Genomic DNA, 72,089 nt, shown 5'->3' with positions numbered 1-72,089 from the left:
CGCGCTCAAATCACTGAGCTACGCCAGCTGGGGCTATATGTAGATATTCAATTGAGTCATTTATTTATTATTCATTCATTCAATTTATACTTATGGAGTATCTGCTATACGTGGGCATTATCCTAGACACTGGAGAAGCAAACATTGATGAGATACTATCTTGAACTTCAAGGACATTACAGTTTTCCTATAGAGTGAGCCATGCAAATAAACAATTTGGGGGCTGTTTTAGAGGTGTGCACAGTATACCATGGGACAAAGGGAAGGTGTGCTAGATTATTCTGAAGGGGGTTGAGACCGGCCTCACAGTGGATGGGATGCTTAGATCCCATGCGGGAAGACATCAGATGCCCGGGACATGCCAGAGGTACCTTAGGGTATGAGGAGGGCACAGCAGAAGAATCAGAATGACATTGGAAAGGAGGTTCACAGACGAGCTTCGGCCCCATGCCATAGATGTTGGATTTCATTTGAAATCAAGGGTAGAATGGTGTGACTAAATACGCGATTGCAAAGATTACTTGTTGTTTAGTGCAGAGGAATGTTTAAAAGAATAAGGTCAGAGGCTGTGAGGCCAAGCTATCTGAAGAGTCAAGATGTGCAAGCGACAGATGACTACCTGAGTAAACACAGGCCAGGTAGGACAGAGTGTACTTGAAACATGTAAAGGAAACTCAGGTTTCTACTGTGGGGTGAGGAAAAAAGCAGAGGTCAGCTATTTCCCTGGTTTCTGGCTTATGTGGCTATATAGAATGGTTTCATTCACTTACACGGGTGATACTTGGGGAACAGTATTTGTGGCGAGGGTTTAAAAGGAGTATAGTCTTTAATAGGGTGGGTTTGATAGGCCTAGGTGGTATATAGCTGGGTGTGTCCATTAAGCAATTAACTAAACTTTTTCAGAGTTCAGTAGAGATATCTAGGCCAAAGATAAGGACTGGGGAATCACATGCATTAGGTGATGAAGTCAAGGTTAATTAAAAAGGTCATTTAAGGACAGCAGGTTCAGTGAGAAGAAAAGAATACAAAAACAGTATCTTATGAATGACAAATATTTAATAGATGGACAGAGGAAGATACACCTCCAAAATTGAGCAAGAACAAAGACCAGAGAAATAGACAGCAAATCAGAAAGTATGGATGAAGGAAATCAAAGAGCTACGTTTACTACCTATATGTTATGCCAGGACACAAACTAAGATAGTCTCTCTAATCCTATAAGTGATTCTAAGTATGTTTCTTAGATACAAGAAAATGCTGCATACAGCTACACTGCAGTTTATATTACAGATTAAAAAAGTAAAATAAAGCCTAAGTCACTGACAGAAAGCCATTATTGGCCTTAAAGAAAAGTATAACACTTTGAGCTTCATTTCCTGTTTTCAGCAACCTGTCCAGGTGTGAGCATCATGCAGCATGCATGGAACATTTCAATCTACAAAGAACCAGTTAGGAAAAGGTTAGCCAGAAATAGCATACAAACATGCAGCAACATCACTGGGAAAGTGAAACGCAGCTCTTACCTGTGTGAAACAAGGACTGAGTGGGTAGGCTATGATGACAAGGGTGGGGAGGCAGATGACCAAAGATGGCCAATGTGTGACTTTTCAATGGTGCCCCCTGCCAGAAATCCATCTCATTCAAAAGGAGCTTCTGCTGGTACTCTGGAAACATATCTATATTTCAATCACGTATCACATTATTCTTAATTGCTCAATACACCTAGAAAGGGCTGATGATTGGGAAAGTAATGGATGTCACTCCTTCTCATTTTTTCTCCAATTTGGAGACAAAAGCCAACATGATCTCTCTTATCTACAACACCACAGTATAAATTCAAGGGGACACACAAGGAGCGATGTCATTTTAAAGACAAAAAAATCAGAATTGGATGTTCAGTATATTAATAAATGTGATTCTGGCCCTCCCTGGTGTGGCTCAGTGGATTGAGTGCTGGCTTGTGGACCAAAGAGTTGCCAGTTTGATTCCCAGACAGGTCACATGCCTGGGTTGCAGGGCCAGGTCCCCAGCAGGGGGCGCATGAGAGGCAACCACACATTGATGTTTCTCTCCCTCTCTTTCTCCTTCCCTTCCCCCTCTCTAAAAATAAATAAATAAAATCTTTAATAATAATATAAAAAGAACTGATTAAATTCATCAGGGCTAAAATCTCCAAAAATATGCTATAGAACCCAGGGCCATGGTGGCTGGTTTCTCTTTTATTTATTTATTTATTTATTTATTTATTTTTATTGATTGATTTGACAGAGAGAGAGACATCAATTTGTTGTTCCACCTATCCATCCATTCATTGGTTGATTCCTGTATGTGCCTTGACTGGGGCTCGAACCCAAACCTTGGCATATGGGGATGATGCTCCAGCTAACTGAACTACCTGGCCAGGACATGGCAGCCAGTTTCAACGAGCCTGGGCACTGCCCGACCCCCACGCTGCTTCACCCTCCACCATCGGCTTCGCCCTCCACCACCATCCCGTCTCGCCAGCACTCACACCTAAAACTTTATGGTGCAACCTGAATTCTGTGTCCCACTTCTGGACCACACTGCTTAGAGTGCTCTGTAAATACCATTGTGTTATTGTTTTGGCCTTAACAGCATTACTTAGTTAAATTAAAATACTTGAAGCCCTGGCTGGCGTAGCTCAGTGGATTGAGCACGGGCTGGGAACCAAAGTGTCCCAGGTTCGATTCCCAGCCAGGGTACATTCCTGGGTTGCAGGCCATAACCTCCAGCAACTGCACATTGATGTTTCTCTCTCTCTCTCTCTCTCTCTCTATCTCTATCTCCCTCCCTTCCCTCCCTAAAAATAAATAAATAAAATCTTTAAAAAAAATTAAAATACTTGATCTGTATCTCTCTTAACCTGTGTCAGGCTTTATCATTTTAAGTGGGGAGAGGGGGAGGGACAAAATCCACTATGCTAACGTAAAGTCTCTTAACCTGGCTTTGGGATTCCATTACTGCCACCATACAAGACATTCTCTACGTAGTAACAATTACTCCTTTAAAATGCAAAGCATATCATAGACTTCTCCTGGTGAAAAACCTGCAACCTTGATGCAGACACTGGTCCACAGTATCGAGTCCTTATGGATGAAATGAGACATTCACATGAACTACCGAGTCCGGTGGAGGAAAAGGGACAGCATGGCTTTTCCCTCCAGGGGAGTAAGAGCCACAGCCTATAATGACAGGCCTTTATTGGGTTTCTCTGCCCATTCCATGATAGTCCTCGTTCACTGTGTACAGATTCGCTTTAGGTGGTTGCCTTTTACAGAAAACAAAGGAGCCAATGCTGCTAATCACATCACAGAAGAGGGATATTTGCAAATGAAAAGGCAAAAGTGGTTGAACCGGTTACACTCATCCTTGGGAAGTTTAGCATGGATTTTAGGAAGTTACTTTGCAGTAAATGTCTGCTAAAAATCAGGGCGAGGGAGTTTTTAGCAAAAAGCAAGACTCATAGCGGCCTAGGTACAACGCAGGCCTGATTCCCCAAGGGAGAACCTATCTGTGGGCGTGGGTCTTATGCATCTCCCAGTGGGAGCTGGGCCCACACCACGCAGAGCGGCCTCACAAACAACCTCTATTCAATAATACAAAATCCAAATTCCCTTTGAAGGCTTTGAAAGCAGGAGTGATTCCCTTCCCTTCCTCCTTCAGAAAGCACATCTCTGTGGTTGTTCCTCTTTAGTCCATGTGTAAAAGCCATAGTGGATCCAGATCAAGCTGTACGTCAAACTGGCTCCTTGCAGGAGCCAGGGTTCCTGGGTTTTTCCCAGGGTTCCTGGGAAAAAACTCAGGGTTTTTTTCCACTCGCTGGTCCCTATGCCAGGACTATGATCTTGTGTTAATTGTAGTTGTCACCATCTACTCCAAACACTCTTCGTAGCACAGCAGCACACGTCACAAACTAATATTTGTATATCTTTTCCTTGCTTCTCATAGTAGGTGCTCAATTAAAGTGCCACATAAATAAGCCAACACATAGCTGGTGATGAGCCTTATTTCATTGTGACTCATTGAAAAAAAAATAAGGACATAATATATCAGTCATTTTTCTTTATGCTTTTCATGAAATGCATATTTTTATTGAAATTATTTTATGGCCTTAGAAAAGCAAGTTTTCCTCATATGGTTGCTTGTGGATTGCCACTTTCATTCAACCTTGCATGACTTAAAAGATGCTCAGTTACAGTGTCCTCGGCCTCTAACTTCTATCATTCCTGGTGCTTTTTTCTTGTCATCTCCTTTCCACATCTTTCTTTTCCATTATTTTCTCCTTTCTCCCTTATCCCTCTTCCTCTCTTCCTTTTACCCTGTCCTTCTTGCCTGTATGTTCTCTCGGGCCCTTACTGTAACTGGAAAAGACACCGGCGTTCAGTCTGCCTGTCACTACCATATCCAATAAGCAATGGCAGTGATTGAATCTTTTATAGGCGCTTTATTCAGATGGCCAGCGATCTGAGAAGATGACGGGTTCATACCCTAACAAACCACCTTGCTCCTTCTTTCCCAGCCAGATCTTTTATAAGGGGGTTGGGGGAGGGCAAACAAGGTGTCAGCAAAAGCCTTTGAAATTCAATAGTTGCCTCCAAGGGGGGGAAGGGTAGTCGCTTGCTTCTTCCTGGTACAGAGGTCTCCAAGAGGTCATCTGCTTACTCTTAGGCGCCAAGATAGGCCTTATCTGTAGTTACTGAAACAAAAACTTAACATACACATTACTTGCTAGATTTATGACTATTTACCTTAAGTTAAATTTTCCCAAGTCTTAAACCCCTATCATTTCCTCTCAATGCTCTCTCTTCTCTCTTCTGAATGTACATTGTTTCCAGGCACAGTTTAAATCATAATTTACTGAACAATATCAGACAGTGTATTTGAGATAACAAGGTAACAAAGAGCAAAAATCAAGTCAAAACAAACAACAACAAAAATCTTCTTAGCTGTCTCGGACTTCCAAGCTCCTGTACTGACTAATTCAGAAGACCCATATCCCACGCCTCTCCGGCCCCCCCACCTGTAGAAGCCGTAAATGTGAAATAACACACAGGCCATCTGAGTTAGGAGCCTCACTGATTCGGCTGTTCCTCCTCTTTCAGATGGCCTCATTCAGGGGTGTCCAACTCATTTTCACTGAGGGCCGCATCAGCCTTGCGGTTGCCTTCAAAGGGCCGAATGTAACTTTAGGATTGTATAAGTGTAGCTACTCCTTAACAGTTAAACAAGAGCTCGGTGCTGCCGCCGGGTAGAAACAAGGCTCCAGGCCAGATAAAACAAGGTGGAGGGCCGGGTTCAGCCCTCGAGCCTTGTTTTTGCCACCTGTGGCCTAATTCTTTATTTTCAGAGAAATCTAATTTGAAATGTGTCCTTCCCTGTTTTTTTAAATACCTTTTAGATGGGTCTTTAATAACATAGTGAGGTAAGGAATGGGTCTTTTCCAAAAGTTTAATAGCAGATTTCTTGTAATTACATTGATGCTCCTCATTGAATGCAGCTGGGCGTGAGCTACCATGCATATGAAGAAGGCCCATTGGTTAGAGTGGAGGAGCGGCCATCAATCTCAAGGGGTTTTTTTTCAAGTTTTTAAAACAAGTTGTTTCACGTCTTCACATCCTGAACACATTGTAGTAGTGAAAGTAGCAATATAATTATCCTGCTCCTCATCTCAATGGCAACTTGCATAATGTATTAAAAAATCTGAAATACTTGTATATTAGTCAAAGACTAGTGATTTACCATTGATCAAGAGAATAAGAGGGGTTTCATGGTTTTCTAACCAGAATGGGGACAAGCCAAAATGCAGTTTAGGAGGGCCAAGAACATGACGTTCAAAGCAAGTTTTCCTTTCAGTTTCCTAGGCTGAGATCCAGGTGAAATTCCCACGATTTACTGATTACTGATGTGGAATTGTCCCACGTACAGAACCTTAAACAGTCCCAAAGCTGCCTCATCTCCATGACACGGGGCAGGGGGTGGTCAGAGACTTGAGATTTGCTGTCCCCTGCACCCACTGCCACCTGCACAACACCTACAGATGACTGGGAATGAACCCTGGTGGTGAGCTCCTTACCTGTCAGTGCCCCTTTGATAAATTAGTTTGAAATACATTTAAGAAATGTTTAGTTTAAATTTATGTACTCTGCTTGGTCGTATTCTCTATCTGGACTGAAGAGGGAGAGAAACATCGAAGGGAGAGAGAAACATCCACCACTTGCCTCTTGTACATGCTCCGACTGGGGATTGAACCTGCAACCCAGGCATATGTCCTGACCGGGAATCTGATTGGGAATAGAATCAGCCATCCCTCACTTTAGGGAATGACTCCCCCTGTTACGGAACACAACAAGAGGGGCCTGGGATGATATACTATTATTGAAAGAAGCCCCCAGGTCCGTTATGTCCGCCACCCGAGGAAAGATGTCTCTCAATGCCAGAGATTCGTGAAAAGGAAAGGAAATGTGTATTTAATGCTATACAAACTTCAAGTAGTGACCTAATGTCTTTATCAAAAATCCTAAAGTCCCTTAAAACACCCACAAACAGACACAGTCCTTCCTTCCTTCCCCTTTGCCCAGTACCGTATCTCAGGGAAGGAAATAGAAGTCCATGGCTCAGGCAGTCCTCTGGTTCTTCCCAGTTAGTAATCCCTCTCGACTGGGAGACCTCCCTGGGTTCCCGGCACCCTCAGCTGAGTCACTGGGATCTCTGCTAAAACCAGGTGGGCAAATAATAAGTGGGCAAATAATAAGTGGGCAAATGGTTCGAATGGGTACTTCACAAAATAATATACACAAAGGCTCAATAAACACATGAGAAGATGCTCAACATCATTAGCCATCAGAGAAATACATACTAAAACAAGGAGATGCCACAATATACCCACTAGAAAGGTTCAAAATTAAAAAAACAACCCAACCGTGGTGAAGATGTTTCTCAGCTGGAATTCTCATACACGCTGGTGGGAATATCAAATGGAACACGTTTTCAGGGCCCATTCAGGAACACGTTTCAGGTTCCCCTTCTAAAGCTGTAACACCCCCACCTGAACCACACTGGTGAGGGTTGGACCTACATTTTGTTGCTAACTATATCTAAAAACCTCCCATGGCCTTCACATTTATCTCTAGAAACATAATCCTGCCTCTTCTAAGAGCTCAACTGGGAACGGCAACCGACACGTTGGTTCAACCTTGGTACATGGCAGGAACTGTTCTGGAACAGCTCCGGAACGGCTCTCTCGAGTGCAGCCATGGTTAACAATACACTGAAAACGGCATGAGTTCATGTGCATGAGAACATTGAGCCTCCAAGAAGTTAAGTCATCTTGAACCCAGGTCTGTCTGACTGCAGCTCCAGGCTCCTAACCCCCGCTCTCTTCCTTGTCTGCCTGCTGCATCTAGGAAGCCCGGAGGCACGTGAGTGAATATGTGTACCATGTGGCAAGATGGTCACGCTGTGTGACTAAGTTCCATTTGCCTCAGTGCTTGTTACACAGGGCAGCTTTTTTCGTGTCTGCATCCCTCCTTGACTTTAAATTAATGTATATGCTCAGAGCAGAGAAAAGTAAAATTCACCAAGACCACCACTCAGAGGCAAATGTAGTTAACAGTTGCTATATATTTTTCAGATATTGTATATTTTTAAAACATAATTAAGCTCATAAAATTTCCTCTGCTGTCACACTCACCATATAATCTAGGCAATCTATCAATAAACTTAATTTTAATAGTTGTATAGTATCCCATCGTATGAGTACATTGTAATTTATTTAATCATTTTCGGATATTGAGTTGTCTTTCATGTATTAAAATAGACTATTTTAAAATATTATACCAATATTATACATACCACAGAATATACATATCTTTCCATAAGTTTAAAATTATTTCAAGATTACTTATAACAATCAAATAATATTTCAACAAAGAGAAAAAATTTCATCCTTAAAACAAAATCATCCTTGCCAACTCTCTAACCTATACTGAAAATTTTAGAGTTCAGCTTACATTATGCAAGGATTTTGGAACTTACATACCCATGTATATCTATAATCACTTCTATATTTTGGTATATATTTTCAAAAATGATTTCACTAAAAATGATAACTTGTACTTCAACAAAATTAAAAACTTCTGTTTTTTGAAAGGCACCCTTAAGAAAATAAAAAGGCAAGCCACAGAATTAAATAAAATATCCCCAACACATATTTCTGACAAAGGACATCTATACTGAATACATCAATATCCCTTAAACTTAATAAGGAAACAAATAAAATGACCCAAATAATAAATGGGCAAATGGTTTGAATGGCTACTTCCCAAATATACACAAAAGCTCAATAAACACGTTAGAATATGCTCAACATCATTAGCCATCAGAGAAATACACACTAAAACAAGGAGATGCCACAATACACCCACTAGAAAGGTTCAAAATTAAAAAACAATCTAACCGTGGTGAAGATGTTTCTCAGCTGGAACTCTCATACACGCTGGTGGGAATATCAAATGGAACACGTTTTCAGGGCCCATGAGCTAGAACATACCCTTCTATGTGCTAAAGGAAGGAAATATTCTTAGGTATTTGCCAAAGGGAATGTAGGCATAGCTTCACACGAAGACATGTACAAAATGTTTAGAGCTGCTTTAAAAGATAGCGATAAGTTACGTGACAGAAGCTAGGCAGAAAAAAATATTCTGTATGTTGTGTTCACGTGAAATTGTGGAACAGGCCAAACTAGTCTACAGTGACAGAAATCTATAGCGGCATGTTAGTGGTTGCTTAGGACAGAGGGTGAAGAGGCATAAATCCACTGTACAGGGAATTTAGGAGAATTTTCTGAGAGATGGAAATCATCTACATCCTGCTCATATTGATTTGTCCTAACTCACTGGACTGTTACTCTTAAAATAGACCTATTTAACTGTGTATAAATTATACTTCGATGAGCTACTGATTTAAAAACAAAATAATTTCATACCGATTGCTCCCATTCCAACCCTTCCCCTCTGGGAGCTTTCTAGCCTGCCACTATTCCATAGTTATTAGTACCTTTTCCAATTGTGAGAAAGTCCTCAAAGTATTGGCTTATTTGCTCAATGCCTCCCATGTCCCAACCATGCCACCTGCATACACCTTGCATCCTGGGTGCCTCCAGGGCCTGTCGGTGGGTCCCTGTATCATCTTCCCAACCCACACACCCCCCAAGCAACTGGCTGATTACTGATTTCTAGGCAAAGGAGGTGGGAAAATGGGACTATTTAATTACTGCACTTTATAGTTACAGTCTCTTCATGTATGTTCCCACTGAATCTTTTTTCTTTTCTGTTTTTGTCACTCACTGGAAAACCCCTATGTGGGATTCTATGTCGGAGGATAGGACTGTCCAGCTGGCTATTTTGTTATGTTCTCTCCTGAATGTCTCTTGGACAGATGGCTTACCCAACAACTTCATCAGCCTCTAATGTGAGCAGGAGGGGAAGAACGTACATGAGAGAGAGAGCATGGGGTGTGGAGAGCAACAGAGCTCATGCGCTTCACCCTTCAGTGCTCAGTCGCTTTGTCCCTCTGCCTTCAGAGCCAAGCCTCACTGGATTCTGCCTCGTCTGGAATCCCCAAATCTAAGGCTTTTATCTTCAGTTTCTACATAGAAGGAGCCTCCCTGCTCCTGCCCAGGGTTCGGTGCTGACTGGCTGTGTGTGGGGGCAGAGTGGGGGGTTGGTGCGAAAGTCAAGAGACCCAACCGCTGTGATAACAGACTTAATAGACTTTCTTCTTATCCCTGTGTTCACCCCTTGGCCTACCCTTCCACTGTGCCCACCCCGGTACTCGGTCTGTGGCTCCTCAGGGGCCCTTGGAGGGAACCTGCCTTACTTCCCATGCTTTTCTCCTGCATGTGCCTTATTTGGTAGCTTTCTCTCTAATCAGTCATCATCCCTCTGCGTGCTTTCTATATGTAAAAAGTGTGCTTCAGTTTCTCTTATTCACTCGCATCTCCTCTGCCATTCTGTCTGCTCCTGTGGATTATGCCTTCTGCTCCATTGCCATTTCAGTGGTATCTGGGAAGGAAGGCGAAATAACTATGCACAATACATTTTCCTTGTGCTAACAGACCCCTTATTATCACTTTATATTATTCCTATCAATTCTTCACTCTAGAATTCTCTCTCTCTGTGGCGTGAATTGAATTGAATTGATCTCAATTTTTGCACAAACATATTCAGGAAAATCTTTTAACTATTAGTAAGTTGCTGGCTTTTTTTTTGGAGGGATTTGAGAAATGGAGAATTATTTACCTTTGAGTCATAACTGAAGACACTGTATTCAAGTGCATCAGACATAGCATGTCGATGTCTCTCCTGCCTGAACGGTCTATGATAACTCAGCCATCCCAGGTTCTTCTCCCATTTACCTTCACCCAACCCTTCCACTGGCATGTCTGATAGAGGGTGAGCATGAAAACCAAGGTAAACACACGCCTAGGGACTCAAAAGAATTGGTCATTTCAGCAATAAACATCAGTCTGTTCCGTTACTTAGCTTCATGGACCCAAACTTACGTCTGCAAAACAGTTTAATTAGATGTTTTTTATCATGAGGCAATTGATTAATTGGTTCAGTAAAAGGTCCAAGCTGGTTTGTGTGTACACACACACAAACACACACACACCTATATACACACACTTTGGGTGCTGATTTCCTGGGGTGAAGGTGAAGGGATTGCCTGCCCTATCCATCAGGTTAATTAAAGACCTGAGGTAGCCTGAGTCTGGGGTCAGGGTTGGTGAGAGTGTTTATTTTCCTCACTGCAGATCTGGTCAGGGCTCAAGCTCCTAGCCCGCAGGACATCACTCAGAGGCCCAGAGTCTGCACTGAAACGTGAAACTCATTGAGAAGCCTCAACCTACCCGTGACCTACTCAGTCCTTTTGGAGTTCCCTCCCTCCCTCACAGCTGTGCAGACATCTAGGGAGATGGCCAGTTGAAAGGCTTGTGTACCCCTGAGACTGCCCAGGGAAATCACCTTCGGGTTTCTCAGTTTTCTGGCCCTTGCTCCAGCTCCGGGAGCACCTACAACTTCAGTGATTTCACTACAGGACCTCAGGGCTTGGGAGCCATTTAGAGAACTCATTAAAAAAAACACAGCTGGAAAGTTGCCTCAGGCATCTTGACAAAGACTTTTTAAAAAGTTCTTAATTGATCTCAAAGGAATAGAAACTATTTCAGGACCTTAAAAAGTAAGTGTCAGGAAAAACATGTCCTTGTGGGGTTCATTAAAACTTTGCTGCTCTTAATGACATCAGGAGCACTCTGGGCAGGCAGCTGCTCTGGGGACTATGGAGACACTTGGCCTTTTGGGAAAAATTCCTGCTTGCTCAGCAGTGAGGCCCTAGAATTAATGTTTAAGTGGCTTAAGGAGACACTCTCCTCAGAGGCTGAAGCTCCAAGGATCTTATCAGTGGATTGAACTCTTTCCCCATTCTTACATTTATATAAGAGAATAGCAAACCATATAAATTACAATACATTCCAGGCATAGTACTAAGACCTTTACATGAATTATTTATTACCAATCACCACAATAATATTTAAAAGTGAATAGTTCTTGCCTTCCTGTTTGTTAAAGAAGTATGTTTGATCAAGTTAAAAACAAAACTCATCCAAGGTCATGTAAGTGATAGCCCCCAATTTAAAACTGATTCCAAAGCCTTTTGCATTTTTCAGCTGATAGAGTCCAGTGCGAACCTAAGCATAGTCTGTCTAGACCCACTCGCAGGCCCCAGTTCAGCTCCCCAAACAACCGCTCTGCTGGTTTCTTCCTTGACAACAGCAAGAAGACAAAACAGAACAATGCTAACTCAAGGCATGATGATAAAGGATATAAACAAGAACTTCAAATTAACATTAGTCCTAAATTAACATTTCCCACTGCTAGCATATGTCTGCCCCAGTTGCTGTTAACCCCAGCTCTGAGTCCACCGTCTCCTTGTCATAGTTCATTTAGATGCCTTCGTTGGGGTACCAGTACTATAGAATCTTTCCCAATGGATAGACAGCAAGGTGATGCCCAGTTATTCAACCCTCTCAGTTCTTCTGTCAGCCTTAATACCCAAGGCATGGAGGAATGCTCAGGGTTCAGAGGCTACAGGGTTTGTCTGGGTCCTCCAAGAGCCTATGCCCAGACAAGTCTGGGTGTGCAAGGGAAATGCCATGAAGAAAAATAAGGGGGGGACTCAGGAAAGGCTGGGAGAGCCATCTGATGAAGGTCTGATTCCTGTGAAGGGAGAGCAAGGCAAACGTATCTATCACCTAGACTCACAGCCAGAAACCAATGGTTCACTCAAATTTGGTAATTGGAAGAAAGCTTAGCAAAGGGTAGTGCAGAATCCTGTGCTGGGAATAGCGCTCCTCCACAAACTCGAGGCCTAAAGGAGAAGAGGAGACTGCCATTCCCAGGACCTGGAGACAGGGAAGAATGTGCAGGAAGGTGGCCAGGTAGAAGCTGGAATCCTAAGTCAGTTGGACCAGTCTGCACCGAACCTGCAGAAAATGGACAAATACTAGAACGTCCTTCTTGCTGGTCTCTTGTCTTTGTTTCCAATGAGCCAAATGCAAGGAGAAGCCAGAGGGCAGTGAAGCCCCATTGCACCAGACGCAGAGCTGGGCAGAGAGGGGGGAGGGTGAGCAGGGAGGGGCAAAGGGAAGATGCTCACAGAGCACTGGAGTTGTGCCTTTATCGGAACTCGCCGTGGTTCTGGACTCTATCAGATCAGAAATCTCAAGGGCATTTCACACGTTTTATTTACAAATATTTTACTTAGAGAAATAAATGACATTGCAAAGAGTCACAAAAAGTACACGAGTTCACAGTGATAAGAAGCAAGAGAAAAAGTTTCTCAGAAAAAAAACTGTCAACCAGTAGTTTTAAAAAGTACTGACAGAATTAGAAAATCACAATTTTGTAGCCAACTTAATAATTGACTTGGGTAGTCAGTGGATGCTAAAATCATTGCATCCGGTGCTGAAAATAGTGTTAGGAGACAGGTTCTTCACCTGATCTCCAAGATCCAAACTGCAGAATGCTAAGTAATTTCGAAGAAGGAAAAAGGTTCTGTTATGACGCAGAAATCTGGTGGAAACCATGTAAACAAGTCACCAAATTTGACATTACTAATAATGCTGCAGACGGACCTCTCGTGCCTCCCGACAGGATGCACTCGGCAGAACACAGCGTCATCCCTGTAGAATTCCTCCGCAACAAGTGTTATTGGAACCTAGACGCGAGGAATCCAAATTTCAGACATTCTACAAAACAACCAGCCTGGACTCTTCAAAGCTGAAAGACAAGGCGGAGGAAACCCTTTGAGATTGAGACAGAAGTGATAAGAAACTAAATGAAATGCTTGATTGAACGCTGAATTGAAAACAAACAAAGAGCCATTAGTACACAATATTATTGTATGGATGTTAAATTTTGTGAGTGCGATCATGGTATTGTGTTTAATATTTGTTTTTAGGAGAGACATGCTAAATCATTCAGGGGTGACTAAATGTGTGCATTCCTACTCTATTAAAGCTCATCTATGATGTCTAAAATCATACTTTTACATGATTCAGTGAAAATACATATTTTAATCATATATTTATTTTGCATGTATTATTATATAATTACATATAATATAGAATATTTTTCTATAAATTTATAAATATTTATGATAAATGTGTTTATTTATATATAAATAGTATATTATTTACTATTTATACATATATTTATATAATACTATGGATACTATATAGTACTATTTGTATATACTATTTTTATCTATATTTATATATACTATTTATATATAATAGTATATATGTAATAGTATACTATATACTATATTTACTATATATACACTATATACTATATTTTTATATATACTATTTACATATAAATAGTATACTATTTACATATAAATAGTATAGTATTTATGTATAAATAGTACATATAGTACATATAAATAGTGTACTATTTACATATAAATAGTATGCTATATTTATATATAAATAGTATATATAGTAATATAAATAGTACATATATATTTACATATAAATCATATACTATTTATATATACTATTATATATACTATTTACATATACATACTATTTATACTATATGTTTATATGTACTATTTTATATATTTACTATTTATATATGCTATTTTATATATGCTTTTCCTCAGCACCGTGGACTGAACAACTTTGGAGCAGATAATTCCTTGCTGCGGGGGCTGTCCCTGGGCTTCACCTACCACATACTTTCTTCCCCCAAACACAATGATCAAAAATACCTCCAGACGTTGTAAGTGTCCCCTGCAGAATGGGCACAAAATTGCCACTAATGCACTGGCACGTGTATGTGTATCTACACGAGGGAGGGCAAAAGTAGCTTCGCAGCTGCACTGTGACATTCTTTGAGTTAATAAAACTATTGTAACAAACATAACCTGCGTGTTTGTTTCCATATGAACGAGTATAAACCCACTTTTGCCAACATCTGCATATCTGAATCAAGGTAGCTAGCTATTAAGAGAAAAAGCTAGTTAGAGATGTAGGTAAAAATATGTCAAAATATTGACTATTAGCAATTTAAATAGAAGAGGAGTTATGGGTGTTTATTATATTATTCTTTCCAAAATTCTGTAGATTTAAAAATTTCATCAAAAGGAATTAGGGAAGAAGAAAAATTAAACCAAATAATATATCAACTGGATTATTGATATATTAATATAAATAATATATTGATATATTATTTGATATATTATTATTATATCTATTCTCATAGAAAATGCCTCAGTTTAATCAGAACGTTTCTCCAGGTCTCTTTTTACATTTAAAGCTTCTGAGAAGGAGATTTATTTTCAGCTAATTTTAAATTCAGGTATTTAAGCTAAGCTTAATAATTTTGCCAAGCTGCTTTTTAAAGAATCAGACTGTGATTTTAAAAGAAAAAAAAAGGAAGTACACTATGTATCTCTTATTCACCCTTATTTCCCATCCTCTTTTACTCTCTGCCATTGTCACACTCTGAGGCCTATGACCGTCCATAACCTTTAAACGTGGAATCCACTCATAAGCATTTTCCATTCATTGAAGTCCATGTATCCCTGTTCTTTGATCACATAGGAACATCTAGTCTTTTCATTGTTCCTCCTTTTCTTCTATTACTTTTCACTTCTTCTCTTAGCCTGCTTAGACTCCATGAGCCATCATTTTAACAGTGTTTTTAACAATTATCTCAATCTTATTGTCCTTTCAGTGACTGCCTGGAAAATACACCATTCTTGGGTCAATTCCATGGTCTTGTCTTTCACCTTGCACTCTGGCTGTGCGCATGGCCAGAAAAAGTGGCATTACTGGAGAAGTGACTTCTAATATCTGTCCTAGAAAATTCAATGACGGATAATGAACACTCACAAAAGAAATGTCTCCATATAACATGTAAAAATGGTAAACAAACATTTCTCCATAAATTTGTAAAACATTAGTGAAGCCCTTTTCTCTGCACACAAAAAGGAGACTTTGCAAGAATCAAGACTTTTAAGAGAATCAAGAATTTAGGAAAGATATGTTGATGTAGCTGAAGGAGGTGAAGTGTGAAAATACAAAGCTTAAAACAGAAATGAAAAGCTATGTCAAAATTCTCCAGAAATGAAGTAGCAATTGGAATGGGGAAAAGAGAATAGAGACACTGGTGGAAACACACTAAGGAGTATTGAGCATCCAAGTGATAAAAGCAAGCAAAATTAAATCGAAATAGACAGTTAAAATGAAATAGCAGGAAAATAAAAGATATAGAATATAGGCAAGTGAGAGCTAATACATTTATTTTCTAGAATATGCAATAAATCATAAACTACAAATATGTTAAAATTAACTCAAAAAAAATTTTCCTGAGGTAAAAAAATACGTAAGTTTAGAGGTCAAAAAAGCAAACTATGTCCCTGGTAAACTGACACAAAATGGTGATATAAGAATATATCTACAAATATTACAAGATTAAAAATAGGAATTACGTAATTAGCTGGAAAAAATTTAGAAGCTACTTATAGCAAAAAAAAATCAGCCTGAATACACACATTCCCAAAGCAATATTCAATGCTAAAGTTTATGATGGAACCCTATACCATCCTCAGGAAAAAAAAGGATCACCCAAGTTTTATACCCAGCCAAACGCTTGTACAAAGGCAAAGGCAAAATTAGTGTAGAAAATGAAGAAATCAAAGAATATTAGCTCTAAAAATCTATGGTAAAAGAATTGGCAATGAGCATTAAAATCCTTTTAGTTGTAGAACAAGGATGAATATGAGGATTAAGGTGGTAGAGCAGCAGAATTCAAATGCTTAAAATATGCCCTGACAATCTGGAAACAAATATTAATAATCAAAGTTGAAAGGAAAAGATAGGAAATTGTGTAACATTGAATTTCTAATCATTTCTTTATATGTGACATCCAAAGTGTTTCACTTAAATATGACAAATCAAATAAAAAAGGATAGATGTACATTTAGCTGATGAGACTAATTACCAAGAATAATAATTAGGGCAACAAAAATCAGGTGGGGGAGGAGAAAGACAAAAGGTAGGATAAAAACTACATAGACTAATTTCATTATTGCCTATACTAGGTAATTATGTAACCAGAAAAGACACCAGCGTTCGGGCTGCCTGTCACTACCAAATCCAATAAGCAATGACAGTGATTGAAGCTTTTATAGGCGCTTTATTCAGATGGCCGGCGATCTGAGAAGATGGCGGGTTCATACCCTAACAAACCATCTTGGTCTTTCTTTCCCAGCCAGCTCTTTTATAAAGGGGGGCTGGGGGAGGGCAAACAAGGTGTCAGCGAAAGCCTTTGAAATTCAACAGTTGCCTCCAAGGGGGAAGGGTGGTCCCTTGCTTCTTCCTGGCCTAGACACCTCCAGACCAGACGAGGTAATCCCCAGTCAGTGACCCAGGAGGTCAACTGCTTAAAACTTAGGTGCCAGGATGCGCCTTATCTGCAGTTGCTGAAACAAAAACTTAACATACACATTACTGCTAGATTTATGACTATTTACCTTAAGTTAAATTTTCCCAAGTCTGCCCTGGCTGGCGTAGCTCAGTGGATTGAGTGGGGGCTGCGAACCAGTCATCGCAGGTTCGATTCCCAGTCAGGGCACATGCCTGGGTTGCAGGCCATAACCCCCAGCAACCACACATTGATGTCTCTCTCTGTCTCCCTCTTCCAACTCTAAAAATAAAGTAAATAAAATCTTTAAAAAAAAATTTTCCCAAGTCTTAAACCCTTATCAATTACCTACATTTGGCAGGTAATTTAATTCAATGTAAAGAAATAGAACAATAAGGATGTTATACAAAATTGTAGACACAAAACATAGTATTTAGAATGAAACCATAACTCTGAAACCACATAAAAGATGTGGCACAAAAGTACAATGGAATGTTGCCCAGCCATAAGAAAAGATGAAATACTGACATTTGCGACAACATGGGCGGACTTTGAGAATAGCATGCCAAGCAAAATTAGACAGAAAAACTTAAGAACCATATGAGTTCACTCATATGCAAGATATAAAACTGAAAGCAACACATAAATAAGAAAAAAACCCCAAAACTCATAGACCCAGACAACAGTGTGGTGGTGACCAGAGGGAAGGGGAATGGAGGATTATAAAGGGTAAAACTAGTCAAATATATGCTGAGAGAAGCCGATTTGATTTTGGGTGGTGGGCACACAGTGCAATATGCAGAGGAGCATGGAAATGTACACTTAACACCTATCTAATTTATTAACCAGTGTCACCCCAGTAGCTTTAATAAAAAAAAAATCTGCACACAAAAAAATGCAACATAGTTCTTAAAGCTATCAATCTCCCAAGCTTAACATAAAATCAGATGATAGAAATCAGAGCACTGTCAGCCTGTCCTCTATTTCAGTGTCTTTGTTTATATTTTGCTTGTTTCTTTGTTTTGTTGTTTAGGTTCCTGTTAAAGGTGAAATCATACGGTATTTGTCTTTCACTGCCTGGCTTATTTCGCTTACCATAGTGCTTTCCAGCTTCATTCAAGTTGTTGCAAAGGGTAGGAGCTCCTTCTTTCTTTCTGCTGCACAGAATTCCATTGTGTAAATGTTTTTTGGTCCATTCATTTACTGATGGGCACCTAAGTTGCTTCCAGCATTGGCTATTGTAAATTGTGCTGCTGTGACCCGAGGGGAGAGGGGAGGGAATTTCAGGTGAATTTCAGGGGAGAATGGGAAGGGTTTCCAGGAACAAATATAAAGGACACATGGACAAAAACTAGGGGTGGTGGAAATGGGAGGGAGGTGGGGTGAGAGGGGTGGGCGGGCTGGGATGGGAGTAAAGGACCAAAAACTATACTTGAACAATGATTAAAATAAAATTAGAAAAAAAAGTAGAGCAGACATTTTAGTCATAGGAATAAATATAAATAGACTTCAGTTATTAAAAGAATTTAGAAATTGAATAAAAAACAAAGCTCAATTCTATGCCATTCAACAAAAACATGGTTAAAGCGGAGAGATCCGGAGTTTCTAGAAAGAAAGGTGTGTGGAGTGGCAGACAGGGCAACAATGCAAACAAAAGTCAAGCATGAGCTGTATCTTAATATCAGACAAGGTACAACATAGACCTAAGAAACATTAATAAATCGTATAAGGGCACTGATAATACCAGGAAACAAAATTAACACAGACTACATAACAGTTATGACTACGTAACTTCAAATGATATAAGCCTCATAAAGCAAAAACCATAAGCTACTTAAGGTTTATTGAAGATAAATGACAAGGAAAAACAGAAGCAGGGAGAGACATTAATTCACCCTGCTCACTCATATCAGATGGTTGAAAATAATTAAGATGTAGAACATTAAAAGTAGCATAATTAATAAAGTAGATATAATTAATATTTCACAGACTCTTAATCCTGACACAGACCATGAATCTTCTTTTCAAATACTAGAACATCCACCAAAAAGAGAGGAAAAGAAAGAAAAATAAAAGGAAAAAATGGCCATTAGTTCAAAAGTAGAACTAATACAAGCACTATTTTTAAAACAATTAAAAATAGGAAATACTAATAAAAATACGAACAATGGAATTCCACCATGTCTTAAAAATTTAACACAATGTGTAAAAATTCTTGCGAGGCAGCAACCTGATCAAAGAGAAAATGTATCATGTTCTTGAGTAGGAAACCTGAGCATTGTAAGTGTTCTATTTCCCCTAAGAATTCCGTCAATACAAAGCAGTCCCAAAGCAGCAACAGGATTTGTTTTTAAATTAGATAGGATGATGCTAAAATCTTAGGGAAGAGTCAAAAGCATGAACAACCAGGAAATTCTATAAAACAAGAATTACAAGGAAGACCAACCTTTTTGTGTTTTTGTAACAGGGTGCAGCCAAGAGGGGGGCCCCAAATAGGGATTTGAAATGGGGTCCAGAACTCAAGGTGTTCAGGAAATATTAGGATGTCCTCACCCTCCCCCCACAGACGTGGGTTGGGGAAAGGGACAAATGGAGCAGGGCCATTGAGAGTTGTTTTGCATAGCAACAGCTTTGTAGCTAACCTCTGGTGTGCTCATTTAACATATCTATAACCTTTTACTGGTTGCATAGATATGTTAAATAGCTGTGGCCATTCTTTGAGCCAGGGGAATGGAAGTAACATCCCCACCAAGACTTAACTGGCGCGGGCAGGTCCCCTGAGTTACAGCACCTGCCTGCCTGAGAACTTGGAGAAGATTGGTTCCATGACAAGGGGCCATGCCTGCCCAGACTCATGATGGCAGCCCAGTAAAGCTGGAAGGATATGGGAGGGCTAGCAAGTGTAGCCGATGGTGGGAGGAGTCAGAAATGGGGCTGCAGAGGAAGGTGGGCACAGAGATTTAAACCCAGATGTGGCAGCCATTGCACAGGGGAGAACCACTGGGTCTTTAGCAGAGTGGGGTCTGCCGCAGCCCTGTGAGAGAGAATCACCATGCGGCTTTAGCAGAGAACTGCCACTTGGCTTTGGCAGAGTGGCGACCCCCTCCTTGCAGCCATTGAGGGGGGAGAACCACAAGGCTTTGCCAGAGTGCGGACCCCCGCAGCTTTAGAAGGGGAACCACCACCCGGCTTGATCAGGGATCCCAGCGACACAGCTGATGGTGCCGGGAACCGAGGGAGGCCTACCAGCTGAGATGGATTACTGGGAAGAACCGGGGGCTGCCTGAGCCACGGACTTCTACTTCTTTTCCTGAGTTACAGTACCCCAGACTGGGAAAAGGGGGAAGGAAGGACTATGTGTGTTTGTGGGTGTTTTAAGGAACTTTGGGAATTTGATGAAGACATTAGGTCACTACTTTAAATTTGTATAGCATTAAATAAACATTTCCTTTCCTTTTCATGAATCTCTGGCATTGAGAGACATCTTTCCTCTGGTGGCAGACATAACGAACCTGGGGGTTCCTTTCAAGTAATAGTACATTGCCCTTGGTCCCTCCTTGTTCTGTAACAGTTTCAAATGCCATAAAACTTTTAGTAATTAGATAGTGTGTTACTGGTGCATAACTAGAGAGATATACAGACCAGAATAAAAAGAAGTGTAAATAAACAAATGTATATTGGAATTCTGTTTATGATGAAAATGGATTACACAATAAATGTGCTGGAACCACTAAATGTACTGGAAAAACAGAATGTACAGCTCTGACATCATAGAGATGTTGTCTGCCACATAACCCAACCCATCCCCAAAACACAGGGAAGCAAGGTAAACTTTTTCACTACTCTTGAAATTTTAAGCCAGTGACAAGAGTATCTTATAATACTCTTGAATTTTAAACCCTGTAAATGCATGATGGTTTTTAAAAAATAAAATGACAAGACTTTTACTATATTGTTTTGAAATCGTGTATTTTTCTGATTATAAAGGTAACGTATGTTATAGAAATGTGAATAGGAAACACTCAAGACAAACAAAAAACCCAATCAATACCAATAAGAAACAAGCAGCCCCATCATGTTCTCTTTTATGCTTCTATTTGATTTTATTACACTGATTTAAATCACATGTAATATTCAATAATGAATGATTTAGGTGTGATACTTAAAATTGTTTTTATTGATTGATTTCAGAGAGAGAGATGGAAGAGAGTGAGTGTGTGCAAGCTCACGTTAGCAAGAGGGAGAGGGAGAGAGACAAACATTGATGTGTTGTTCCGCTTATGTATGCGCTCATTGGTTGCTTCTTCTATGTGCCCCGACCGGGGATCGAACCAGCAAGCTTGGTGTATTGGGACAATGCTCTAACCAACTGAGCTGCCTAGCCAGGGCTGGCATAATATTTTTTAACGACATTTTATGCAAGAGTTTTATTCTAACTCTTATGTAGGCCTTTGACATCAGTGTCGGTCATCAGAGCTACTTTTTAAATCATCCTACACAATTTTCAACAACATGCCATTTTCACTTTCCTTTAAGTTATTTGAAGTACACTTTCAGAATTAATGTATTATCCTTTAGTGAATCCCATTCTAAGCAACAGGGGCTTGATCATATAATATGGGAGTATTTGTCTTTTTTCTTCATATACATTTATAGTTTTTAATCTAACCACTATTCCTTAAAATAATTTAAGTTACAAGCTTTAAGATATTACCTTTGAGTATATTCACCACACCGACTCAATTTAGTGATTCGAGTTTATGGTTTATGCTTTACCTTCTCACACCAAATTGACTGAAAACACTTCGAAATATTTTATTTGTGCCAGCACTCATTTCATTTTAAGTAGTCAGTGCAGTCTTATGTCATCTTATTCTTATGGCCATTGTCCCCTAAATGTGTCTTTGTTCCGACCTTCCCATTGCATTAGCTGCCTAATCCTACCCAGCTTTGAGGATTCAACATGAATTCTACCTCCACTAAAAACTGCATTTTTTTATTCACTGAACTCTTAGCACATTTTTAATCTTATGAATAAATAGAAGTTTTATATGTATAGTTTATCTAGCAGATTTCACTAATATTAAATATTTCTAGTATTTTATTTTCACTCTTTACAAATCAACGTCTTCTGTCCCCATGTTGGAGGTAGGGTATGTGAGTTCATGGACCATGCTTTATAACGCTTAGCACCTAATAGTTTACTCCATATAATAGGTGTTCTGTCTTATGCACACATGGAGAAACTCCTTAAAGTGTCAAAACCCCAGTTTATTAATTTGTATGATGAAGACTTGTAGACCCGAATATTTTCAAGGCCTATCTCAGACTACCTCCCCAACGCCAATTTAATTATTGAAGCATTACTCATGTTTCCCACTAGATGGTGCCAACACCAAATAAATGCTGCTTGAGAAAACTTGTAAAAATGAATAATCAGAAAAGATAGTGTGTTTTGTACAAAAGTTATAATTTGTTAAATAAAATATAGAGAATTATTGATTTTTTTTTTACTTTTTAACTGGAGAGATATTTGGTAATAAATAATGTAATGAATATCCCCCCAAAACATTATTTGGAGTAATGTTTATAAAATCAATCCAAAATACATTATTTAACAAATATTCACTGAGTGCCTTCTCTGTATACAACAATATGAGAGTATTTGAGGCTACACAAAGACAAATCATACACGGATGCTCTTAGAAGGAAAATGAGACACGTGCATTTTTAAAACCATAATACCAGTGAAAAATGGGAACATCAGTGGGTACAGATATTACTTCAGCTGCAGAAGTCAGCATTGCTCTTCATGGGAACTGGAATATTTTCAAGGAATTCTGAATAATGGGTTCAAGTGGTTGTGTCACATGAGGAGAAAAGCATGTTGAAGCAGACAGTGGAGAATACTGCGTGTCAAACTAAAGTCTTTGAACTTTATTCTGTAGATGATGGGACAAAATCAAAGACTTCCCACACAGTTTCATAATCAGAGCTGTGTTTGTAAAACTCGTGTCTGCTCACAGGAAGGCGGTATGATCTCACTTGTAAAAGGGTCGAATGCATAGTAGCACAGAGCGGTGTGGTGGCCGAGCAGCCAGAGGGAGGCAGAAATGGGGGAGTTGATGGCCAAAGTGTACAAAGTTTCAATGATGAGAGAGAGAGAGGGAAAGACAGAGAGAGAGAGAGAGAGAGAGAGAGAGAGAGGAAGGAAGGAAGGAAGGAAGGAAGGAAGGAAGGAAGGAAGGAAGGAAGGAAGGAAGGGAGGAAGGAAAGAAAAAGGAAGGAAGAAAGAAAGAAAAGTTAAGTTCAGGAGATCTGCTACACAGCATAGTGCCCAGAACTGACAATACTGCATTGTATACTTGAAATTTTTTAAAATGATACAATATGCTCAGTGCTCTTATTACAAAAATAACAATGAATAATAACAACAAAGGGGGCCAGGAGAAACCTTTGAGGGGTGATGGATGTGCCTGTGACCTTCATGGTGGTGATGGCTTCATGAGTTATCTACATTAAAAATGTACCACTTTGTACACATCAATGATACCGCCAAACAGTGGTTTTCTAAGACAACATCCTGCTGGAGGTGCGGCTATTCTATGAAAATGACAGGAAGGAAATAGGGCTGCTGGTGGAAAGGATAGGACAGCACGTTCCCGAGGGGGCTCTGGTGGCTTGAAGACGAATGATGGTGACAGTGAAGAAGGATTTGAGGCATCAAGGACGTCAGTGAACAGTGGGTGCAAGGCGAGGGCAGGGCAAGGAGAACCAAGACGACTGGGCAGCAGCTGGAGAAAACTGCAGTCAGTTTGCATTTTGTGTATGACGAGGGAATGAAAAATCATTCCTTCTGAACATCTTGAGTTTCAACGACTGCCACTACTGCTTCCCTCTCAATAAATCTTTTTTCTTTCTCTGCTCAGTGACAGCAGCATGCTACAGATGCGCTGGTGAGTTTTCAAAAGCTACTGGGTCTGTTGAGTGAGTGTTATGATTATAGCACCGTCTAAAGCACGTAACTCACGGCTGGGTCTCTGTCGAGTCTGTTAGTAATAGCCACAGAAATGGGTAAGTCTTTTGGTTACTTCATTTAGGGAACCTTTTCAAGATGTTTAGAGTATTGGAGAAATACCCTGCACAGCCCCCAGAAAACATCTTTGTCCCTGTGTCCCTTTTCTGTTTCCTCAGAAGCACAAACTCTGCCTTAATTCAGTTCCAGTAGGAGGAACGATGTTGATGAAGCTCTCACTGCACGCCAGGGGCTGTGACAGATGCCAGGGGCACAAGGAAGAGTTAGATGCCTGCTCCTCCCGGCTCAGGGAAGAGACACAGGGCGCCAGACGTGCCCCTGGCAGGAGTGGGAGGCCCTGGAGCCTAAGGTTCCTGGAGGAGGTGTTGCCTAAATTGAATTAGGAGAATGAAAAAATAAAACAAAGTAAAAAAAACATCTAATCATATCACTGAAGACAGAAGAATGGTTCAAGCCCAGAAACACATCTAAACAAGACAGGGAGGCCATGTTGTACTTGAGATATGACAGGAAGATGAAGAACACCAATAGCCAGCAGAGGACCAGGCGCTGCCCTGGGGAAACAGGTGCAGAGGGGGAAGTGGAGGGGGGAGCGGAGGGGGAAGCGGAGGGGGAACACGTCACCGAGCACCTATGACCAAGGGAAGGACCCCATCCTTGCAGACGGTGGAGACAAAGTGTCTTAAAGATGAGTAAATGAGAGCACATTAGCATTTTAATTCAGGAAGGAATTGCTCTATCTTAGAAACAGCAATAAGACATTTACTGGACAGAAAATATGAGGTAAGTGAGAAAGGAGTCAGAGGACCGGGAGAAGAAGGCAGAGATGCAGAAAACATGCAATCCATCCACTCCTAGACAAACACTGCTTAAATTTCTAACTGTGCTTGCCCATTTTTTTCTTATTTGATTCTGAGTGACCCCATGGGCTCAGCACACCAAGCCTCAGTCTAAACATAAGCAGAACGCTCCAAATGGTAAACATGTTTTATGCAGAGTGATCACAGCTGCTTTGGCTGGCTCTGGGTGCTGAGCCGTGCTGTTACCATGACAACCTTCACAGCACAAGGCCAGGTTGATGACGTTGATCTGATCCAGAAGCTTTGCCTTGCCCCTGGATGCTTCATGATTTTTTCACATCAAATAAAACCCAGCCACCATGGGCACGCTCTGTCGTACATCAGGATCTGAAACTAGCTACATTTCAGATTTCAGTGGGGCATGTTACCCCTGTGTATGTACTTGTGCGGTCACAACTGGGACAATCCACATAGATACTCCTGGACCTCAGAAAATCTGACAGTGAACAAAAGGGGAAGTGTGTATATCTAACCACTGAGGGTTATTCTGCCTTGATGCAAGGTCCTCAGTAAAATGTGAGAGCCAGCAGGGTCCGCAGAAACCTGCTCCTGTTGACCTATTAAACCTTCACCTGATTAATATTTGATCCTACTTTCTCCTGTGATTCTCTGAACTTACCAGTGCTTCCTCCCTCTTCCCTTCTGCTTTTATGGAAGCGTGTTTATGCTATACACGCATGTATTTTCATGGGCTCACACTGCACATCATTTCCAGGATTCCTTATTGTAAACCACGTTTTCTTTTGAGTAATATTTTATGAGCCACTTCTATGCCTTTTTTTTTCTAGCTACAACATTTTCCTTCATGAGGACATGCCACATTTTAATCTATCCAAGTCTGCTGTTTTGGTTTTTTTTTAATGCGGGAGTTCTATTTTTTCCATTGTTCTCTTGTAAACAACATCACAAAGAACATCCCATTAGTTACTTCCGCACGTACACATGTCCTTAGTGTACGTGTCTGTATCGGAGCCATTACACTACAGGTTTCATTGTTCTCCCAGCATCATTAGCCTGCTTCCTAGACATGCTACCCTAGTTCTCACTGTAGATTAAGATTCTACACACAATATCTGTTCTGCTTTCACAACTCTTTTTTTTTTTCAAGATTTTATTTATTCATTTTAGAGAGGGATGGGAGGGAGAGAGAGAGAGAGAGAGAGAGAGAGAGAGAGAGAGAGAGAAACATCAATGTGCAGTTGCTGGGGGTTATGGCCTGCAACCCAGGAATGTACCCTGGCTGGGAATAGAACCTGGGACACTTTGGTTCCCAGCCTGCGCTCAATCCACTGAGCTACGCCAGCCAGGGCTTGCTTTCACAACTCTTGCCCCAAATAAAAATAAAATAGACTTTATCAAACACTTAATCTCTCCCAAGCAATAACCTAAGTAGTTTACCTGTACTTACTCATTCAATCTTCAAAACAATGCGGTGGGATAGGTACACTTATTAGCCTGACTTTACATAGGGGGAAACCCAGGCACAGAAAGGTTAAACTTGGCCCCATATACTCAGCCCCAGAGTCTGTGCTTTTCAGCCACTACACTGTCACAGTCTGGCTGCTTCCTGTCCTCCAGGCTCTGTGTGACATGCTGCTGTTTCAGGCCTGGCCAGACACTGTTAGGAAGCACTCCTCAGCAACAATGAGTCCTCACCTCGTGCTTCTGCAACACCTGCCCCACCCCACCCACTGCCCCTCCCGCTCCGCCCACTGCCGCTGTCTAGTCTCTGACAAATAAAGGATGAACACGAGCCACTATTTATCTAACCTGCTAGTAAGAGAAACAGCAGGAAAACAGAAGAGATTGTTCCAACAGCATTTAGGAACAGAAATTTATATAGTCAGTCAGGAAAGGAGCACCAAGTAAGATACCTGAGTTCTGCATAGGCCTGGCGAACTTCTTACATTCCAGTAGGCCACATCGACTTTGGTTCAGCCTCTACCGAGGCTGCAGAATTAGAACATCTTCCCAATGCCCCCTTGTCTAACCTCCAAGGAACTTGCCATCAGATTTAATGCCCACTGAGATACTCCAAGACAGTGTCATTTCAAGATCCTTAACTTAATCGCTTTTCAGATAAGTTCCCAACCACAAGTTCCAAGTGGAGAATGAAGACACAGCCTTTGGGGAGCCACCATGCAACCCACCATCTTAGGCATGTATGTATGTATGTATGCACTAGGTATGAACAAATACATTCTCTGCTCTGAGGGTGACAAGTCTGTGTCTGGTGTTATTAATGTATCCTTACCACTGAAAATGGTGCCTAATGTGTACCGCATACTCGATAAATATGAGCTGCATGAACTGGTTAATATCTCAGAAAACATACTATATGTGTAATTAACATATTTATTTTATTTTATTTTATTAACTTCTTTGAGTTTGGTGATAAGTAAATGCTGAAGGCTTACTCTCTGGATAGTCTGTTAAAACTACGGGAACCTACATCACAGCTACCGAACCGGAGAAGGCTGGCTCAAACCCTCGGCCCCACATTACGTGCCTCGCCTTACAAGGGGCTGTCTTCCATGAGCGTGAGCCCATCGCACCGCCTCCAGTCTTCTCTCCATGGATTCCCCATGGGTCTGACCCTCTGCTCCGTTTAGCCCATGGTGTAGGCATTCCTCTCACAAAGAGGCTGAGGTGACATTATTGATTCCCTTCTGCTTTTTGAAACACAATTTACTATAATTTGTGGAGAAATATTACGTCCACACACTCCCTCACCCGGACACTTATGGGAAAGAATCAAGAGACAAACAGCCCCTAGATGTGGAGTCTCCCAGGTTACCTCTGCGGAGCTCCGTCGGTGTGGGCTGGTTGCACACAGACCCGGGGCCCTTCCCAGCTGGCTCCCCCTTGCAGGCACCACCTGAGTTCCAGCCTGCTTCGACCTTGCACTAGCCCGGGTCTTGGCAACAATCGAGGTGTTTTGCATCACGTCCGTTGGCCCATATAACCACTGCGTGAGGGAGGCAGAGCACGCATTTGTATTCCCATTTTGCTCACGAACAATCAGTGTCTCAGCATGTTGACATGGTTTGTCCCAGGCCACCTGATAAAAGTACATCTGGGACTGAAACTCAGATTGTCGACAACCAGTTGGTTGTTCCCAGGCCTTACTCCTGCTGAAGATGACTTGCCTGCTTTCCACGCATGCACCGCGTAGACCTATAGGGCTTTGCCATTATGCTTTGATTCATATGAATTGTCTCGGAAAATAGTCCCTTTTCTTTCTATGTGTGGGTTTTAAATGGCAATGTATTCCTAACCTCTTTTAATATTTATTCTCTAAAGTGAGGGAGGCTTGCATTTTACCTTTGTTTCTTTTTTCCCTGAGGACTGCACTTCACATTTGTCTGTGTTTATTGTATCAACAGTCCTCCAGGTGCAGCCACTGAGGACTCCAGCCACAGCCCTTGCACAATTAGTTTCCACACTCGGCTTGCGGAAGAAGCGTGTTTGCTCTCTAAGGAGATCCATGAGCTAAGAGAGGACCCGGGCTCAGAGTCAGGAGACCTGGGCTTTCGACACTGCTCCCCACTGTCTGTGCCTGGACATGGTGAACTCCCCTAAGCTTCTGTTCGGGGAGTTTTTAAACTGCAGCAAAGAATCCACCAAATGCCTCTTACTTCAAAAGAAAGAGAAAATATTTTTTAAAATATTATTTGTTCTTAGCTAAAAAAAAAGCGGTAAATGCCAAACGCCATCTTATGTTAAACTCTTCTAATGAGAGATTTAAAATCCCACCGACAAGGGCTTGTTTTATGGGATACGGCGCAAAGCCCGGCTCCCTTGGCCATTGGCAAAAGTCTGAACCAGGAGAGGGCAGGCATATCTTGGCGCCCTTCTGGGAGTGTGTGGGCGCGTGTGATCAGAAAGGACCAGTGTGCCCAGCAGGGTGTCAGAGAAACACGGAGGGGAATCCAGAGGCACTGCGGCATAGAATGAAAATCTGTCCATTCCGAAAACAACCTCATTGCTTGTGCGTGCTGTGTGTGGTGAAGGAGGGGAGACCGGGGAAGGGGAAGAAAACTGACGAGGAGCGAGAACACCGAGTTCAGAAGAAAAGATGACGGCGGGAGGCAAGTTTCACTCCGCAAACAGTACATTTGATCATTTTACTTGTCATCTATTTTGTGCTCATCCACTAGAGGATGCCAACAAACCTGTTGTGACATCTAGAGGGGAAGGGTGGAAGGCAAACACAAAGCAACTGTATAAGTGGTATCAGAACACGGGATGCAATTGTATAAGGTACCTGTCACGCACAGATAACAGAAAGTGCTATCGCCGTTGGAAGCAGGAAGGTATCTAATACAGGGAACCAGGTGCCGACGAAACACGGTGGAAGGCCTAGCAGAACAGTCTCCACTCTCTGCCCCCAAGACTGACCCCCAGCTCACCATCCAGAGTGAAATCGTGGGGAAGCCACGCCCCCACACTCAGTCTGGAAGCCGGGAGCTCAGGAAGCCAGCACCAGTCTGTGGGTCTCGAAGCCCTTATACGTGCTGTATCCCCAAAGAGCTAACCCATAGGCTGCCACCTCTCTCCCCGCCTAACTCAGCTTAGTATTTACTCCCAGCCTAGAGACCTCATCGTTGGGGCCCAGCCAAAGAGAATTCTCTACACAAGGGCTATTTCCACAGAGCACGGCACACATGCTCGGAGGTAGGCCTCAGGTTGATGTGGATGTGGTGACGCCCTGTTCACAGGAGCCCCACCCAGCTGAGGCGTTAAAGGAGAAAGGACTGGGGATGGAAGGGCAGGCCGCACACCAGATCCTGTGTTTCCTTCTATTCATTTGTAAGAGACGACTCAGAGCAGATGGCCGGGCAGTAGACCAGTTTCTTCAGAGCCTCCTTGACCTCTCGGTTCCTCAGGCAATAAATGAAAGGGTTGAGAGCAGGGGTGACGATGGCATAGAAGATGGAAATGACTTTGTTCATGTTGAAGGCGTGGATGGCTCGGGGCCGGGCGTACATGAAAATCGTGGCCGAGTAGAAGACCGTGACCACCACGAGGTGGGAGGCGCACGTAGAGAAGGCTTTCTGCTTTCCCGTGGGCATGCGTAGAACGGTGGCCAGGATGCACCCATAAGACAGGACGGTGACAGACAGGGGGAAGAGGAAGATGACCAGCGCCAGGATGAAGTCCACCAACTCGGCCAGGGACATGTCGGTGCAGGAGAGGTTGAGCACTGGAGAGATGTCACAGAAGAAGTGATTGATGACGTTGGGGCCGCAGAAGTCGAGACGAGAGATGAAGTAGATCTTGGCCAAGGAGATGCCAAAGCCTATGGCCCAGGAGGCAAGAGCCAGGCGGAAGCAGAGCCCGTGGCTCATAGCGGTGTGGTAGTGCAGCGGGCGGCAGATGGCCACGTAGCGGTCATAGGCCATGGCAGCCAGCAGCACACACTCTGTGCACATGAGCGCGATGAAGAAGTAAAGCTGTATCATGCAGTGCGTGAAGGAGATGCTGCTGCGCACAGACCAGAAACTGAACAGCAACTTGGGTACGGTCACGGAGATGTACCAGGTCTCCAGGAAGGACAGGTTGGCCAGAAAGAAGTACATAGGCTTGTGCAGTGGCCGGTTCTGCTGCACCAGCAGGATGATGATGGTGTTTTCAGCCACGGTCAAAATATAGGCTACAAGGAACATCAGGAACATGGCTGCACGGGCGCCCCAGCTCCCCGGGAACCCCACCAGAATGAACTGGGTGACCCATGTCTGGTTCTGCACTTCCATATTGGAGACACGGGGCTTAGCTCTGCTGGGGGAGAAATCACACGGTCAGGCGCCATGGTCCAGTTAGAATCTTGCATGCTTTGCCTTCTCCGACTAGCCATGACCATAAGAGGTATCATTTAGTGAAAATATATTATAAGTTAGACCATACGCTGGGTACGTTATGTACCTAATACAATTTAATTCTCACATGGCCTCTTTACATTTGTTGTTACATCCACTCTAATGACGAAGGCACGGAGTCTTGCAGCGGTACGCATTAAGGAACTTACAGAGTTCCCACTGGTAGCGGGCAGGAATCACATTCACGCCTAAGTCAAAAGTCCATGTTCTGCCTAATGTCCTACATTGTCCTTCACAACCACAGTAAACAGTGTCAGGCCTCCATGCCCATGTTCCCATCGCCAGCCTCAAAGAACGTACCTGAATTTCCTTGCCTGTCACTACTCAGAGCTCTGTAAGTTCTTCCTTACAGCCCATCACCCCTCACCTACTAGCCCCCCCCTTTCCTCTCCATCTGCAGAGAGGGACTGCAGCTGTTCACGTCTGCGAGGGGCACGTGGAACATCTGGACCACGTCTGCCCTTCATCTGCCACACAAGGTGGGGCAAGTTAGGTTTACAGCTGTTTGTATGGAAAATAATACAATAGTTAATAAATAACCGTTACACCGGTACAAGAACAAACCGTTTCACATACCCATAACTGTAAGCCTACTTCTGCCCCACCCTGTGTGACTTGAAATATGGTTCTTTCCAAAATCCCATTTCCTCTTCTTTTAAGTGGAAATATTAATATCCATTCAGCTTATGTCATTGTAGATCAAACCCACGTGAAATCATGTAAATGCAACTTTATATTATAAGAATGATAAATGACAATCAGGGTGAAAGGGACTCGCACCCAACACAGGCATGAAGAAGCTAGGTCTGGGCTGGAAGAGGGAGGAGAATTGCACTGGGCACCCGGCGGAGCAGTGAGCAGGAGAAATGGGGGCCCCCCCCCAGGAAGCTTTCAGTCCTGGCAGGCGGGCCGAGAGTCCCTGGGTGGAGATTTTTTTAAAATAAGCAAAGACAGAAATATGCAGTGAAATATGAGACATTTTCTATGAAGGTTGAAAAACAGAAAATGATACTAGTGCTATCAGCAAAGGCCTCTAACCAGTGAGGCCGTGGCATTGGGCAGGGAAGGGTACCAGGTTCCTGGACCTTGGAAGAGCTGAGCTGGGCTGGGCGGGGCTGAGAGGCACAGTGTGACAGGCCCCCCACTGGCATGTGCACCGTGCCCTGGGTCGTAATGAGGGATCCGAAAAGGGTTTTCACACAATGCGAGGCAAGTGAGGAATGGAAGCGAAGAGGGGCATGGTATGATTCATGCTCTGGAGAGACGGCTCTGCCATCGCAAAAGACTCCATGGAAGCAAGAGTGGGAGGTCATGACACTGGCTGGAAGGCTAATCAGAGGAGGTGACAGTGACCTTGACCACTAGCGTGGTTTCAGAGAGGTGGGTGGATTTAAGGTATGTATTAGGAGAATCTCTCACAGTAATCAATGAGTGGAATATGGGGGTAAAGAAAAAAGAGAAATCAAACAGGAATCTCATGCATGTGCTTATGACACAGCTATGATGCCATGTGCTAATAGGGGGGAACTTGGGAGGTTTCCAGGCATTTCCCTTATAGCTGAGGACATGGCAAAGGGCAAGAATTTGGTAGAGTTACAGTTTGATTAGTTTTGACATGAAGCCTAAGCAATCAGTCCAGAAAATTCTCCAACATTAAGGTATTGATTACTTACTCAGTGCTGGGAAGTTTGCCAAGTACCTTTCACACAATATCCCATTAACCCCACAAAACACTGCTAATGAGGAATTGTTGCCCCAATTTCACAGAAGACTCTGTGATTTCAATTGCATTTCTAAGGGAGAGAGTGGTGAGGCCAGAGTTACAACAAAGCTGTGAGATCTGTCTGGGCAGGCGCACCCTTAACTACCGGGATGCCACGTGAAGGTGCCAGGTGGTGGGCTTGGGACTCACCGCCTCTTTATACATTTAAACTTTCTGACTATTTTAGGAAATATTATCTAATCCTATTGAAATTTCATCTTAGGCACATGCTATTATGGATAATCCCAAGTGAACTTGGGATCATGTGTATATTTATGTATACTTATATATATTTATTCATATATCTATATATTTAGGTGTTACATATAAATTTATTATGTTATATATTATATAAATATATAATGTGCATTTATAAATATATACAATGCATATTTATAAATACATGTTTAAAATATATTTTAATATATAAGCATATAAACATTTATTCATATAATATAGTATAGTTTAATTATATATTATATTATGTTTATATAATATAACTTGTTTATATAGTATATTTCTATTTACATATTGATTTATATAGTATAATTTAATTCATAGTCATTATATTTATCTAATTATATATTAATAAATTTATGTTAAATATTTAATTTAATCATAGATATATAAAATATATCTTTATATAAGTATATATCTTTATATGAACATATAATATCTTTTTATGGATGTATATAAAATATATAAGTTTATATAAATATATAAAATATATTATATAGAGAGTGTTTAGTCAAAAAGTTCATTTAGTTATTTTCCATAAAATAAAAGACACATTTTTAATTTTCACCAATAATATTATTGTTTTATTTTTCAAGGGTGTGTGCTATCCCCTGCTACTCACTTCTAGTGGGTAGAGGCCAGGGGTGCTGCTGGGCCTAAGACAGCCTCAGAGCAAAGAGTTATTTAGCCAAATAGTACCAAGACACTTTGCAAACCACTTTTGGCATATTTGACCAGTCACAGCTCTTTCTCCATACACAACACAAGTCTTCTTTTGCATTGCAGTTGCATTTTTACCTTTCTTCAAATAATAAAGTATAATACACCAAAAACGTCACATACCTTCTTCCATCTTCAATATCAAGATGGCTGCACAAAAATTCACCAATTTTGATACATTTTTTTTAAAAATGCATGTTGATATGACGGCTGTCACAATACAATCTAAGAAAATTCTATCGAATGAAGTGAAAGACAACTAAGCACTACTAGAGTCATTGTACAGAAAAGACAAAAAGAACTTTTTGGCCAACCTAAAATATGTAACAGAGATACATAGTCCATCAGACAAGCAAAACAGAAACGAGCATATAGAAATGCTTGGTAAATGTATCAGAGACAAAACAATCATTGGACTGAGTCTTGAAATATAAATAAATGGGAGGACAAGGCATTGCAGGCATATGTATAGAGCTATGAAACAGCCTGGCATTTTCAGGAAGCAACTCAGTATGGCCTGATTGCTGTGTGAGCGGGCAAAGTATGAATGGACGAAAGAGTGAAAAGGGACAGAGAGAGAGAGCGAGAGAGTGAGAGAGCGAGAGAGAGAGAGAGAGAGAGAGAGAGAGACTATAACTAGTGTCAATGGCTACATCATGGAGACTTTTGTATGCAATACTAAGGCATTTAAGAATTATTCCATAGTAGCCCTGGCTGGTACAGCTCAGTGGATTGAGCCTGGGCTGTGAACCAAAGGGTTGCTGGTTTGATTTCCAGTCAGGGCACATGCCTGGGTTGCAGACCAGGTCCCCAGTAGGGGATGTGTGAGAGGCAACCACACACTGATGTTTCTGTCCCTCCTCTCTCCTTCCCTTCCCCTGTCTCTAAAAATAAATGAATACATATTTTTTAAAAAAAGAATTACTCTGTAGTATAGAAAACAAGTAAGAACTGAATGTTTTTCAGCAGACTCTAACATTCTCATATTTCACCCTGGCTTTTGGTGTTGGGGATGGGTCACAACTGCCAAACCAGAGACTGAGAGGCTGAGACACCCTCAGAGCAGACTGTTAGAGATACACACAAACAGTGTTGGTTAAAGAAGCATAGGTGGATGTACCTGTTCAGAAATTACACCAGTAACTTTGCACTCCTAAAGGAAGCTTAATAAAATAACATTCCCCTCATCCTCACTAAATGAAGAATGCCCAACACTAATTATTGCATACTAACAGGAGGAACTGACCATATTTATTGTCAGTGTATTATTTTTACTGTAAAATGTGTACACTGTTCCACTCACCATAGTTTCTACGCCGCTACAATGTGTACTTAAACTTGTTTCCCCTCCTAGCAGATTTTTATCATTGATCCAGAATCAAATATCTTAGCTCCTTCTCTCCATTCTTATGCCAGTTGTGTATGCACCTCCTTTAATTTGGTCTGGGTTGAGCGTGAGCGCAGGTTTCAAGGAATTTAAATTTGGGGAAAATATCACCTTTGTCCCTGCCGAGGCAGCAACAGTCTCTGTGACCACGAGCACAAGTGCTTTACCAGGAAGACACAGCAGCAGGCGGGACAGGATGCCAGAGGGTGCGGGAAGAGCTGCCGGCTGGGATCAGAATCTGGGGCACTTATTTCTGATCCACCACCAAGAGATGCCCCTCCAGGGTATAGGGGAGTCTGTTCCCTCCACTCCCTGCACACCAGGCTGCAACAAACATTCAAAAGACAAGACTCTCAGCTGACTGCTAGGAACTGAGTTTGGGTGGAAGAAAGGTGTGTGGCAATAAGATTAAATACTCAGGATTTAAATGCTGCTGAGCCACACAGCTGCCTGCATTAAAAAGTAATTGTTAAAAAGTAATTCTCTGGGAGGGGACACTTACCTATGCCCAGCAGCCTCTGGTGGTGTAGAATGTGAGAAATTCTTCAGTGATTCTAAAATAGGAAGAAGCAGAAAAGAAAGAGTCAGGTATTGAACAGGTGTGAGGAACCCACTCTCCACACCTAGCAGCGAGGGGGCACAGGTTACCCAGCTGCTGCCAAATGGACAGCCAGGGCTGGGTGAGAGGGCAGCCCAGGGTTCAACGGCCACAGCGGTGCCTGGTGTGGCCCCAGGCCGGCTCTCCGAGCACCCGGGGGCCAGACCACCCATCGCCGTCCCAGGGAAGCTGCCGTGAGGTCTTAAACCCCTGGAGCTGTGAAGATCTTTGGATTCCGAGGGCTTTATATGGTATCAAGCCTTGCCCTGACTCTGTGGAGACCCAAGAGAAAAGAACCTGGATGGTGGCAGGTGAGGTCTCTGTGGGAGCCACGAACAATTTCCATGGGTCTGTGGTGGCAGTGTTACTTGTTTTATGCGATATTAGTTCCACAGGGGAAACCCTACTTGCAGCCACATGCTTTGAAAAGAACCACGTTTGAATTTATTTCTCATTGAAACATGAAGAGAAAAAAATGACTACTTTTAAATCTATTTGCAGATTGTTGATTACTATTCAAGGTCTTATCAGTGTTCTAAGGGAGATATTCATACCCAAAGTAGAATTATAATGCTACACCTTAGTACATTTTGAATTAAAGGTTTTGTTATGAATGTCCGTGCCATAATTGTGTGTAAATAAACTTATCACGTGAGGGGATCAGCATGACTGTGTCAACTGCCTTCAGGAGCCACTTGACCAATAGTTCATGTTCCGGGACAGAACTCTGGTTTACCAAACACCACCTCGCTGTGACCTGCTGAACTGCGAAGCCGCCCTCACAGGAAGGAAAGCGGTCACGTTCACTGTGGCTCCAGGATGGGAAGTGGCAATGTGAACAGTCATAATCAATTCAGTCTGCCGCGCTTGTTAACGGCATAAGCAGCCCTTGATATAGTTTCTCTTGCAGACTGAAATATCAAAATCAAATTGCAGCAAACAAATATAAGGCAGTTCTTTCAAACCTCCAGCCTCAATTTAACTAAAAATTTTGGAAAAACTCTGACATCCTCTAGAATGCACAATTTGGTATCCACAATTTTGCAACATGGATCTTAAATACATTGTGACGTGGTGGTCACTAATAGAAATGGGAATGACAGTGTCCACCAAAGGATAGTTGCATTAACCATGTGTGGTCACCTCTGTGCTGTCAAGTGGGAAGGAAATGGGATCAGGGAGCACACGCCCCCAAAGCATGCCCATCCATTGTGAGAGTGTTCTGTGCATCATCACTGTGACTGTGACCCTTTATACAAGATGGTTGGGGTCCAAATTTCATACAAGTAATCCCAAATAGGTTGGAGATGGTCAGCAGGTACAAACTGGCTATAGTCCATGATGCACTGAGACTATTTTATGCTAGGATTCAACTACACAGGTTTTTCTTGAAGCTATTTTTGCCTATGCCCGTTGGCAGTTCTAGTTGGAGAACTTTTCAGATCCCTATCCAGGACACATGGGGGGAAATCAGGAAACTCTGGGAAATCACTGTTGCGTTGTCCCTCAGGTCCAGGCTGCTGCCTGGTTGTCAGCCGTTTCTTTCCCCCCAGTTTTTTCTATCTGTGTTTGTGTTATGGCCAGGATTTTCAGTCATAAGGGGAAATCATTTATTTTTATTGCTGAGCAGGGTTATCACGGTTCGTTATCTAGTCACCATTTGGACAAGTAAGGGATCCTGAAGCTTCAGGTCATCAGCTTGATGGCAAATCTGCTTCTGGATGTAGAAGAGGAGAGCTAGCTAACTGTAGATGCAATGTCCGTGAGGTGACCGCAGAGCACAGGGAAGGAGTGACCATACACATTTGCATGGAAGCTGCGCTGGGGAAGAGGGGTAACAAGACAAGGTATGGAGGGGGGCTGGTAATGGATCAGAAAAGCATGCTAGGGTGAATGAAATAGAGGCAAAGTGTGTTGGAGTTGTATTGTATGGAGTTAACTGGAAAGGCAGGAATCAGAGGGAGTGGTCAGCATGGGGAACTTGACATGGAGAAGTTAGAGGTAGTACAATGACTGGCAACAGAAAGGTTTAGGCAGGGGTGCCCAACCCGAGGCCCAGGACGGCTATGAATGCAGCCCAACACAAAATCGTAAATTTACTTAAAACCTTTTTTTCACTCATCACTTTTTGTTAGTGTTTGTGTATTTAATGTCTGGCCCGAGACAACTCTTCTTCTTCCAGCGTGGGCCAGAGACACCAAAAGGCTGGACGCTGCTGGTAGGGTATAAGCACAGAAGTAGGTGACCAACAGCGGGTTAGAGGTCCAGCCATTGGAAGGAGATGAGAAGTCAACCAACTGAGAGGCCAGGAGACCAAATGGATATGCATAGGTGTAGAAAATGGCTGAAGTAGCGCTTAGTTGTCTTTAACTTCATTCAAAAGAATTTTGTTAGATTGTATTGTGACAGCTGTCACATCAGTGTGCATTAAAAAAACATCAAAATTGGTGAATTTTCATGCAGCCATTTTAATTGAAGATGGAAGAAAATATGCAACATTTTCAGCATATTATGCTGTGTTATTTCAAGAAATGTAAAAATACAACTGAAAAGCAAAAAACAATTTATGCAGTGTATGGAGAAGGTGCTGTGACTGATCAAACATGTCAAAAGTGGTTTGTGAAGTTTCTTGGTCCTATTGACACTTTGGCCAAATAATTCTTTGCTGGGCGGGGGGTGTCTTAGGCATTGGAAGATGTTTAGCAGCACCCCTGGCCTCTACCCACACTAGAAGCCAATAGCGGGAGATAGCCAACATACTCAAAATGTCCAAATCCATAAAGTTATTGGTGAAAATGAAAAATGTGTCTTTTATTTTATGAAATAAGCTAAACGGACTTTTTGGCCAACCCAATGAAATGAAGAGGACAGACGGTAAGCGATGAGAAAAAGAGGGTCCGCTGGTGCTATAGCTTGACGGCATATGCGTCAGAGAACCTGGGGTCATTCAGAGAAAAGTAGAAAGGTCTGGAAGGAGCAGAGGAGCAGGAGAGACGCGCTCTTCCCCATTCCACCCACCGGCAGAGGAGGAAACGTGGGAGGCAAAGCGTCTGTGTTTGAGAGGGCGGAGAAGAATCAGAGTTCTCCATGAACAGTCAGGCTCAAAAGAACAAGAAAGAGAAGACTGCATTCAAGGAAGACACTCAGAAGAGAGCGGTGTCTGCTGACAACAGAGCACGAGTTTCAGGTGACAGTTAGGAGTGACTGTGGTATCACAGGAAGCTAGCATTAGGCCAAACCGAGATAAAAGTCCAGGTGAGGAGGGACGTGTGCGGTGTGGACTTCCTGCCAGGCCTCACAGAAACTGGGCTGTGAGCCGTGACAAAATTGCCCAGGACAGTCCCTTAAGGGAAGGTGATTAACCGGATCTCATTAAACCCACTTTCTCGACTGGGCTCTATCCAAGTCCTCATACCCCGTAGGGGCAGCAGCTTTGTTTTGTACTTATCAGTCTGGCTTTGATTTCTTCACTTTCACCACATGAAAATGTATAGCTTTTAAAGCTTAAGTTTAGAAGGTTTTAGCTTGTTGCCTGTCCTATCACAACTTAGTTTTCATGCCCCCAGTCTTTTACTTTAAGCCATTTTTTGGTGCCTGAAGTTCTTTCCACATTTATTGTCATAAGCGTTATCATCTTTTAAAGGATAAATGGGTAGTAATTTTATTGAGCTCTTGCCTATGCATTTATGTCATTATTCAAAAGCAAATGATGTCAAGAGAATGAAAAGACAAGCTACACCCTAGAAGGAGGTTTTTGTAAAAGACCCATCTGATAAATAACTATTATCCAAAATATACGAAGAACTCTTAAAACTTCACAATAAGAAAAAACCTTATTTATAAATGGCCCTATACCTTAACAGACACCTCATCAAAGATACACAGATGAAAATATGTTTTGCAACATATATCATCAGGACAATGCAAATTAGAACAATAATTTAATACTACTACACATCTGTTAGAATGGCCAAAATGCAGAACACTGACAAACACCACCAGTTGCTGGTGAAAGGTGGAGCAACAGAAACTTTCATTCACTGCAGGTGGGAATGCAAAATGGTACAGCCGCTTTGAAAGGCAGTTGGTGGTTTTTACAAAACTGAACATATATTTTTCATATGATCCAACAATTATGTGTCTTGGTATTTACCCAAAGAAGTCAAAAGTATGTTTACACAAAGCCTAGCAGCTTTATTCATAATTACCAAAACTTAAAACAAACATGGTGTCCTTCAGGAGGTGGATGGATACATTGGGGAACATACAGATAATGGAACATTACACAGTTCCAAAAAGAAATGAACTATTAAGCCACGAAAAGACATGTAGGAAACTTAAATGCATAATACTAAGGCAAAGAAGCCAATCTGAAAAGACTACATACCCTATGATTTCAATTATATAACATCTGGACCCTAAAGGTAGGGTCACCTACCTTTTTGCCACCTAAAGGCAGGTTCGCAGTGAGATACAATTGACATGTACCATTGGGTATTTCTTTTTGTAACTTTTTCTTCTTACTATATTTATGAAACAGAAAGAGAAGGTAAATTAAATGGAATAAACTAGAGAATCAAACTTGAAAATAATCTTGGCAGGTTGGTTTGATGTGTGAAAATCAGTAACAACAATTAGCACAGCTAAATATATGCACCTACATTTAAGCTTTTAAAAAAAGACTGCAGTGGGTGTGGAGACTTTGTAACCAGTTTATAGAAAACAGATCTTAGAAAATTAGTTAAATAAAAAACTATAATCATGAACAATTTTAAAAATAAATTTGCTGATGTTTACACACCACTTTTGAATGCAACTAATGCTATTGAATTGTACTATTAAAAGATGGCTAATGTGGCAACTTTTATGTTATATACATTTTACCACAACAAAAAAAGACCATAGTAAAGCCACAGATATTTTGCATATTAAAAGCAAAACTGCTTCTTGAAAAGCAAATGAGATCCAATGTGCTGGTCTGAACAAGTATCGTGTTTGTGTATTATTTATTCCAGGATACTCTAGATGAAGACACAAATGGTGTTAGAAGTTAAAAAATTGGTGTTATTTAAGAAAGAGTTGGAGAAACTACTTCTGATTATCCTGGAGGAAATAAGGTTGTTCTACAGGTAACTGGAGTATTGTCCGGGGGAACAGGGACAGACATTCTCCACTCTGTTCCACAAGGTAGAAGAAGCCCTAGTCTGTAGAAGTCATTTATCTTTTGATGCCAAATACCAGGCCTGCCTATGGAGCCACAGATCATTCCTTCTGACGCTGATGCACCAGTAAAACCAAAAGGGTCATATGGAGTCTAAATACCACTGGATACCCGAGACAAGAGGATCTAAGACAAGCCTCTCTCGTGGCTCACTGACATAAACCATCTGATATTGGCCTGTGGAAGACAATTCATTAATCAGATGGAGGAACACTTCATTTGAATGCAAGGATGTGACCCTAACAATCTTCTTCAGTGTAAATGTGGGAGTCCCATCCACATTAATGTGATCTCCCTCTTGCTTTGAGGATAGCTGATGAGAGGTTCTTACAGTCTTTATCTTTTATCTCTGAATTTCTCTTAAGAGTTTCTGGAAAGCAGCCATAACGTCCTTATTTCTCAAGCTGTAGATCAAGGGGTTCAGCATAGGGGCCACTACAGCATAGAACAGTGCGACCGTCTTCTCCTCTTCCACTGCCGAGGCCGAGCGTGGCCTCAGGTAGGTGAAGATGGTGGCCCCAAAGCACATGCAAACCACAGTGAGGTGGGAGGCACAGGTCCCAAAGGCTTTGCTACGTCCCTGAGCAGAGCGGATGCGCAGAATGGCAGCAACTATATGGCCATAGGAGACTAGGACCAGGGAACAAGGAAGCATGATCACCAGAAACCCTGAGATGGCCACCATGACCATGTTGAATGAGATGTCCACACAGGCTAGCCTCAACACGGCCAGGGTCTCACAGGCAAAATGATTAATGATATTGTGACACAGGGGAAGCCGAAAAGTGATGATCGCTTCCATCAGGGAATTCGTGAAACCAGCCACCAGGCTGCCGGCAGCCAGCCCCAGGCACAGCCCCCCATGCATGATGACCGTGTAGTGCAGCGGGTGGCACACCGCCACATAGCGGTCATAGGCCATGGCTCCCAGCAGGAAGAACTCAGAGCCGCCCATCGCCAGGGACACGTGGAGCTGGAGCACACAGCTGGGGAACGGGATGGACTTCCGGGCTGAGAAGAAGTGGGCGAGCATCTGTGGGACAATACTGTTTGCATAACAAAGGTCCACAAAGGACAAAATGGTGAGGAAGAAGTACATGGGGGTGTGAAGTCTGCTGTCCAGTCTGATCAGGAGAAGAATGAGGACATTTCCCACAATGGTCACCAAGTACATGGTCAGGAACAAGACAAAGAGCGAGACCTGAGCTTTCCGGTCCCTGGCCAGCCCCAGCAGAATGAACTCTCTCACCCACGTCTGGGTTTCATTTTCCTGGTTCATGAGCTTCTGAGGACCAAACTAAAGATGCTAATGTAAGAAGTCAGGGAAACTCGGGATTGGCTTATAGAACTTTTTGGAACCCATCTGAACTTGACATTTCCCTACCACATCTCAGCCAAACTGTGCCTGAACACATTCTCAGATGAAAAACACAACGGGGTCAGCTGTGCAGCTGGAGAGCAAGGAGAAGAGGTTACATTCTTGGAATTCAGTTTATTGGGACATAATTTCCCCCAAACACTTGTTCTTCAACAGGAGGAGGACATGAAGTATTCAGACATACAACTCCACTCCATTTAGTAGTTATGGCAGGGGAAGTCCCTGTCCTCCTAGGAGTGAGAAAGTGTTCATCCACATGGAAGATGGAATTCTGAAAAGGGTTCAGGAGTACCATCTCACCACTTTTTGTTTCCTGGGTTTCCTCTCTAAATATCTCTGACACAACCCTACTTACCTCTCCTCAGTGGAATGCATCTATGAAATCCTAAGTGTTTTAAATAAAAATATTCTTACAGGGGTTTTTTTTTCACTAACTGGTTTTTAATTTAGCATCTGTAACTTTCCTTTTCACTTTCAGAGTGTCAAATGGGAGACCCCTTCTCCACCTTCGTCACACAAGTGGCCCAGTCAGGCAAGACCAAACCACAAGGGTCTGTCTAATTCAAGAGTCAGGTGTTGCATAGAGAAGGGGTATACATAGCTTCTAAAATTCATCTCTTATGCCCCCAAGAGGAAGTTAATGTCATGTTTATTGGCGTCAGGTAATTACTTAATAACAGTGTTCTCTTAAGGAAAGGGCAGCTCATTCCCTCACAGTATAACATCGATATGTCCTCACCAGTGAAGATGGAAGAATAGAAGGTCAGGACACAATTATAGAACCCAAGGTCATAGACTGTAGTAGTTCTTTGACCCCCAAACAGAAGTTCTTTATGTTTGCTCACCCACAGAAGGAAATGAGGGATCCACAAGTAAAAGATGCAGGTGGGAGTCTGAGGTCTGGGAGACGATTCTGTGACAACACTTGTAACATCATTATTCGAATGGCTTCTAGACTGTTCAGGCCATGACTAGAGGTGGACCCCAGACTAGTCACCTTTACTGAAAGCTTCCGGTTTCAATCTTTAGAGTGGTTGTTAGATATCGAGTCACTAATGACACAGGTGGTTTGGGGGGCTTAAGATTATAGTTCATTCTTGTAAAGATGGCAACATTCAGATGGTTAGTCATAAAATATTGAGAATTTAGTATTGTGTTGAATAAGGCCCCAAATTTCAAGGAATGTATTAAACACAGAGCTTTCAGAAGGTGAGTGTCACACAGTGGAAATGATCAAACAATGTCAGACACCACACTGACGGCCCTGCCCTGACAGCCCCTGTTATCCACACCGAGATTAGCTGGAATGTGATACTCAGCTATGAGACTGGCAAAGGCATGCAACATGCTTACACATGTAAGTGAGATTCTTCACTGTGGGGAAAGACAAAATAAAGGATTCAAAATCTTCATGACAAATAGGTAGTTTATAATCAAGAATGATATTTTTCTAGAAGGTTCCATATTAACAGGTTGTTTAGGCTCGTGGCTAAAAATCAATGGTGTCATCTTAATTTTTTGTTGTCCCTCCCTTGTAATTTTATTTTGCATCACATCTAGTTGCACATCAAGTACTTTTTGTTGCGCTACTTTGTACATTGGAATGGGAAACATTGTCATTGTACTGCATGGAACACTTCCTTATCATGAGGTCCCAATAAAAATATAGACAGGTAATGTTTACAGTGCTTTCTTAGCCTTATGTAAATGGGCTTCAGACACCCTCATGCTTTTTAAAGGTCCACCAACACCTAAAGGGAACACACTACAAAATACAGCTAAAAGCAAGACACATCCATCCTTCTCCATCCAACTGCTTTGTTCCCAAGGTATGACTCCCTACACTTAATGGTTGGACTGCAGGGTCATGAGGTCCTTGTTGATAGGCAACAGAATTATCTGGAAAATTCATTATAACTATTTTCCCTAGGGATATCATTTTAAATCTAAATATTTGAACTGTATTTCCTCCACGTGTGTTTACCTTTCCCTTTATTTTCTCCTTCCCACTTAATATCCTGGTAGCTACAGATGGCACAGAAACATGTATATATATATATATATATATATATATATATATATACACACACACACGTATTTCTCCAAAACTTGCTGACAATATAGGTGTTGAAGAAATCAATAGTTATGCTGTGCTTCCTACTTTGTATTAGGGTTTCATGAAATAAATTAAAAGGCTACGCAAATCACACAACCTAGAATATACCGAAGTGGGGTAAATTGTTTTGAAGAAGTATTTCTACTGTGTCCTGTTCCTTAAGGCGCACTGGTGACTTGTCCGGCACTGTATGTGAGACTTATTCCAAATAACCTTCCTTCAGGCCTGCCTGCCAGGGGCTCAGATGTAACCGTGATGCAGCAACTCCTCCAGGTGTATCGGCAGGTAGGTAGGTATGTGCACAAGGGTGGTGTGGACATGAAGGGGTTGCTTATTGGTGGATTCATTTATACTGTTTATGCCAGTTCCATAACCAGGACTCAAAGAAAGGTCAGTTTTTAAAAATCAGTCTAACAACAAGTGGTGTTTCCCACTCATTTCCAAAAACATATCCGAAGCAGACTATTTGTGCTTAAAGTCACATTGTCTTTGCTCAGTTATACAGTTCCACAGGTGTACTTCCAAGTGACACATTACTTGTGAAAGCAATTTTTAAAATAAAATATATATGTTTTTTAAAAATGAAGTTAAAGTGAAAGTAAAATATGTTGCTTTATAAAATTGTTTCAAATAACTTACCTGGCTCAATTACCCTGTGAATTACTGAAAGGTCAGGTTCAATTTCAGAAAATCTTCTCAGTCTTGTCTTATTCTGATAGCAGATGGTGGGAAGAAAAAAAAAACAGCTCCTGAAGTATTCTCCCTAAGCCAAAGTGCAAAAGTTCCCTGGGGTGGGAAGAATGTTAAGAGATGAATTTAATACCATAACTGCACTTTTTCAATATCAAGTTGATATAAACACTTAATTTGCCAAAAATCTATTCTATACCAGACATTCTATTAAATGCTCCTTATATCTATTAATACAGTATAACGTAATGTAATAGAATGAGCTTCACAACACTGACCTTTGGCTTAGTGTCTCTGTTGCGCGGATGGAGAAAACAGGAGGAGTGAGCAGACAGTGGGGGAGGCAGCGGGTGAACCGACCGTCTGGTAACCCGGGGCCGTGGCTGTGCAGCTCCTATGCATAGCATGGTCTTGTGTATGTGCAGCACAGAGATGGCCGTTGTTTAAAGGCTGTGGATTCACCAAACACAAAGATTAGGAGGTGCATCAAGAGGACTGAGTTCCTGCTTTTGGTCCCTTTCACTTCAGAGCCATGGTGGACCAGAGTAGGCCCGTCCCACTCACCTGTGAACTTGAAGCCTGGCCTTTCAGCCACATCGCCAGCATGACCAGAAGGGAGAGGAACGCAGCACATATCCCCCGTTAGGGATTCTCTTCTTGCGGTATTTGATTAACTGGCCTCTTTTATGAACTTGAAAAGGCTATCATCTACTTTGTGTCAAATACGGCAGCAAATACAGCAGCTGAGAGTAGATCTTTTCTTCCTCAAAGAAAAATAAGGAGCTCTTATTATGCACAATATCAGAAACAGATAAACTGAGTACTTGTTTCTAAATATCAGCTTGCAAGCAAGATTTGAACCTAAGGATATTTTTGTCTAGCTCAGAGAATATCCCTGACAGGTGGAAGGTGAGGCATGACAAAGGACCCCGGAGTATGGGGACCAAATCATACCTCATTGAGAAGACTTGTCCCTTCTGAGCTGTTCCCCACAACCCGAGGAACTTGGAACCTATTCTCCACAGTGGTATGTGCTTATAAATAGTGCTTCAATGTCCCCCATTGTTGTGTAAATAGTTACTGTCACATTAACATAACAAAGAGATTATGTTTCTGGGTCATGTGGCAACCACATCAAAGGCAGAGGTAGAATGTTGAGCAACCCTGCAGCGAAGCCAAAATCACTAGGGAGGTGGAGGAGAGAGCCAGGGGTTCTTTCTGTGGTCACAGGAATGTCTTCTTTCCAGTGTCCCCTCCGGGTCCCACACACAAGCACACTCCCACGTGCCTGAGCTGTGCGGAGAATCCTTTCGTGCCTACTTAGCTGCATACGCACAAATATAAAACCAAAACGGTATTGTGAACACACTAAATGTCACTGAGTTGTGCACTATGAAATGGTCAATTTTGTGTTACGTGAATTTCACCTCAATGTTTAAAAATACCGTCACATGCCCTGGCTGGTGTAGCTCAGTGGATTGAGTGCAGGCTGCGAACAAAGCATTGCAGGTTTGATTCCCAGTCAGGGTACATGCCTGGGTTGCAGGCCACGGCCCCCAGCAATTGCACATTGATGTTTCTCTCTCTCTCTCTTTCTCCCTCCCTTCCCTCTCTAAAAATAAATAAATAAAATCTTAAAGAAAACCATCACAGACTGGTGATGTATACTTCCTAAATGTCTTCCTCAAAAAAAATCAGAACTAGCCCAAACTTAAATGAGTACATGGTAGATAGATAAATATCTGAAAGGGAAAGCTGTGTAAAATGGGTAACAGAAAGAAAAAGAGAGGATGTTGAGATGTAAAAAAGAATAAATAAATGAGAGAAGTTATTGAAAAGCTAATTATGGAACAAAGTAAAAAGTTAGAGATAGAACGAGTATTAAGAAAGGAAAAAGGAAAACCAGAGAGGAAGACAAAGGAAAAAAGAGTACAGTGAAGAAACCAAGGCAATGAAAATAAAACCAAGTGAGGAAGAAGTGGAAATCATGAAAATGAAAGAAAATAAAATTTAAACTAACATTTATAAATACCATTTGCTTGACATTTAGTCGATTTCTACATTGCTAGTTATCTCATATTTTATACATCAGGGATTCCAATATTTTATTTATACTGGTATTCAGTCCTGGAGTACGATGTTTAGTCCTTCCTTGCAGTGAGATTTTTCTAGAATTTGGTTCTATCGTGGTGGAAACCTTGATCAAAATATATTTACTGAGGAAATCAATGGGTCCCTAGAAATTTTGAAATGTGACATTTTTCAAGATAAATCCCCCCCCCCCCAACACACATATAAATCTTCAGGACAATTTTTTGTTCAGTTATGTTAAAAAAAAAATTCCCCACCAAAAGATAGAAGACTGAAAAACACTTAGCTGAGGTACATACTTGGCATGACTGACTTCCTTCCACACAAGCTTCATTTCTGTTCTTCGGCCCCGTTGTGATCGTCCGCTTTGTACAGAAGGAGCACGTACTCCGCCAGGATCATCCTTGCGTTGTCCAAGCACAGTGGGGCTGGTCGCGGACCCATCTCCCTCTACCCAGAGCGTCTAGAACAGTTCTGAGAGAAGACTGACACAGGATGAAGAAGACGAGACCAAGTAAAATGCGTGGAGAGCTGCATCGAAGCGGGGCCGATGGCACAGATTTGAGGTGGAGGAGAAACGAGGGCGTCCGGGCCAGCCTGCCTCCCCTGGGCACGGTCTCCCCTCCCCCCTGCGCAGCCCCTCCCCAACCCTTTGCCATCATTGGGCTGCTTTCTAGTCTTTGCCCCAAAGTACTTGGCGGATGAGCATCAAGCTAGAGCCAGTCCCGGTGAGCAGCCGGCACCGATTTTTATCTCAAGTAGAATACCTGCATTTATCATCACCGACAACAGACTGGTTTCTTTGGATTTTTTTAATGCAACTCAAACATTTTATCTTCATTTTGAAAGACCCTTTCCATCGGACTGATGCTTTACAAAAAAAGCACACATTCTCCTTAAATCCCACCACATCAGTTTTCACATCTGCAAAATGAAGATCGCGGCATAAATAATCCCTCTCCCAGAGGAATATACACATAGTTACCTGGCAGTAATGAGACTAACAAAAATTACACAAATAAATAAAAGTTTTTAAAAAATTATTTATTGATGTACAATAGAAGGAAACTTGAAACTATAAGACTCTTTTAAAAACATGCACCAGCTAAGTGGCCTATTTAGCATACAAGTGTGGGCACTGGGTCCCAGAGAAGCTACACTGTGTTTCTGCCCAGCCCCAGATGGGCAGTCAGATGGGGATGTTACTTTAAAAAGGTGTCCCCCAAACAGAACTTCTGTATGGAGGAAAAAGAGCTAGTCTCTGAGGACCACCTTTCTACTGGCATCAGCAAAGCAAAGGCCCAACCACACAGATCTGACCACCGTTGCCAGGAGACGATGAAAAGCAGAGCTTATACTGCCAAGCGAAACAAGCCACCAGTCAGAGAAAAACAAATACCGCGTGACCTCACTTACGTGCGGAACCTAGTGAACAAAATAAACTGACAAACAACATGGAAACCGAGGCGTGGGGACCTGGGACAGACTGCCCGCTGTCAGAGGGGAGAGGAGGGAGGGGAACTGAAAGAGGTCAGCCAAAGAACATACATGCATATATGCATAGCCCATGAACACGGCCATGTGGTGACGGCAGGGGATGCTGGGTGGAGGGGAACACAGGGGAGCAAACGGGGGGGGGGCACCTGTAATAGTGTCGACAATAAAATAAAGACTGTAAATCTGACCCTGACTCATTTGCATTCTCAGGCTGACCACAAGTGGGGAGCCCTTAAACGTAAAGCACTTGAACAGTCCTGGCTTCCTAACTTCCAGAGTCAGAGCGTTTGCCTTAGGGCACATTGCTACTAGAGGACAATCACATCAAACCGCCACACGGTTCGGCGTGAAGGCGGCAGGGACTGCAGGACCTGGTTTTGTGATTCATGCTCCTAACTAAGTGCTGCAGAAAGACTGAAACGCGCCAGACCCACCTGCGGAGAGAGGACGCGGCGGTCCTGTGCGAGGCTGGGACACCTGTGTCATTTGAAGCCACTGCAGTAGGATAAGGTAACTTTCTTTAACTTGAGTGATGACGTCTCAAGGGGCCAATTATGTTTTGTTTATTAAATTTCTTTTATTTTCCCTCCCCCGTCCGGTCACTTGTGCACCTAATACCCTAACCTAGATTTCAACTTTGCCAATGAAAGTTTTGTTGCCTTGTCCCTGGAGTGTGGGAAGGAGCTCACCAAACTTTAATTTCTCAAGGGCTGGGGGGGATGTCTGAGTCTTCAACATGAAAATGGTGGGGACTTTATCCCCCTCGATGAGCGCAAAGATGTGATTCCATCTTGACACCTTCATTCCGACTTTCCCGTCTCCACATTCCTTTGAGCAACAGCTTCAGGGGCCAGGCCATCTCTGGGGCGCTCTGGGGGACATTGACTTATCTGAGCGTGGGCAGGGAGACCTTTGCGTGCCAGTCTCTAGACAGATCCCACCACCACATCCTGTAACCTTTTGGAACTTCGCCTTTCCTTTCACTTTAAGGAAGACCACCTTCCATACCCTGGTGTGTACTGAGGGATTTTCCGTGTTCAGAACTGTCAATGCACTACCATCTTCCTGTGCGGAAGAACATACTGAGCTTGTTAAGCACTGTGCAGTGAAGTGTGGGGGGGCCCAGGGTTTGCCCCCCTCCCCTCCCCACGAGAGAGAGTGATGGTTTCCCCTCACGGGCCCTGTGCACCTGGCGTTGTCCCAGGAAAGGGCTTGTGATGCCCTCCCTCTGGCTTCTTCTGAGAGCTGGAGGCCACAGCATCTTCCCCCAGCCAACTTTCTGAGCAAAAGAGACAGAGGGCTACTTACATGAGCGCTGCAGTGGGAAGGGGAAGTGTAGCAGGGGCTACGTCAGCTTTGGGCCTTCAGAAGGCAAAAGAGACCCCAAAGTTGCTTTCTAGCTTCCAATTCCTCGTAAAATACTGGCATTCCTCATAAAATACTGGTTGCTTTTTTTTCACCAATTACAGTTGACTTTCAATATTATTCTATATTAATTTCTGGTGTAGAGCACAGTGGTTAGATATTTATATAATTTACAAAGTGATCCCCCTGATAAATCCAGTACCCACCTGGCACCATCTGTAGTTCCTTCAGTATCATTGACTACTTTCTCTGTGCTGTGCTTTACATCCCGTGACTATTCTCCAGCTACCTGTTTGTGCTTCGTAAGCCCTTTCTTACTTATTGTCCTCTTTACTTTGTGGGCTTAGTGTCTCATTTTTTTAAAATCTTTTTACAGTTATTTAGTGTCTTAGAAGGGAAGGGAACGGACTGAAACTCATTTGTGAAATGTATTTCCTAACTTTAGATATATTAGAAATTAATTTTTATGCCATATGATAGGCTAGATGATATTTCTTCTTCCTGATAGTATAGCCATTTGTCCCAAAATCATTTATTTAGCAGAACATAGCTTCCTAAATTGATTTGTAACTATGTTCTTATGATAAACTAAATTCCCACCTACAAAAGTTTCTTTGAGAGGTTATATTTTGATTCATTGACACATGTCTTTTTTTACACCAATACCATGGTTCTAACTGTAGTTACTTTATTACGTGTTTTGCTATATAGTAAGGCAGGCACTTCCTTACTTTATTATACTTTGTTCTCAGAAACTTAGCTTAGTAGAGGTAAAATGCCCTAAACCCACAGCAAACAGTACGTGTAATGGAGAACCTACAGACGTGCTTCGGATCAGGCACAAGAAAGGACACCTGCTACCACGGCCACTGTCCGACATTAGAGGCCCTGGCCTGTGAATAAGGGAACAGCTGAAGATGTACCCAGATGATAAGGAAAGCTATCACCACTTACAGGTGATATGCCTATATGGCTAGGGAAAGAACATCAAAAGTCTATTAGACTTAATGAGAGAGAACCAGATACAAGACCACCTTGCAGAAATCAAGAGCATTCCTGAACATCAGCAATAACCAACTAAAAAATAAAATAAAATGCCAGCTATAACAGCAACACAAATTCTGAAGTATTAGGAATTCCTTCACAGACAGCGTGCGTGTGCTCTACGCAGGACTCTGCCAAAGCCTCCAGTTGTCACTGTCTTCACTAGCTACCTTCCTAGTTTGCTCTTCTCTATAGCAATGAACACCACACACAGGCTGTATATACTCCATGTAATGTAATCTCCATGAAAGTAGAGCTTTTTGCTTGCTTTAAAAATGTTTTTACTGATTGATTTTAGAGAGAGAGAGAGAGAGAAAAGGAGAGAGAGAGAGAAACGGGGAAAGGAAAAAGGTCAATTTTTGTTGTCTTACTTATACATTCATGGGTTGACCAGGGATCAAACCCACAACCTTGGCATAGAAGGATGACACTCTAACCAACTGAGCTGTCCTGCCATGGCTTTGTTTGCTTTTCACTGTTGTATCTGCAACACCTAGAAGAGTGTCTAGCACATAATATGTACTTCACAAATCTTTGTCCAACACCTGTGGAGAAAATATTAAAACTCACAAGAGGAATGGCAGGATCTGAGTTATGTTTCACAGGAATCGCTCTGCCTGCTGGGATACAAGAGTAAAAGCAGAGACACAGGTGCAGGCCTTTGCAGGAACCAGGGTGGGAGAGTGGAGATGATGGGGATTGAGTGTGATCTGTGCATATTTTGAAAGGAGAGACGAGAGGATGTTCTTGCAGATTTGTGCCGTTTGTGAGAGAAGGAGTGGTCGGTGGCCTGATCGCGGCAGTGATGGAGTCGTGGTGAACTGGGGCGGGAATCAGATCAGCATACGAGGCCATGTTCACATCAATAACTTACCAAGTAAGAAAAAAAACAATTTTATATCTTTCAGGCTAGAAGAAATTCAAAGCATGCAGGCAGTGTGTAGATAAGAACTCTCATGCACTAAAGTAGGAGTGCAGACTTTTAAAGCTATTCTGGAGAGAATTATCCATGGCCTAGCAACTGAGCTGCTGTGTATATTCCCTAAATAAATTCTCACTTGGGTCCTCACCTGTGATATTATGATGTGCAATGTGGAGTTACAGGTGGTGTCGGGGAGTTGGGTTCCGTGACAAAGAGTGACAGCTAAAATGTGGTGAACACCATGGATTACTATGAACAGTTAGAAGTAATAGATCAGCAATACGTATGGCTCTTAAAAATATGTGTGGATTTTTTAAATATAGTGTTCTATAATATAGACACAGGATGAGTAGTTAACAATATAATGAACTTTTAAAAAATACATAAATGTACCTCAACACAACTAAATGCCTTAAACAAAGCAGAATAGATGCCCATAAGCAAGAAAAAAATAATAATAAATGGGATAAAAGAATTAATTTTTAAACACTAATAAGAGAGGCCTTGCACAATTGATGAATTTGCCATGTACTGAGGAGTATTGTTAATCAATTAACTCAACTCTGCACCTGAGATTTTTTTAAAAGTCTTATTTACTAATATCATAAATTCCAACCAATATGGTCTTCACACACTTCAGGAAAGGCAGCCCCTGCAACAGTAAAGGAAGTTTCCGTCAATAGCCTATTCAACGAGCAGGAACTGTGCGCACTGTGCAGGCACTGGGCCTGCTTCTGAAGTCCTTGCTCTCAGGGAGCCTACAGGCTGCTGAGCACAGCACGGCCTTTCCCGAGGGAGCATCTTGGCTTTTCTTCTTTCTGAAAAGTGGGAAATCAAAAACACCTTTGCTTTTGAGATTTTATTCAGAAATTTGAGCACAGTCGTTCATGATGCTAATGGACAGGACTCAGAATTTCCCGTAAAAGTCAGTATTTATGAATAAGTTATTAGTATGCAGTAGTACATAGAGACATTGTATATAAGTCTCAGATTTCATGCATAAGAAAATGACATGCCAATGATTATTTTCTCCATGAATATGTTTGACTTGTAGAAAAATAAATTTTCCTTTTACACAGATGTATCTGCTTTCTTCCAACCCTTGGTGGATAATCCTGCATGTGTGCAGTTTGCATTTTATTCAAAGCAGGAGAAAGAGGTGGCCTGGTTTATTTTCTAAGATAAAGGTGCCTGCTGCAGGTCAAATGGCCCGGGCCATGCAAATAAATTGTAGGGAAAATAAAGAGTTGGAGGGAACCTATAGACAGAGAGTTCAAAGATATAATAAGTTGAAAAATGGGCAAGACAATTACAATGACTAGGGATGTTTGCTTGGGTAATAAAGCCATAGAGAAGTACAAGAAAGGGGCCTTTGCTACAAAGGTCAAGGTAGCAGTTGTTTTGGGGAAAAGGGAGCTCTGATTAGCACAAACACGTGGAGGGGCTTCTGCAGTGGCTGCCACTTCTGTTGTTTGACTTGAGTGGTTGGTACAAGGGACATTGTCTTACATAATTCCCTAAGTTACACATTTGTTTAGTGTGGTTTCTGCCTCTGTGTTTTATTTTACAACATAAAGTAAGAAATAATAATTAAAAAATTGAAGCTGCAGTATAAAGAATAAAATGCAGAAAGAACAGGTGGAGACAGAGCAGACAGATCATATATTTTGCTAACAAAGCTCATGGAATCCATTGATGAATTAGACATGAAATAATGGAATCAAGAATTATTCTGGGTGTGTGATGGTTTCTTTTACTAATACAGTCAAAGTATCTTGGAACAAGAAGAAAAGGAGTAGCTTGGGCTGGAGAAAGCAAGAACATTAGTTCTAGTTCAAGTAGGTTAAGAATGGGATTCCTATGCTCCACGTGAAGTTGTTAAGCAAGCCCTCAATCATATGTGTTTGGAGCTCATGAGAAAGGTCTTGTCTGGATTGGAGATAAGAAAAATAAGGACTTTAGCCTTGACTGATAAATAGATTCTAAATAGATCAGAGAGATGGATGGATGGATGGATGGATGCCATGGCTCTGGGTAAAAGCATCCAGAGCAACACAGAACAGTAATCAACTACAGCCAAAGCAATAGGAAAAAAAAAGTTCACTTTGAATAATTGTATAGAAAGAGAAAGCTGCATAATGCTTAGTCCTGTAACTGTGTCCTAAAAACGGTTTTAAAAATAGTTGAATATTTACCCTATGCCACCACTTTATTACATGACATTTTACACGGATTACTCATATTCTTCAAGATGATAACACATACTGGATAGTGCTCTTTTTGTAGTTGAGGAAACTGGAGGTAGAGATATTAAGCTGATTTTTTGCATTGCTGGTGAAGGTTGGGTCAAGATGTGAAGAGGGGTTGTTCTCAGTCTGAAAGTTTCAGTTGTCTGCATTGCATGCTGTGAAGGGATATGTGGGAGAAACGGGAAAGGCAAGTGGAATGTGGATTCCAGGAGGACAGATTACCCAGCAGACCCCTGTTTAACAACTGAAGGCACTTTTTTGCCATGTGTATAACAGGGCAACGATACAGTCAAAATGTGGACTAATGTGGAAAGTCAATTAAAAAAAAACATGCTCACCACGAGCCACCTCCTCAGCAAATCTGAGGAGAAAGGGCCTGTCAATCATTTCCTTTTTGTTTGCAATGTTCTCTGGGCTGCTGGAGGGAAGTAGAAATTCTGTAAATCTTTACCTGGTTTCACTGAGTTTTCTCAGTACTCTCCTTAGGGCACTCATCACCTCCTTGTTCCTCAAGCTGTAGATCAAGGGGTTCAGCATGGGTGTTGCCACGGCGTAGAAGAGCGCCACCATCTTCTCCTGTTCCGCCGAGGAGCTGGCTGCGGGTCTCATGTACGTGAAGATGGCCGTTCCAAAGCACATGCAAACCACAGTGAAGTGGGAGGCACAGGTCCCAAAGGCTTTGCTACGTCCCTGAGCAGAGCGAATGCGCAGAATAGCAGCGACTATGTGACCGTAGGAGAACAGGACCAGGGAACAGGGAAGCATGATCACCAGAAACCCCGAGATGGCCACCATGACCCTGTTCACTGAGATGTCGGCGCAGGCCAGCCTCAGCACGGCCAACATCTCACAAGCGAAGTGGTTAATGACATTGCGGCACAAAGGCAGCCGAAAGATGATGGTTGTCTGCATCAGGGAATTCATGAAACCAGCCCCCAGGCTGCCAGCAGCCAGCCCCAGGCACAGCCCCCCATGCATGATGACCGTGTAGTGCAGCGGGTGGCACACCGCCACATAGCGGTCATAGGCCATGGCTCCCAGCAGGAAGAACTCAGAGCCACCCATCGTCAGGGACACGTGGAGCTGGAGCACACAGCTGGGGAACGGGATGGACTTCCGGGCCGACAGGAAGTGAACCAGCATCTGCGGGACAGTGCTGTTGGTATAACAGATGTCCACAAATGACAGGACGCTGAGGAAAAAGTACATGGGCATTTGCAGGCTGCTGTCCAGCGTGATAAGGAGGATAATGGTGAAGTTCCCTAGCACGGTCACCAGATACATGGCCAGGAAGAGGAAGAAGAGGGACAGCTGGGTCTCCCAGCAGCTGGACAGGCCCAGGAGGATGAACTCCCTCACCCACGTCTGGTTTTCCCTGCCCATGAGCCTCTGAAGACAAAACCCAAGTTATAAATCAATCCATACCAGACACTGGCAGTGGCAGAGGGCCAGATGAGCTCATTCAGACCGAAGAGCCAACTCATATTAAATGGGGAGCTTCACCAGCTTATTTCCTTCAAGGTTTTGGGATTGTAATGGAACCCATTGTTGTGGTTCAGGGTCAAGGAGAAAGTAAAATTCCTCTTTTCTCCTTCCTTAAGTAGGAAAGGTTTGATTAAAATGCTTAGACAACTGAGTTAAAAACTTAACTAAAACACACTTCTCTTCTTTAGAGCCAATTCCAATCCTGGAGCTTGTTTACTTCTCTGTTGGAAACCAGTTTTCCCCTCCTTACTCTCTCAAAATTCACAGGGAGTGGAATCTAACAGATAGAACCAGCTTTTTAAATGGACCTTTTTAAACCTCTGGATTCTCTATGAAAAGGAAACACTCAGTTCCACCCTTTTAAAATCAGAAACTTGGGGTTACAAGTTAGGAGGTGGCAAAGAAAATTGTCCAAGTCCAATTTCAGAGTCAGTGACATGAAGAACAAAGACCTGGGCCATCAGGCTCCGTCCTGAAAGATCTTCACCTGCTTTCTTTTATCTGGATGAGAGGATGGGAAGGAAGAATCTGGTATTTCCTCCTCCTTCGGAAGAGCGGCAGAGCATGGGTTGATGGAAGGGATGGCTGTCAGGAAACAAATCAAAGTCAAGGACGCATGAGCTATCTTCCCTAATAAACGAGGAGAACTCAAATACTTGCTGTACACATTAGCCTATCAACAAAGAGATCATGAAAGCTGGCCGCCATTCCCGCGCGTTCGATTGGTACGTATCCTGCACAGCGACAGTTGTGGTTTGGAGACTGTAAAGTGATGGAAGATAGCTGGAATTAACTCAGTGAAATGACTGTTGATGTTCCCTCTTTCCTTTACTTTTATCCCTATCTGAAATTCGTGACTATGCCTGCCCCCCACCCGAAAACTGTCTTTTCTCATCCTTGCACTGTGCTCCCTCTACTGTGATTCACACAACGGAGGCATAGCTGGTCTGCTCAGTACCACCCCCGACTCTCTAATCCTGCTGATAGGTTGCTAGTCAGAAAGCTCAAGCACTCTGGCATTCTCTCTGGAACTCTTAGTAATCCTGCTTGCACCTTATTCAAGTCACAAGTGATTTCCAAAAACCTCAAAGACTCCACAAAGCCCACTTTTGATTTTCCACATATCATGCCTCTAATTACTCTGTCCTTTGGGTAGAGAAAGTGATATCCATGCACAGCTTTGTTGTAAAAACTAGCAATTAGTTCAGGGTTTGACAAAGAGAATGTAATCCCTGATCCTTGGTCAGTAATTTCCCTTAAAAGCCCGCAAAGGTATTGGTTACAAATAGAAATACCCATGGTTATCATATCATGTTTCTGTATCATCACCATGTTCTGTAAAGTGCCTCTCCCTGGGACTGAATGAGCTCCTTTGCCAATGAACTTGAATTTCCCAGTTCAACTCTCAATTATGTTTCTTTTACCCAGACCTAGTTTTTTCTTCTGGGCAAAGGAAACATAATTTTAAGTCTGACTTAATTCATTGGAGACAGAAAAGTTGGGATAAGGATGTAACACCAATAGTAAAAAAGAATGACTTTTTAACCCCCCCCAAAAAGTTAAGAAGTAAAAGAAAATGTTTGTCTACGGCCATACCACCCTGAACGCACCCGATCTCGTCTGATCTCGATCTCGTCTGATCTCAGAAGCTAAGCAGGGTCGGGCCTGGTTAGTACTTGGATGGGAAAATGTTTAAAACACTTTTTGAACAGTTGCTATGTAAACAGAAGTTACAACAGATTTTCAGAAGTAAGGTGGAGGTGTAATATCTGACAATGATAATAAAGACAAATAGCATCCTCTCCCACCCTTTCTTCTCGGAATCATGATTCAAGCTTCCTGAAGTTAAAAATCACAAGTGTCCTTCTTAAAACAGAAATCCACCTAGAAACCTTGAGAATTCCCCAATACGTTAATTGGCAAAGTTATTCTCCCCACCCCCTCCCAACTTCCATATGTGTACCTACACTGCTTAGACCATTATCCCTTCAGAGTGAGCTGGTCAGCACAGACCTGTCCTCCGGGTCCAGATTTCCAGTGGGCAGGCGCTGAGGGCACCGTGCAGAGCAGGGAACGTGACTTGTTGCAGCTAAGCCCGGGGACTGCTACGAATGCGGTCGAAGACCTGAGCTAGGCGCTTCATTTCTCAGAGGTATCTCAAAGAAGTCCCTCCTCAGTTTGGCTACTCACAATGAGCTTTCTTAAAACCAGTTGCCAAAGTGGGACATTTTTCTCTCCAGTAACCAAATTCAGTACAGTTGTCACCCGAGACTGGGAAGAGGCTGCATGGTAGGGAGACCCTGGTTTCCTGACTCGAGGTCTGAGAACCCACAGGAGGGCCTCAGAGAGGGACAGCCTCACCTTCAGGACAGGAGACCAGCGTTGCCCGGGAAGAGCAGAGCTGAGCAGGGTGTGCCATTTGGAAGAAGTAACTTTCTTTTCCCTCAGAGAGGAAAATCTCTGCAGACCAATTATGCTGTGCTTGTTAGACTTCAGTTACTTCTTCTCTGTATGGTGATTCCCTCGCCTGAAACTCTCATCTGCATTTAAGAGAATTTCGTTTTCCAGATCCAGAAAGAAAGTCCCAGCTTCCCTGGAGACATCTCCCAAATCTTTGCTGAACTCTCACTTGGAGGAAGTTATAACTTGCCCATGACTTTCTGTCCATGTACTGGTGATTGGCATTATCTGACCTAAAGTCTCCCATTATTCATGGGCCACATCTGAGACCTTCAAACAGTATCTTCTGTAATGTGGTTCTGAAGTTGTCCATGAGCTTTTTCCCCCATTATTGCTCACTGTTAGAGGCTCCTTTCAACTGGGTATTGTCAAACTATTTGACCACTTTTCTTTCTAAATGTCTGCCCGCATGTTCCACACATATTACAGAAAATTACTACCCACTTTAAGCATCTCAAATTATATATCCATTCTACTGGTAGACATTTAGGTTATTTCTAGTTTGTAGCTATGGCAAACAACACTGCTAGGAACATTCATACACACACACACACACTCATCTTTTGTCCAATATATATTGCCTTCTGTTGCCCACTGGTAGCATTGGCCCATCACAGTTTATGTGCATGTCCAGTTTCAGCTAATATTGTCAGTGTTGTCAAAGCAGTTGTGGCAGCCCTGGCCGGTGCAGCTCAGTTGGTTGGAGCACTGTCTCATAAATCAAAAGGTCATAGATTTGATTCCTAGTCAGGACACATGCCTGGGCTGCAGGTTCAATCCCTGGTCAGGGTGTGTAGGAGAGGCAACCAGCCAATGTTTCTCTTTCACGTTGATGTTTCCCTCCCTCTCTCTCTTCCTTCCTTTCACTCTCTCTAAAAATAATAAGTGTGTCCTTAGGTGAGAAGAAAAGAAAAACAGCTCCAAGCTCTCTCTATCCTGGGAGTGTAAGTCCTTTTCATTTTAGCCATTCTGATGAGTCTGTATAGTGATATCTCATTGTTAACTGTATTTTACATTTCTCTGATGATTAATAAGGTTGTGCTATTTTAAAATATTTATTGGTGACTTGCAGATTCCATTTTCTGAGGTGTTCAACCTTTTGTCTGGTTTTCCATTGGGTCACCTCTCTTTTTCTCACCGATTTTAGTTATTTTTATATTTTGAGTATGGGTCATTTGTCATTTATATGTATCACAGATATTTTCTACTATACTGTGACTTAACTTTTCATTCTCTAAATGGTGTCTCTGATGAAGAGATGTTTTTCATTTCAATGTAGTTCTACTTATCAGTTGTTTTCCACATAGTTCTTGCTCTTTTGTGTCTTCAGAAACCTTTGTCTACCCCAAATCATGAAGTTGTATTATTCAGTGTTATCTTCTGGGAGCTTTCATGGTTTCTTTTTCAGATTTAGGTCAACAGTATATCTGGACTTTACTGCTGTGCATAGTGTGAGACAGGAACCCACATTCACTTGTTTCCTCTGTGAATATCCAAATTTATTGGGAGTCCATTCTTTTCCTACTATTCTTGGTGTTGCCATAAATCAAATTTGAATTTATATTTGTGGGTAAGTGTCAGTATTCTTATTTCTATCCACTGGTCTATTTATCTGTTGTTATAAAATAGTACATTGTCTTAATTACTGTAGTTTTACAATAAACCTTGTATTATAGTATAAGTCTTCCAACTTGATTCCACATTTTCAAATTGTTTGACATATTTATGACCATTTGAATTTTTCATCTGATTCTAAAATTAGCTTAAACATTTCCAGGGAAAAAAAACTTGCTGAATATTTTGATTGGGATTTTTTTTTTTGAAAAATCAATTTTGGGAAAAGTCACATTTCTGTGCTTTTGAGTATTCCAATCCTTTAAAAACATATATTCTTCCATTTATTTAATATCTGTTCTTTTTTCTCAATGTGCAAGTGTTCTCTGTCTCTCATTAGATTTGTTCCTGGGTGTTATGTTTTGCCATGCTGTTTTAAATAATATCTTTGCGCCATTATATAAAAATATAATTGGTCTTTGTATATTAAGTATATATACATGAAATAACTTTTGTGGATGACCAGTGTCATTTCTTTACATTTTTTGGGTAGAATTCGCTGGTGAAGCTACCTGACCTGAAGTTCTATTTGGTAGAAAATTATTAAATATGGACTTAAATATCTTAGTATATAGGACTATTCTATTTCTTCATGTGTTCATTTTGGTAAGCTTATTTTTCTAGGGATTTTTTTCACCTAACTTTTCAAATTCATTAGCCTAAATTTAATATTTCCTATAAAATTTGAATATACATAGAATCTGTAGTAATGTCTCTTTCTCTTTCCTAATATTGTTTATTTCTTCCATTTCTCTCTCTCTTTTTTATTAGTCTTGGCAATGGATTATGGTTTACTATAAAAATTTTTAAATATCATTTGGTGCAAGGAGAGCAAATGACAGGGTTATCCCATCCCTTAACAGATACCATTTCATAGGTAACAAAAAGAAAAAAAAAATCCTTCCTTCCTTAGAAGAAAAATATTAAAAACCACAAAAGAAATCAAACATCCTAAAATGTATGTGAAGAGAACAAGATAATATACAGCTCCTCCAAGCTATCTCCAGGATAGAACCAGAGAATCGGGGCCCTAGGGTGCTGAAAGAACCAGCAGTATTATAGCAAACCCATTTCTAGGGATTTTAGAAAATCCTGTTGGGTTACATAAATCAATATCCAAAGTCATTGTGAATTGTTATGAGCCATAATGGAATAATAGGGATGGTATTTATCCTCCTATCTTGGGGTCCACCCTGCCTGATCTCAGGAAGCTGTAACCCCCTGTGGCTAAGGCTGAGTAAGAGACCTCTGGACCAGGAGACACTAAGGAAACAAAGCTTATCTTACTGGCAGGAGCACTGCCTGCTCCTTGCCTGGCTCCCATTGCTTGGTCAGACAGTCAATGACGGGTAACAATTCTCTGAAGAGAGTGAATCTAAGACAGACATGATCACGTGGGAAAAGCCACTAGGGAAGAGACTTAGGGCTGTGGAAATGAGGGGGTGATCGACCCCTGCCCCCTCGGCTTTGACAAGCCTGAGTCCTCGTTCTGGCTGTGAGAAATCCAAATCTCCCAGCTGCCTTTGTCTCCTCTGCCCAACTCGGGCCCACAGAAGTAACAGGGGTGGCGCAGTCCAGACCAGAGTCAGCAGACCCCCAGGATAATTAAACCTGGAGCATAGAATATGCAAGGTCCTGTGAGGCCTGCTTGCTGGAGGATGCTCTTGAATTAGAATATGAAGGCACAGGCAGGAAATGAAACTAGCTTTTAGGTCCTGTGGCTTTTTAAGTGATAAAACCCCCAAAACTCAGTGTGAACCCTGTCAGCTCTTTGAAAACTATCTATTTGTTTGACCTTCCCTGCCAGACTATAATCAACAAACTATATCTGTATTCTTAATAAAATCCTGCTCAGGCCAGAAGGCATGGCGCTCTCCACTAGAGAGAGTGGCCATGCTGTTCCTATTCCTCCACAGGACTCGGTAGTCCGTGTGTATTTCTCTTGTATTATGAGCAGCTGCAGCATTCATGGTCACTGCGGGCTGGTGACTGCAACACTCCTACCTAACCATCTAGAAAATTAAACAAAATTCACAAAGCAATGGTTTTCATAGGTTGGACAACAGCCAGTGTAAGACAGTGATCCCTGAGAGGTGGGAAACAAGTGAGGTGGGGACATAAATGCCCCCACTCCAGGCTCCAGGATGAAGAGAGGGAACCCAGACAGAGCCTGTGGCCCTCCTAAGTTGAAAAGACAGAGTTCCCAGTCTGGCACAGAGGACCAAAGAGGAGGCAGCTGCAAAGAAACAGGACGTTTAATATCTGAATACTGGTTGTCTTAAGTCTTTTGCTGACGACTAATCTTTGCAGGTTGTGAGGGACCTACCAAGGCCAAGAAAAGACCCACCAGAAAGCAATAAACAGAATGATCTCTAGAGGGAATGTGGGGCCTGGGACAGCTCCTGGTCACACCAGTCAGAAAGGAAAGGCCTGGGATACCCATGCCATTGAGCAGAGCCCTCAGAAAACATTGACCTCAGTCATGGTACAAGCTGACCCCACACTCAGGCCTGTTCTAAATCCAGTCTTTATGACCCTTAAAAGAAAGCCTCAAAACATCAAAAAAAAAAAGTGCAGAAATACTTAAAGGAAAGCAAAAGTACCTAGCACACAAAAACATAAAACACAATATCTGCAACTTAATAAAAATCTTCCCATGCATGCTAAGAGGCAGGAGAATTTCCAGGCCACACAGTACAAAGCAAGGAAACCCAAACAAGCCACAACGAGGAAAAATAGCAATCAATAGGAACATACACAGAAACAATACAGATGGCATAATTAGAATACAAGCACATTAAAATAACCATTATTAGTATACTCACATGTTCAAAAAGATACTGGAAAGCCAAAGGATGATGAGGAAAGAAACCAAAGATGTAAAAACACTAATTCATACTACAAGGATAAAAAATACAATATCTAAAATGAAAAATATACTAGATGAACTCAATAGAAGATTAGATACTGCAAAAAAGAAAAAATAAGCCCTGGCTGGCATAGCTCAGTGGATTGAGTGTGGGCTGTGAACCAAAGTGTTGCAGGTTTGATTTCCAGTTAGGGCACATGCCTGGGTTGCAGGCCATGGCCCCCAACAACCACACATTGATGTTTCTCTCTCTCTCTTTCTCCCTCCCTTCCCTCTCTAAAAATAAATAAATAAAATCTTTAAAAAGAAGAAAGAAAAAATATATAAACAAAGATATATTCAGTTGTACAAATGATAAAAGTATTCATTATTGGCAGAAAAACAATTACAAGCAAAGTTAAGGACATGAACTAAAGGGGAAAAAAACAATAAAAATGAGAACAGAAATCAGTGAAATAAAAAATAGACAAATAGAGAAAATTAAGAAAATCAAAAGCTTATTCTTTAATAATACCAATACAATTGATAAACTTCTATCCAGACTGATTAAGAAGGGAGAAGATATAAATGATCAATATTAAAAATGAAGGGATGACATCACCACTGATCATACAGATGACAAAAGGATAAAAACAAAACCTCTTGAATATATTTCAAGTCAATACTCTGAGTACTTAGATGGAATGGAAAAAAAAGTATAGATTGTGCTGCCAAAGCTCACACAAGAATAAATACAAAACTTGAATAGCCCTCTATCTCCATCTATAAAAGCTATTGAACTTATAGTTTACAATCTTCTCACAATGTAAACAATGGTAGAAATAACTTCACTGCTATATTGTACCAAACATTAAAGAAAGAAATATTAACAAAGTCTACCTATATAGTCTTCTATAAAGTTGAAGCAGAAATAACTTTCTCCAACTTTTTATTTAAGTATTACCATGGTATCAAAACTAGACAAAAACAGAAAGCAGGATGACAGCTCAGGGATTAGGGAGAGGGGAGGGATTGATAAAAAAAAAAAGAAAGAAAGAACTCATGGCCATGAACAACAGGGTGGTGATTGCAGGGGGGTGGGTATGGGTGGAAGTGGAAGAGGGAATGGGGGGATAAATGGCAATGGAAAAATATAATTAAAAAATAATGTAAAAATACTAGACAAAAACATCATAAATTTTTTTAAACTACAGATAAAAATCTCTCATGATTATAGATACAAAAATGCTTTTAAAACATTAGTAAAGTGACTCCAGCTGTATAAAAAATTAAATATATTATTTCCAACTTGAGTTTGTTCCAGAAATGCAAGTTAGTACAACATTCAATCAACCAATAGTCCCCAAGTGTCCAGGCATGAAAGACAAGGAAAAACTGGAACTATTACAGAATGAAGACTAAAGATAAGAAACAAGCAAATGCAGCAGATCTTGGATAGCATCCTCAATTTAAAAAATCAATTAGTGGGAAAACTGATAAAATTACATCAAGGATTATAATTGAGCTAAAAATTAAAATAGCTAAAAGTTGTACCAATGTTAATTTCCTGGCTTGTTATAGTACTATTCTATGGTTATGTAAGATGTTAACTTTGTGGAAACTTTCTGTACTATATTTGCAGAATTTCCTTAAGTCTAAAATGAGTTCAAAATAGAACCTGTTTTAAAAAAATCAATCAACCAATGTAATTTACCACCGAGATTTACACACACACACACACACACACACACCCGTCAGTGTATGCAAAACTCAAAATTCGTTACTGTTTGACAAAACTCAATATTCATTAATGATAAAAACTAAGGATCCATAAACGAAAAAGAATTTCATCAGCCTATAAAGAGATATCAACAAACTTCTAATAATCAACATCATTCTTGATGGTGAAGGTCAAAAACAGTCAAGGACATTCCCTCTCAGCACTCCTATTCAACACTCTACCGGCAGTTCTAGTCACTGTAATAAGGAAAGAAAAAAAATAAAAGAAGAATCTAAATGGCAAATATGTAAATGAAAGGTGCTCAACATCAGTCGTTATTAGGAACTGGCAAGTAAAATCATTAAGATGCCACTACACATCTATTAGAATGTTTAAACTTAGAGAATTACCAATACCAAGTCTTCGTGATGACATGGAGCATATAAGACCCTCATGCATGGCTGGTGAAAATGCAAAATTGCACAGCTACTTAACAAAAGAGTTTGGTGAATCTGCGTGATGTTAAGTACATGCTTGCCTTATATTCTGACAACCCAAAAATATGTGTCCACAAAAAGACTTGTAACGGATGCATATATCAACTTAATTTATAATTGCCAAATATCCATCAATGGGTGAATATCTAACAAATTGTGGTACATCCATACAATGAGGCACCGCTCAGCAATAAAAATAAACAAACCACTGATAGGTACAATAGTATGTGTGAATCATGCCAGTATTATTACAAGTGAAAGAAGACAGACACAAATGCTTGCAATCAATATGGTTACATTATTTTAATGTGCTGGAAAAGGCAAAATTAAAGGCACAGCAATGAGATTAGCAGTGGCCAGGGCTGCGGGGAGAGGAGGGTATTGACCACAAACTGGAACAAAGGAACTTTTGGAAATATGCCATATCTTGTTTATGTTGGTTGTAAACATTTGTCAAAACTCATATAACTGTACACTTTAAAATGATGAATTTTTCTGCATGTAAAATTTGCATCAATAAACATGACTTTAAGAAACAAAAGTGATAAAGGACAAATAAACAATGTCAGAATGAAAAAAAAGATATAACTACAAACTCAAAGGACAAAAACCAAAACTATGAATAAATTTATGTCAACAATTTGGAAAGTGAAACAAAACAGACACATTTCTGATAAAACGTAACTTACCAAAAGGTGATAGAATGTAAGATAGCCTGAAAAAAATCCTACAAGCATTAAAGATATGGAACTCGTATTAAAAGTACTCCCATAAAGATGGCTAGATGGGTGAGTTCCACCAAATTTGCACAAAACAGAATGGTTTGCATCTTACCCCGTGGAGCTAAAGTGTGTAGCTGTGTGATACACAAAGGGAGAGAGGTGAGGTAGTAAGTAAGACAATAGAATCATGTTTGACTTGGCGGTGAATGACCCCTGGCATGGGACCTGTCACCCTGAAGGGGTACCTTGGTGTCACCAGAACCAAGACCGTGCCATTTTCCTGAACTGTCAGACCAGCTGCCAGCCCTCTACTGACAGTAGGGAGCTGAGTCACATGGTCTCTACAGTCATCCCATGTCTACCCCACATATGTTTAGATAATCTATCTTAAAGCAAAATTATCATCTTGCCATAAACTGGCTCTTCTCCCTAATTTCTATGTGTGTGTGCCATCCAGTCATGTCTTTGTATTTCAAAACTATAAGAAAAATCAGAAAAGGGCAAAGAATTGTTCCAAGTTACACTGTCTCCTTCCTCTTATGTGTCTTCTTAGGACTCTCTGAATGCTCTCAGACAACCACAAATTTGCCTTTCACTTGACCTCTAGTAATAGCACTTAGATAGCACTTAGCACTCACTGAATCCACACAGAGGTTTTATATAATACTTATGAAATACTTAAATAAGAGTTAGATAGCACTTACTACTCATGACAGCCCTCAGAAGAACTGCACCTCTTTAAAGTTGTCTGCAATGAAAAGTTCTTTTAAAGATCTTTACTTGCCTTAGAATAACCCTCAGTAATTTTGAAGAAAATAAAATATCAAGCAAGTTAAATCCTTTGTAGCTTTTCCAAATTCTCTCCTGACATTGGTTTCCTCCTATTTTGAGTGGGAAAACCAATGCCACCTCTCCTGGCCTTGCTGAATAAAGGATAAATCAAAGGGCTATAACAGTCGCAGCAATAATCTTCACTAAATATGTGAATGTTCTGGGCCTGACCCAATGGTCTTCAGAGATACTTAAGTTAAAATGAAGTCATTAGTTTGGGCCCAGAATCCAGTATGATTGGCGTCCTTAAAAGAGGAGATTAAGACACAGACATGCAGAGGGAAAACCATATGAAGATGACCATCGCCAGGCGAGGAGACAAGTCTCAGGAGTGAGCCACTCTGCCAACACCTTGACCTCAGACGTCTAGTCTCAAGAATTGTGGGAAAATACGGTCCTGTTGCTGAAGCCGCCCAGTCTATCGTAGTTTGTTCTGGAAGCCCTTTCAGTGAATTAATAAAGCAAAAGAAATGAGACAATAGATATCAAAACGCTTTAAAAATCAAAACTATTCTAATGTAAAATAATAGTGCCCAAATTAACAATAATCAAAGCAGTACTGATACCCGTATCTCAAGATGCTCAAGGCATGATTTACCCATTAGTACGGAGTTCTTAGATCTTGGGCAATTGAACCTAAATGACTGTGATCAATGAGATGCCTTCTGAAATGCAAACTGGAGTGAGAATAACTGCATCTTCTCTTAGAACACTTCACCAATATAACCTTTGGTCCACGTCCAAGAAAAAAAAAAGCAAACTTTTCTTTTTTTGAATTCCCCAAGTTCTTTTTGTGCATACCTTGTGTTATAACTTTGCATTTTGCCCTATTTGCCCTACAATTGTGTAAAAAACTATACCCACAGGTCAGTTTACTCACCATCAGTTTTTGTGTGCCCCACAAGAACACTTTTTATTTTTTTAAATGGTTGAGAAAAATCAAAAGAAAAATAATATTTGATGACTTGTGAAAATGATATAAAATTCAAATTTCGGTGTCCACAAACTGAGATGACTGGTGCCGGGCACACTCCTTCATTCCTATGTTGCTCTGGCTGTTTCAGCGCTGCAGTGGCTGAGTAGAGTAGCTGTAAGAGACCGTATGGCCCACAAAGCCTGAAATATTTACCATCCGGCCCTTTACAGAAACGGTGTCCCAATCCCTGCCCCAGAAGACTGTCAAGTTCCTGCGGTAGCGGCCGTGTCTAAACACAACCCTGACACTCCCACCGTGCCTACAGCAGTGTCTTCACCAAAATGGATGCACACAAACTGATCACCTGTAACTTTGTTAGAAAAGGCTGGGAATAAAGATAAAGTTGGTCACTTGAATGGAAAAAATTTGACCACTGTGGCCTTGCAGTTGAAGACACCAAGAGGAAACTTGAGATACTTCTGTGGAGAGTGGTGTGCACAGCTAAAGGGGGCACGTTTTCTGTAACTCAGGTGGACTTCTAACCTCTGTCATTCCCAAACCTCTTCTTCCTGTGTTTCCTCCTCTGGACTCTGAGCAATGGGCACCACATGTCCTTTCACAGAAAAAAACAGGGGCCACCAGATGCACTCCAACTTCTGTTGCCCAACGCCCAGATGCAAATCACCAAATCAACCAGCTAAATGAAGAGACAGAGGAAAGGAGAGAGGGGCCCCTTTGAGACTTTTTAAAAAGAGTGAGAAGGCCTGCTACTACCATCATAGTCTTTCTCTTCTCTCCGATACCTATCCCTTGTTTAATCCTGTCTTCCCCGCTTTACCTTATTTAGCTTTGTTGGCACAGGTGATGCCGGCCCACTAGATTCACAAAGGTTGAGTGGGGCCTTGTGGGGTAGGGGGGTACAACAAGGCTCTTCATGTGGACACTTGACAGTAACACCTACATGACAGACTGACTTATTCTGATAACCCAAAATCCACATTAAAGCTGTAAGGAAATTGCTTTGTTTGATTAACTATACCTCTGATATTTTATACATTTACTACATTGTTTAATTGCTTATTTTGTTTCCAAAGTTTCAGAGAATAGCTTTGCTGGATTTTCTGAAATTAGACAGTTCTGTCCTTTGAATAAGACCCCATGTATATGCAGTAACTTTCTTGTTCAATTATTCATATATTTTTTTAGTTGTAACTGAATTTCATATGTTCCTTACCCAATAATTTCATTGTGTACAAATGCCCCTTGGTTATATCCTTATCAGAGTAAATTAGTTGATGTTTCTCCACTCAATTATTTCCATTATCAGACAGAGAAGGTATGTTCACATGTAGTGGGTCCTACACAAACACATTTTAGTCAACCTTGATAGCAACATTCTCCTAAGCATAGTGACTTACACAACTATTGGATATGGCCACATACGCCACACATTATCTTAAGTGAGGCTTCACATATGGAAATCAATGGTTCCCAACAGAGGCATGACAACCTTGTATAAAATTTGGATGAACAAGAAATAGTGGTGCAAATTACATCCATGACTAGGTCCATGGCAATAAACAATGTGAGGAGTCAAAACAGTAAATGGTATTTTTTTTTTCATTCCTCACAGGCCATATGAATGAAGATTGAGTAAGGGTGAGCCCCAGTACAGCAGTGCTTAACTCTACTGAACATGCCGCTGGGACCTAAAAATGCCCCCATATCTCACACCCCACTTAACCACTCAGCCTCCTACCCACACCATCAGTACACTTCTCATCATCTTCTTCCTGGTTGCCATGGCGATGCAGTTGATGCCTGTCATGTCTGAGTTAAGTGGGAGAACACACAGTTGAAGTCCTCTTCTCTAACTGGTGCTCATGATTCATCAGGTTGCCAGTTTTGATGTGAATCCAGATAATTGCCCTAAGAGTTTCTGCCAGGCCCCCTTTACCTCCTTATTCCTTAGACTGTAAATCATGGGGTTCAGCATGGGCGTCAGAATGGCATAAAAGAGAGAGATCAACTTCTCTTGGAGGACAGAGGGGCCAGAGCGGGGCTGGATGTAAGTGACAATGGCCATGCCATAGCACAGGACCACCACTGTGAGGTGAGAGGCACAGGTGTGGAAGGCTTTCTTCCTGCCCTCTGTGGACCTGATCTGTAGGATGGCGGTGATGATCTTGATGTAGGACAAGAGAACCAGGAAGAATGGGGACATCAGCAGGACAATGGCAGAAACCATCATTGCAATCTCATTGGAGGAGATGTCCACACAGGCCAGTCTGACCACAGCTAGGATTTCACAGGATATGTGATCAATAAACTTATTTGAGCACATGGGCAGCTGAAAGGTGATGGCAGTATGCACAAGAGAGTTGACAGAGCCACTGACCCAGGAGGTGATGGCCAGCCTAGCACAGAGCCCTCCATGCATGATGACTGAGTACCTCAGGGGATCACACACAGCCACATAGCGGTCATAGGCCATCACTGCCAGTAGAACAAACTCAATGCCGCCCAATCCCAGGGAGAAAAATAACTGTGCTGCACAGCTCACATAGGGGATCACTTTCTGTTCAGCAAGAAAATGAACCAACATCTGAGGGACGATGCTCGTGGCATAGGAGACGTCGACGAGGGAGAGGTTGGTGAGAAAGAAGTACATGGGAGTGTGCAGTCGGCCGTCCAGTCTGATCAGAAGGACAATGAGGAAGTTCCCCAGCACTGTCACCAGGTACATGACCACAAACAGGACAAAGAGAGACACCTGAGTGTCCCAGTCCCTGGACAGGCCGAGGAGAATGAACTCTCTCACCCACGTCTGGTTGTCTGTTCCCATTAAAAAATGTCAGGATTATGAATCTGCAGAGAGTCAGAAAGAACAGAAGCTGCTGAGTCAGAGAACAGCAAGAGTAACTTTCTGTGAACACCTACTGCCTACTGCTGGCCAGTCTCAGCCAGATGTTTCAGATCACTTGCGGGCCATCACCACAGGCTGGATCCAGATAGGCATCAGAGACAGGCCAGCACCCAGACGAGGACATAATGTGGCCTTTGGGACACCTGCTCAGCCTGGACACCATTCAGTGCAGCTTCAGGAGCTCAATGTCTTCACCAACTTACCTCAGGCTTCAGGATCAGGAGATCCTGGTACTCTACAGTGGTAGGTAAAATGATAAATGGTGAAGAAAAACCCTATTGGAAATGTATAAAAGCTGCCTTAAATATATCAAGTAGACCTATCATAATGAAATGGATCAATCCATTATAAAAGAAGAGATTGGGAAGGGGTCAGGCTTGTGACAAGTTCTACAATCAGAGTGCCTAAGTTTGAAACCTGATTGTATTTAATGGTTATGTGATTCTGGTTTAGTGACAAACTTTTATAAGTGAAACAGGATAACGTTTTATAACTCACAAGTATATGTAAGTTCAAATGTACAATAAAAAACTTATGAGGAAAGAAGAAAATGAAAAAATAAATAAATAAAACCACATTAAATTAAAAGCTTCTGCACAGCTAAAGAAACTATCAACAAAATGAAAAGGGAACCTACTACATGGTAGAACATATTTGCCAACGATACATTGGATAAGGGTTTGATCTCCAAACAATATAAAGACCTTATACAACTCAACACCAGGAAGACAAACAAGCAATTAAGAAATAAGCAAAGGATCTGAATAGTTATTTCTCCAAAGAGGTCATACAGAGGGCCCATAGACATATGAAAAGACATCACTAATCAGAAAGATGCAAATTAAAACCACAATGAGGTGTCACCTCACACTGGTCAAAATGGCTGCCATCAATAAATCAAACAAACAACTAATGTTGGCAAGGACATGGAGAATAGGGAACCCTAATGCACTGTTGGTGGGAATGCAGACTGGCGCAGCCACTGTGGAAAGCAGTACGGAGTTTCCTCAAACAATTACAAATGGAACTGCCCTTTGACCCAGCAACCCCACTTCTGGCACTAAGAAACCTGAAACACCAACTTGAAAGAACATAAGCACCACTATGTTTGTGGAAGCCAAGATCTGAAAACAGTCCAAGTGCCCATCAGTAGGTAAGTGGATAAAAAAGCTGTGGTACATTTACACAATGGAAATCTTACCTTTTGCAACAGCATGGTTTGACCTGGAGATTATTATGCTAAGTGACATAAGCCACTCAGTGAAAGGCAAACACTTTATGATTTCACTTATATCTGGAATCTAATGAACAAAATAAACCGAAGAACAAAATAGAATCAGAGGCGTGGGTACAACAGAACAGACTGACAGCTGTCAAAGGGCAGTAGGGAGGAGGGGACTGGTTGAAAGAAGGTGAAGGGATTAGCCAAAGAACCTATATGCATGATCCATGGACACCGACAACGATGTGGTGATGGCCAGAGGGGAGGGACAACAGCTGGGTGGAGGTGGGCAAAGGGGGGAAATGGGGACATCTGTAATAATATAAACAATAAAAATGAAGTTAAAAATAATGAGAAAAGTACTTGTGACTTGTTACTGCTAGTAGTACGTAGTAGGACTAGTATTAGTTCTACCGTGGCCTCTGTCTGGGGGTAGATAAGGTAGCAAATGTGATTTTCTCTCAGATATTTTCCACAAATTCAGACATAAATGAAATTGGAGGCAACCTTTAATTAATCTATGGACTTAGGAATAAATGAGATGCTTTGAGGACTTTTGGTCCTTTTGGTCTTTTTGATAGCTTTGATTTGTTCATCCTTTCGTGGGATGGGATGGGGAAAAGGATTTTAATTGTATCTCGTTCTTCTTCATTTTATATTTTTGACTACTCCTATTAACATTTGCCCTTTGTGAATGGACGCAAAAGAAAGCAAAGAAGACTTGACACAAGAGAGAAAGGAAAAGCAAGTGTTTAAGGACTCTGTTGTTTAAAGCAGAAAA

General features: G+C 41.7%; 4 protein-coding genes across 5 annotated transcripts; all 4 read right to left on the bottom strand.

Annotated features, from left to right (window-relative positions):
• Positions 1 to 29,020: 29,020 nt before the first annotated feature.
• Positions 29,021 to 35,718, bottom strand: LOC114507396 (olfactory receptor 6B1). 2 transcript variants are annotated; one of them, XM_036010996.1, is made up of 2 exons: positions 35,399 to 35,718; positions 29,021 to 30,692 (listed from the first exon to the last, which is right to left on the bottom strand). In XM_036010996.1, the coding sequence occupies exons 1-2, from the start codon at positions 35,665 to 35,667 to the stop codon at positions 29,714 to 29,716; spliced, it is 1,248 nt and encodes a 415-aa protein (XP_035866889.1). In that variant the 5' UTR covers positions 35,668 to 35,718; the 3' UTR covers positions 29,021 to 29,713. The 2 variants fall into 2 exon arrangements, with proteins under 2 accessions (XP_035866889.1, XP_028381032.2); XM_028525231.2 differs by having other exon boundaries at positions 29,021 to 30,689.
• Positions 35,719 to 40,567: 4,849 nt separating this feature from the next.
• Positions 40,568 to 42,167, bottom strand: LOC114507395 (olfactory receptor-like protein OLF3). Its single transcript, XM_028525229.2, has one exon. It carries the CDS (start codon positions 41,992 to 41,994, stop codon positions 41,059 to 41,061), a length of 936 nt encoding a protein of 311 aa, XP_028381030.1. The 5' UTR covers positions 41,995 to 42,167; the 3' UTR covers positions 40,568 to 41,058.
• An 11,306-nt stretch (positions 42,168 to 53,473) lies between these two features.
• Positions 53,474 to 55,582, bottom strand: LOC114508082 (olfactory receptor-like protein OLF3). The gene has a single exon (XM_028526082.2). The coding sequence runs from the start codon at positions 55,448 to 55,450 to the stop codon at positions 54,515 to 54,517; it is 936 nt and encodes a 311-aa protein (XP_028381883.1). The 5' UTR covers positions 55,451 to 55,582; the 3' UTR covers positions 53,474 to 54,514.
• A 12,549-nt stretch (positions 55,583 to 68,131) lies between these two features.
• LOC114508061 (olfactory receptor-like protein OLF3) lies at positions 68,132 to 70,021 on the bottom strand. Its single transcript, XM_028526059.2, has one exon. It carries the CDS (start codon positions 70,003 to 70,005, stop codon positions 69,052 to 69,054), a length of 954 nt encoding a protein of 317 aa, XP_028381860.1. The 5' UTR covers positions 70,006 to 70,021; the 3' UTR covers positions 68,132 to 69,051.
• Positions 70,022 to 72,089: the final 2,068 nt, after the last annotated feature.

The sequence above is a fragment of the Phyllostomus discolor genome, chromosome 10 (genome assembly GCF_004126475.2).
Source record: "Phyllostomus discolor isolate MPI-MPIP mPhyDis1 chromosome 10, mPhyDis1.pri.v3, whole genome shotgun sequence".
In the NCBI taxonomy this organism is placed as follows: domain Eukaryota; kingdom Metazoa; phylum Chordata; class Mammalia; order Chiroptera; family Phyllostomidae; genus Phyllostomus; species Phyllostomus discolor.
This window is presented reverse-complemented; position numbering and strand designations above follow the sequence as displayed.

What these genes read in the sequence shown, in the direction of transcription:
- LOC114507396 (XM_036010996.1), bottom strand. Translation starts at nt 35,667, where the DNA reads ATGGGTGGTCTGGCCCCCGGGTGCTCGGAGAGCCGGCCTGGGGCCACA. An exon ending in CCAGAGGCTGCTGGGCATAG is followed by an intron (nt 30,693 to 35,398) that starts GTAAGTGTCCCC and finishes TTTCTCCCCCAG; the next exon opens with CAGAGCTAAGCCCCGTGTCT.
- LOC114507395 (XM_028525229.2), bottom strand. Translation starts at nt 41,994, where the DNA reads ATGAACCAGGAAAATGAAACCCAGACGTGGGTGAGAGAGTTCATTCTG.
- LOC114508082 (XM_028526082.2), bottom strand. Translation starts at nt 55,450, where the DNA reads ATGGGCAGGGAAAACCAGACGTGGGTGAGGGAGTTCATCCTCCTGGGC.
- LOC114508061 (XM_028526059.2), bottom strand. Translation starts at nt 70,005, where the DNA reads ATGGGAACAGACAACCAGACGTGGGTGAGAGAGTTCATTCTCCTCGGC.